Raw genomic sequence first — 65,147 nt, 5'->3', positions numbered from 1 at the left:
CGCGTACCCTGCGCCGTAGGCTCTGCGTTGGTGTAACGCGGAACCATAAATCAGCCTTCAGTGTGTGCGCTGTCTGTTGTTGGGAAAACCTCTTTTTTCTCTTCTCACTTTGCTGGGACGCCGGTCCCTCCGCCGAGACACAACTTTTGCGGTTTGCGTTCTTTGTTGTGTCTAAAAATGATGCGCAGTGCCCACCCAATCAGAAACGGTACAGATATTTTGGGATTGTTTTAATATATATATAAAAAATTTACATTATAAAAAACTAAAGGATCCCCATAACCTTTGATCAGGTGGGCAGCCAGGACGCACGTTTGGGTGGGAACAGCCCACCCCTGCCCCAGAACCAGCCTCGAGTTCCAGTACAGAGAGGTCCGACGGGAGGATTATGAACGTATAGTGTGAGCAGACGGGTCGCATCCGAGCATCAGGTCGTACAGTGTGAGAACATAAATCGTGGGTTCTGAACTTTTGAACTCCGCGATCTAGTCGTGCAGTGTGAGATGGGGCAGTCTCATACGATTCAAAATATCGCACAGTGTATGCCCGGCTTTAGTAATGCAGGCTGGATGGTGTTAAATGCACTGGATAAATTGCTTAGCATGATCCTCACAGTGCTAGCTGCTTTTTCCAGATGACTGTGGGTTCATTGAAGCAGGTGAATGATGGCATCTTTCTACTCCAATCCCACAGCAATAAGCAAACTGCAGTGAGTCCTGGGGCCTGTACTACGAAGCAAGTTCAACATACCCAGGATATTTTTTCCTTATCCAGATTCACTAACCCGGACAATTGCAATCACGCTAAGCGGTCACACGACGGTGGTTATCAACTCGGTATATCAACCCAGGTTTCTCCAATCTGGATATGAGCGCGTGCACATAAAAGGGGCGGTGTTTTCAGCGCATGACCAATCGCAAGCATGGAGAAGTCCGCTGTCAGAGCCGCTTATTTCAGTAGCGAAGAGCAAACAATAATTTTACGGAAATATGATGAGTATAGGCATATAATACAGGCAAAAAGCAACACAGTTGCAGCTGCAAAATGCAGGAAAGACAGCTGGCAAAAGATCGCTGACTGTATAAATGCGTAAATTCATAGGGATATAAACATATATTTGAATATTCTGGGAATCTTAATCTTACACTGTAAACCATGATCAGCAATATTAAAATAATAAAAGGCTTGCAATATTTCAGTTGATTTGTAATGAATCCAGAATGTATGACATTTTTTTGTTTTTGTGTTTGCATTACAGAAAATCACAATATTCTAATTTTCTGAGACAGTCCTGTATATATTGGTTCTATAACTATTGTTGTTGACCGATAACTTGTGCTGATGCTGTACCAACGAATTGGTTTTTTTTATTTATTTCATTTAATTTTTTATTTTTTCAGGAGGGGGGTATTTAGTATTTTAAAGTGACTTCTCAGAATGTTCGAGGGACGAAATTGAAAATCCCTTTTTTGCTATCCCCTTACAAATGCATCTTCTTTTTGATTTCTTCTTGATTTATTTATTTAATTGGTATTAGTTTTGGATTGACTGTACATCGGATTTTGGGTGATGATTTGTTTTATTTATTCATTGATTGATTTATTTTCTCCTCCACCTCTTTTTTCTTTTTTTCCTTTTTTTTTGGATCGTTCATACAGGTACTCATCAGGGAAAGCAATTTTGGCGGTCCCTGAATACGCGTTCTCTTCGGAGGGATCCTCTCACGATCCGCGCAACAAGCTCCACTGGATTCTCTTCGAAAGTGCATGCCATTTTCCAAGAGAGCTGATTGGTCAGTGGGCGGTGCTTTTACACCCGGCGATCTGTATCTCGAACATAACCTGCTCCGGAGCAGGTTAGCTGTTCAGCATGAGTTACCATGGCGATGTACCCCGGTGAGAAGTGAACCACCGTCGTAGTCCTGAAAACCCAGGGTTAAACCTGAAGTTACCTCGCTAACCCCAAATCCTGCTTCGTAGTACAGGCCCCTGGAAGATGCTTGTTTCCTTGAGTATGTTGTGTGACTTGAAATACATTTTTAGTTCCTACAGCAAATGTACAGTGGCCGACAAGGGCCAAACGCACTGCAACGGCGTAATGCGTCTCAGTTAAGGAAAACGGCTTCAAGAACATAAACGATTTAAATTCACAAACTCAAAACGAGGTACAAAAAGAGGAACGTGGTGCAAATGAAAAAACTTTGCCGCAAAAAACAAAGACAAATGCAGCATCATCAAACGCGCTGCAACTAGAGAAACGATGCAAAGCACAAAACGATATAAAACAAGAAACCATCTTAAAAAGAAAAACGCTTCATAACCGGTCACTACAACCGGAAGTGCTCCAAACCTGCAGGGGGCGCTCTCGGCGTAACAGCTCAATGGACAGACACACGGGATGCATGGTTTAAACCTACAGCGGGAACGGTAATGTGATTTTTATCTGACTATATTTATATACGATGTTTATATCACTCTACAACGCTGTACATTACGAGCCGTTTCTTTATTATATTTTAACGTTACACCAGATTGTAAACACTGTGGTTCAGTCAGCTGTTCAGTCTCTCTACATCCCGTGTGTCTGTCCATTGAGCTGTAATGCCGAGAGCGCCCCCTGCAGGTTTGGAGCACTTCCGGTTGTAGTGACCGGTTATGAAGCGTTTTTCTTTTGAAGATGGTTTCTTGTATTATATCGTTTTGTGCTTTGCATCGTTTCTCTATTTGCAGCGCGTTTGATGCTGCTGCATTTGTCTTTGTTTTTTGCAGCACGTTTTTTCATTTGCACCACGTTCCTCTTTTTGTACCTCGTTTTGAGTTTGTGAATTTGAATCGTTTCTGTACTTGAAGCCGTTTTCCTTAACTGAGACGCATTAGGCCGTTGCAGTGCGTTTGGCCCTTGTCGGCCACCGTACAAATGCTTGGTCCAGAAATGTTTTTGGAAATATGCAAAGTTTTACTTTTATTTACACTGGAGTTGTCTTTGTAGGTCAGTATCTGCCTGATCAAATTAAATGGGGCATAAAAAAATGCAGAGCCCAATTATCCAAAACAGCATGTTCTGATATATACCAAAATTTAGCTAGACTTAATATTCCATGCGTTGCTGACTTTCAAGAAATTTCAAAATCATAAAGTAGTTTTTGCAACAATGTGTCCTAATTTAGTTTTGATGTGTGCTGAACTTACTGGTGCCTTGTACACAGTACTCGAGTTGTAAAAAAAAAAAAAATCTGGGGGGATGGTGGATTTTATCATATGGGGACAGATAATTTGTGCTGAATACAAATAATATAATATATTACAAATAATAGCACTGACCAAAACACCTGCAGAAATACTGCAGGAATGACATAGCAGCAGTTAAATGCAGCCTTCTGTAAGCTTGAAATATCCACTGGGCTTACATCAAATACATCAAAACACAACAATAAAAAACACTTTTCTGAAATGGATCACTGCAAAAACTAAAAATATATAAGAATATTTGTATTTGTATATTTCTAGTTAAAATGTCTCATTTTAGTAAAAGAAATCTCATTACACTTAAAACAAGAGTCATCACTGGAATAAACAACAATTTTCACCTGTTTCAAGTAGATTTTCACTTAACATAAGTAAAAAATGTATTTGCTTGTAATGAGAAGATAAATCTTGTCCCACTGGCAGATTTTTCTACTTATTTCAAGTGAAAATTTACTTGAAACAGGTGAAAATTGTCAAATAAGTTATTTTTCTGGTGTTGTTTTTCTGGTGATGACTCTAAATGTTGAAATAGCAGTAATACCACATTAATTGATGAAATGACATAAGGAATGGAAAGGGAGGATGGCAGTTTTACAGGGGGGATGATTTTGACTGTTTTTATTTCAGGGGGGATGATTTTGACCGTTTTTATTTCAGGGGGGGGTGCCATCCACCCTCACCCCCCCTCAACTCCAGTACTGCTTGTACACTAAATAACCCACATGCCCCTCCCAAAATGCAAAAGGATAGGCTTTTTCATGTCTATGAAGCCTTTTTTTTTTTTACTTCAAAATATATAATATTTTTGAACTTCCATAAATAAATGAAAAAATGAAACTGAACTGATAAATCTGATATTGACAACAATTCTGTCTTGTATGCGTTGTCATTCTCACACCGAAGGACTACAACCCCCATGATCCTTTGCGTTAAACGAAAGCTCACCGGATGTTGACAGTTTTGTTACACGACGTCGATGATAGTTCAAGTGCACTCGTAACCTGAACCTTCAAAAGGGTTTATCTAAGTATTCACGTCTTTAAACAACACTGTCATGTCTTTTTTTTCTAAAGATAATGTTTTATAGTTTTTTATTTCAAAATATAAGTGACAGTTAGTCGGATTAGTTTTATTAGCGATAGTTTAGCCGGAAAAGGGGCAATTCTGGAGAAGCAGTCGCTGTCAGCTTTTATTTTTGATACAGTTGTTTCCCGAATATACTTTAGTTTCTTCTTGCACTGTCACCAAACCTTAAGTGCACAAAAAATAATGAGTTTCAACACATTATTCTCCTCACTACGTGGTTTCTCATTGTGTCCTTCTTAAGTCACTGCATCGTCCGACTGGTCCGGGAAGGCATCACAAATCAACGACAGGAATGGTCGTTTGCGGGTTGTAATAATTAGATAAAGCTCCAAGAAAGAAGAGGATTGTTCCTGTTCAATGGATTGATCGGTCTGCGTTTGTTTTAAACTTCATGTATGTTGTATTTCTTAATGATTAGGTTTGCAGAGCTGCTTGTAGGAGGCTCAGTGTTCCTGTTTTGACAGCTCAGCTGGCTCGGCTAGCTGTGCAGCCCAACACAGCTACTAACCTGAGTTAACAAAGCTCACATTTCTCACCCAGACTGGGCTTACTTCACTAACAGCTGCTTGTTAAGAACACTATATTGTATAGTCAATCAAGTTAGAAGGTAATTGAGCTAGTGTCAGCATTAGTTTTCGAGTAAATAACATTTTACTGTACAAACTTCATGTCACTTGTCATCACTAGAGCTACTTCTTCTTTTGATGCTTCAAAGTCAATCTTCATATGAAGATGGTTTTTTTTAGGATAAATGCGTAATTTCAGAAGTTAAATTTGAACTCCCAACCAAGTCCTGAGGAAAAACAAAACAAAACAAGATTACACTTCCAAACAGCAGTGTTTAATTTTCTGTTGACCTGGTTTACAGACTGTTGATCCATCAGGAGATTATACAGGACTGTCTCAGAAAATTACAATATTGTGATAAAGTTCTTTATTTTCTGTAAACAATTAAAAAAAAAAAAATGTCATACATTCTGGATTCATTACAAATCAACTGAAATATTGCAAGCCTTTTATTATTTTAATATTGCTGATTATGGTTTACAGTTTGAGATTAAGATTCCCAGAATATTCTAATTTTTTGAGATAGGATATTTGAGTTTTCTTAAGCTGTAAGCCATGATCAGCAATATTAAAATAATAAAAGGCTTGCAATATTTCAGTTGATTCGTAATGAATCCAATGTATGAATGTATGACATTTTTGTTTTCGTAATTGCATTACAGAAAATCACACTATTCTAATTTTCTGAGACAGTCCTGTATATCAGTTACAGACATTAATGACTGGAAGACTGTTGTTTTAAAGGCACAAGTTGCTAACATTTGCTGTTGTAGATTGCATCAGTGTTGTATTGTTATTATCATTGACAAAATTACTATTATTTATTTAAAACATCGAATAAGATTATTATGTTTATGATTATGTCAGACAGTAGACTTTGAAGTTTCCTGTAAACAGGACAGCTTACTGATATGTTCCTACCAATTACTGTCAACAAAACCAACCCAGGTTTTGTTTCAATTATCTCCTCTCTTGAACCAATTTATATCTGTTTAAAAAAAACCCAGCAGAGTCTATGAAATGACAGCTTAGTCCACGGGTGTCCAAAGTCGGTCCTCGAGGGCCGGTATCCTGCAGGTTTTAGATGTTTCCCTGCTTCAGCACACCGTGATAAAAGTAGCTGTGTCACCAACAGAGTTGTCCAGACCTTGATGGCAAGCTGGTGACGACCGTTAATTAGAATCAGGTGTGTTGAAGCAAGGAGACATCTAAAACATGCAGGACACTGGCCCTCGAGGACCGACTTTGGACACCCCTGGCTTAGTCCAACTATGACCAGAATTGATTAATGGTTATTTTTTTGCCATAAAAAGGAGAAGACCAAAGATACAAATTGTGGATGAGGTGAAGGAGGATATGGAGTTGGTTAGTGTGGCTGAGGGAGTAGCAGGAAACGGCAGGCAGATGGAAACAGATGAGCCACCTTGTTGAACCTTGAAGGGAAAGGCTGAAAGAAAAAGGAGAAGAAGATGCTTAATTTTGTTGTATCACAATTGGCACTCTGGACATTTGACAGTAATTTCTGTTCAGATCAACATCTGAAATGTTGCAGAGATTGCAAAGCTGCTTCCATCTATTGAACCCACGACTGGTTGTTTTTGGTCTTACACATTAGACTTATACTGTCTAAATTGAAGGGCTGAGTTTTCAAATCTGAATTTCAGATAATAGCAGAGGGCACAAGGGCTTGACAAGGATTTTTACTTTTCTTTGTCTTTTGGCTTGAAGCAAATGCTGTCATGTCGTGCTAACCTTAAGATACAACCTGCATGCTGCCGAGAACAAGACTAATCTTTAAAATCAATTAATAATTTGAACAAGCAGCACTTCTATCTTTTGGGGATTGCAGGTGGAAACTAGCATTTCTGCTAAAATCCAGTGTATTTACACTGCTTAATGTAGTGTTCATTAATATGCATTGTCCCGTCTAAATAAACTTTGATTTGATTTTAACATTATGACATTTATGCCAACAGTATTAAGTGTCACCATGAAACACATTTGTGTTTTGGTAAATATATTTGCTGGTTTTGGCAAAACTCAATGTTCTAGACAATGTGTATTATAAGCCCCTCATCTTTAAATTTAGTTAAGCTGGTCTTTGTGCTTAAAAATTGACACATATATTTATTTTACATATAGATGTAATTTTTTTTCCAAAGTTTCCATTTTCATGTAGTCAAAAATATTGACAACATTTTTTTTTCTCCCTTTTGTAGATGGGAATAATGTTTTTAAAGGACCTGATTTGTCTGAGAACCTGACAGGAACTGTACTCTCTGATGTTTCAGATCTGCTGTGATGCTCTTCTCACACATGTATGTGTTTGTCTCTGCCTAACCCACAGGTCATGCATGCAGCTGGGTGTCACGTCTGTACATCCCCAACTCCTGAGACAATGTGTTGCCAGTAGTTGGAGGCTCTTCCTCCCTCTTGCCTCAGTTTCTCCCATCTGCCCCCATCAGTACCTGACTTCCCTATGTTAACCCTCTTGAGCATGTTTTACTATATATGTCTACGGCGGCGCTCCAGGAGTGGGACTCGAGGTGAGGCCCTGAACAGTCGGCGGGCCGTGGAGTCTGGCCAGCGAGCGGTCCTACCGGTCAATGTGGAGGTAGAGCAGTATGCCAAGGAGGTTCTGGACTTCAGCTCCCACTATGGCAGTGAGAACAGCATGTCGTACACCATGTGGAACCTGGCGGGGGTGCCCAACGTGTATCCCAGCTCAGGAGACTTCACTCAGACAGCTGTGTTCAGGGCCTACGGGACATGGTGGGAACAATGTGCTAGTGCTCCCCTGCGTTTCCGCCGAACCCCCCATGGCTTTTACAGCCAGGATTACATTGAGCTGGGATTTGAGGAGCCCGTCTACCCTACCGCAGTCGAGGTGTTTGAGACCTATTACCCTGGAGCCATCGTTCAGATCCTGGCCTGCTCTCACAACCCTTTCTCTCAGAACCCACCCACTGATGTCAGGTAAGAGTCTTCTAGATGTTTATTGATGCTTGTAAATAAAGTAGATGTAGTTCTGACTGTATTCCAGCAACATGTCTTGAGTTTTTCCTTGTTTTAGACCAGGGGTCGGCAACCCGCGGCTCTAGACCCGCATGCGGCTCTTTAGCGCCGCCCTAGTGGCTCCCTGGAGCTTTTTCAAAAATGTTTGACCTTTTTCTTCTTTTTTTTCTTTTTTCCTTTTTTTTCTCTTTTTTTCCTTTTTTCTTTTTTTTTCCTTTTTTTCTCTTTCTTCCTTTTTCCTTTCCTTTTTAATCTCGACATTTCGACTTTTTTCTCGACATTTCAACGTTTTTCTCGACATTTTTCTCGACATTTCAACTTTTTTCTTGAAATTTCGACTTTTTCTCAACATTTTGACTTTTTTCTCGAAGTGCATAATGAAAAAAAAAAATCCTCCCCCAGTTATAACTAATATAGATACATGCAGCATGTGTTGCCTTCATTCTAAGGCTGATACAAGACTTCATGTTTTGTGGCTCCAGACATATTAGTTTTTTGTGTTTTTGATCCAATATGGCTCTTTCAACATTTTGGGTTGCCGACCCCTGTTTTAGAACAACCCTGGCATCATTTCAGGCAGAACTGGAATTTTTGGGTGCTTTGATAAAAATCTAATCTCAGTCTCAGCATTAAAAAAAAAAAGATACCAAATGTGAGATTGTGTCGAAACATTTTCCTGAGTTAAGCCTGCTTTCAGGTCCAGCATCATGGACATGGCCCATTTTCATCCCACATGGAAAATTTGTGAGAGTATGTCATTGGCTGGTTTGGTGACGCCCTAAATTGGATTTCAAATTTATTTTCTGAACTTTTACCTGTTTTATGCTAAACAGATTGTTGGTTTAGCATTGATGCTAAAATACTGCACATTTTAAAAAGTTTGGCACCAGCATATTTGTGTGAACTTTGTTGTAATATCCTGTTCAGAGCCTATATCATTCAGTCAGGTGGTTCTTATAGTTCTGGGATCCAGAGTCAGATAAACAGGTGATCGTACCTTTTCAGCAGCTGGTCCTGCTCTCTGGAAGAGCTCAGTATTAGAAATAAGAACAGCTGGAACAGTTGCTGTGTTTAAATCTGCTCAAATCTATTTCTACTCAGTGACTTTGGATTCGAGTTGTCTTTTCATCTTGTTGTAATACTGTGTATTATCATATAAAGTAAATATTGTCCCGTTGATCTATCCCTGAAATCACTGTATCTAAGAACCACGCTGGTGAGACAGCAGTCTGAACTGAAAACAACTTTAAATGTCAGTCTGATTTTTATTTATTTATTTTTTTATTCCATTCTGAATGGTTTTTTAAGGTAAGATAGCAATGCAGAAATTACAATATTACCTTTTAGAAAACTATACTGACTAAACGTAGGTTATCAATTCACCCCGGTTCGAGCAGTGAATAATTATATAGTACCGGTATCAGTGTCATCTTGGAGTGACATTTGTTTTTGTTTAGCTATGATCAGGATGTCATGAAGAGGTATATCGATGACTTTTTTTGCTAACCTGTCCATTTTCTCCCATTGCACCATGAAATACATAACCATATTCCTACTTTGTGCAACACTAAATGCTTGAGTAAAGATGTCATTAAGATGTTTCACTTTGCAGCTTAAGCTCTGACTGGCAGATGTTAAGGCAAGGCAAGTTTATTTGTATAGCACAATTCAACACAAGGTAATTCAAAGTGCTTTACATCAACATTAAAAGCAGCAAGACACAATTAAACAGTAAATAACAAATAAAATGATAAGAAAAGAGGTAAAATAATAAAAAGAATAAGTTATTAAAAAGTAAGGGCAGTAGAGTACAGCAGGTAAGTATTTAATTTAAGATAAGCTTCAGTAAACAGTACTGTTTTTAGGCCTGATTTAAAGGATCTACAGTTGGAGCAGACCTCAGGTCTACAGGAAGTTTGTTCCACCGGTGAGGAGCAGAATAACTGAACGCTGCCTCACCTTGCTTGGTTCTGCTTCTTGGGAACCACAACAAACCAGATCCAGATGAACCTCAGGGGTCTGGGAGCTTCATAGGGAACTAACAGATCAACCATGTATTTTGGTCCAAGACCATTCAGGTCTTTGTAGACCAGCAGTAGGATTTTAAACTCTATCACCTCTGTCTTTTCTGCATTTAGCTGAAGAAAATTCTGGCACATCCACTCATTGATTTGGCGAATACAGTTACTCAATGAGATCAGGGGGCTGTAGTCATGTGGTGACACTGAAATATAAAGCTGTGTGTCATCGGCATAAGTATGGTAGGAAATGTTGTGATGTTCCATAATCTGAGCTAGGGGTAGCATATAGATGTTGAATAGAAGCGGTCCGAGAATGGACCCTTGAGGAACCCCATATGTGATCTTGGTTCTCTCAGACTCATGGTTTCCAATTGACACAAAAAAGGCCCTGTCTTGCAAGTAAGATTTGAACCATTGAAGCACAGTGCCGGTAAGTCCCACCCACCTTTCCAATCTGCTGAGAAGAATGTTATGATCAACCGTGTCAAATGCAGCACTGAGATCCAGTAATACCAGAACAGAGCATTTGCATGCATCATTATTCAGATGAATATCATTTAGGACTTTGATGAGTACAGTCTCAGTGCTGTGGTGTGGCCGAAATCCAGAGTGAAATGTGTTTAAAAAGATTGTTTTGCCTCATAAAAGCATGAATTTGCTGGAAAACGACCTTTTCAATGATTTTCCCCAAAAATCGCAGATTTGATATTGGTCTATAGTTACTAAGTGTTGTAGCATCCAGATTTGATTTTTTTAGAAGAGGTTTTATTACTGCAGTTTTCAAGGCCTGGGGAAACTGGCCTGTTTGAAGAGAAGTATTTATTATCTCCAATACATCCGGAGCTATGCAGTTAAAAACTGTATAAGCTGGGTGTCAGCAGGCATCTATCAGACATCCACACAGACAGGAGGAAGCAAGCAGTGGGATGATCAGAGGGGGGACTGCAGGTCAGCATGCAGCTCCTGAAGCTCTGGCCTGCAGACATGTACAGAAAAGAAAAGGAGGGGGGACCAGCACAACCAAGAAGAACAAGAAAAATGGAGAATAATTGTAGTGATGTGAAACTTATAATTAATTAACTATGATTTAAACCAACGTAGAGCTGTCCTTTAATCCCAACAACATGCTCTAACCTGTGCAGTAAAATGCTGATCTACAGAGTCAAAAGCAGCACTGAGGTCCAGTAGAACCAGTATGGACATTAATCCTTATCTGAGGCCATAAGGAGGTCATTCGTGACTCGAACAAGTGCTGTCTCTGTGCTATGATGCATTCTGAACCCTGACTGAAAAACTTCAGATCATTTCTATACAAATGATCACATAACTGGCTGCAACTACCTTTTCCAGACTTTTAGATACAAATGGCAGGTTGGAAATTGGTCTATAATAAGCTAAAATGTCTGAGTCAACAGAAGGCTTTTTGAGTAAAGGTTTAATTACTGCAACTTTAAAAACCTGTGGTACATATCCTAAGTTTGGGGATAAGTTGATTGAGAGCCCACCCTGCACTGTCTGCGTTAAACATTGATGGGTTGTTTCACTCCTCTCTCAACCCAGCTGTCTTCTCTGTCAAGAACGTGGACCATACTTTATCCTTGACAAGCAGGTGAACTGCTGAGTCTTGACGTGAGCAGCTGGCTCTCCTGTCTTATGGATTTGGGAAGAAAGTAGAACACATACAAGGCAAGGTCACTCCAAACATTGCTTTGTTTCTGTGTTTTTTCATCTTGTACCCAGATGTACTTCCTCATTGTGTGTTATTTGCTAATACAAACTGTAAGTGGTGATTCAGATTCTGGGAAGCAGCAGCATCACCACTGCAGCAGCTCTGGTATCGAGAAAAAAACAAAGGAAATGTCTCTCTGACACTGAGGAGACTAGGAATCTTTTTTTTTTTTTTTTTGGTCCTCAGCATGTAAAAGCTTTTGTCTCGTTTGGAGAAGTTTAGGTTTCTCTAATACCGAGAATGTAATGTACTTGCACCTCTTTTTCTTTTTCTGTCTTATTTGATGCTGTGGTGTTGTTTCCAGATTTCTCAGCAGACTTGACTAACGCCCAGTTTGGATATCCCCAAGTTTGAAGAGCTTATTTTGATGAATTTGTGTCCGTCTTCTTTTTCCTCTGTCTTGGTAGCGGTGTAGAGTTCTGGTGTGAAGTTAAGTTGATGATGATGGACAGTTTCTGTTCCAGCGGGTGGTCTGCGTCAAGAGGCAGAAACCGATCTCTGTAAAGGTTTCTGGTATACCTTGGCGTTGAGACTTCAGTTGCTCTCAACGTCCCATGGCGCAGTCTAAAAAAAACAAACCCAGCTTTTGTATCCTCTCTGGTGAACTTGTTGCTGTCCGCTGAGTATATATGTTTTCAGGGAAGGCTCCTACTGTACTTTTTTGGTTTGGATTTTGATGCAGGAGTCGTCCACATGTCTGAACCAGTGCATCAGTCTTACCCCCCTTGCAGCTGCCTGCTCGAGCTGTAGGCAAGTGTGAAAAGTGAGGTGGCATCAACTAACACAATGTTTCTGTTGGTGCTACTTGAAAGTTTAACACTTGCGTAAAAAATAACCAATTAAATTTGTTTTACAAATAAAACAACGTTGTATTTTTTTCTATTTCTAATTATATCTTTAAGTTCTTTATTTTCTGTACCAATGCACCCTTCTTCACTATGGCCTTCTCATTATAAAATAGTTTAAACATAAACTGTTCCTTCTTGCAAGCCAGTCTTGCATATTTGGATGTTAATAAGAGAAAACATATGAATGAACCTGGAGCCTGGTCACGTTATTAAGCTTCACTGCCATCACCTTGACTCACGCAGACAAGAGATCCCAGCAGGCCTCTCCCTCTCTCATGGACTTGCAATCTTTTCATCTGTGATAGTTGGGAAGTTGGCAGTTTGAAGGCAGCAAGGTTTGAACTCTTCAAACTACATACAACTCTTGGTAGAGCCCTCTTGTATGGTTTTGACTACATGTTAAATGGAGTTGTAGTAAGCTTAGGTGACTCCACTCCTCTGTTTTAATTCCCAACACCATTTTTAACTATGTTCATATAGAGTCAGGTTGTCAGAACTATTTTCACCCATGCACCTATCATATATGGCTTTGTGGGATTGTCTTTTGGGTGTAAAAGTAAGTTGCTCAGTTGCTCTGTGAGGTCGCTACAGCAGGGCAGGTTTTTTGCTTTTAAAACCAAAATAATTGCACACAGCTTATATCTTACTCCTCTTAGGGCCCGATTTACTAAGATCCTAAATAAAGAGTACTAAATTGCGTGTGCACTGAAAAAGTTTGCGCGTGCTGTTGTTGTGTGTTTTGCGGGTGATCAACTAAGATTGCGTGCGCAATTGATAACAGTCAGGTGCAAACCTCAGTATTTAAATGAGGTGTTGCGCGTCTTACGGTTTGCGGCGCAAACTTTGCGCCATGGAGAGTTTGGATGGAAAGCAGGATATAGTCGCAAGCGCAAAATGAAATTTGACGAGTTGGAGTTATAGAGATATTAGTGGACGAGGCAAATTGTTGTATTCAGCACCCCTGCCGTGAAAAGCACCCCCTCGTATATTCAATGATAAGTAGACCAAGAAAAAAAACAACACACTGACACATCAATATATTTATATATACACACTCACACAAACACATACTTAGGAGTTTATATTATATATATTTACAAATATTATGGAAGACAACACAGTAAGCCGGCTATTAATTAATGACATCAATAACCATTTACCCGATTTTTTTTTTTTTTTTTTTTTTTTTTTTTTTTTTTTACCCGAATCCATGAGCGCATTTAAACATGAATCATTAACACAAAACTGGACGCTAAACAGAACATAACACGGAATGAGAATATCATTTTTGTCAGACGAGGGGGTGCTTTTCACGGCAGGGGTGCTGAATACGGCACAACACCGGGGTATGACAACTGCAGAACAAGTATAGGCGCACAATGAGAAACACTTTTTTCTCCATGAAAACACGTGATTTATTTATTATCACAAATAAAAAAATGAATGTGCCTCCTGTGGCAACCTTTTGCTATAATAATACTCGATTTAACATTCAAATAAAATATTTCTCCTTTTGCATGTGGAGATTAGCACCTTCCTTTCGAACGTATTAAATACAGACGCAATCACAATCCCCGCAAAAACTTTCAGGCTTGGTAAATCTCATTGCGCGTGGTAAATGGACCAATTTGCATTTTCCCCTCCCAGTATTTAGCGATTTCTGGTGGGTATGCCCCTTATTGATTATTCATCAGGGCAAAAGTACTAAATGGATTGCGTGTGCTATTTTGCGCATTTGAGAGACGCAGTCGTCTTTGCAGGCTGTTAGTAGATCAGCTGGCACTTTGGTTTGCGGGTGCTGTCAAGTTTGCACACGTTTTTACACACGCAAACCTTTAGTAAATCGGGCCCTTAGACTCTAATGTTGCCACAGTGCACATTTCTATTGTGCCCAAGGACTTGTTTTAATAGAGCAGTGTGTCAGGTTGTTGCATTTTCTTTGAGTCAACTGCTCTAGCTTCCTTGTCACATGACTACTCACTAGACTATTGCTCTGGTGATGTGGCTGAAAAAAGTGTCCGTTCCAAGGTGTTCCCTTGATGTCCTCCTGAGCTAAAGTACTTTCATTGAGTACATGGAAAAAAAGCTCAAGTTTTTCTATATACATTAATTGCCAACTGCTGAATGCACCTTCTGTTGTCCAGGTGGGAAGTGTTGTGGTCCGGTGAGCCCACCAAGATGCTGACTCCCCAAGCGCGCCAGTTTTCCCCAAAAATTAAGCATATCAACTTCCCCACCAATCTGCTGCGTCTGGAGGTCAACAGCTCCCTGCTGGATTACTACACCGAGCTGGACGCCGTCATCCTGCGCGGGGTGAAAGAGCGGCCCATGCTGGCACTTTATAAGATGCCCCTCATCGACATCGGGGACCTGAGTGGCAGCGAGGAGGACCTGTCGGACCTGGGAGGCCCTTTCAGGCTAGGAGGAGACGGCAAGCACCCGATGACAGGCAACGGCTACTTTGACAAACTGCCTTACGAGGTAATTACTGTGCACGCTATTGACTTGGGTGAAACTTAAGATATGTCATTATGACCAACTTAGTACGCTATTTGACATGCTGAATCTATATTTTTGACATGTCTTCATATGGTTCAGCACTATGTGCGCCCAGCATGTGTATATGTGCACAGTACTTACCAGCATTCCACACAAACACATGAACACTGCGTCTCGGACACGTTCTGACAGTGTCCTGATCTTGGAAGCACTCGGGGACACCGAGTCATTTTCATGCCATACATATCATGTTGACTGAGGCGAGCTTCAAAACATCGGCAGTGCTCCTGATATTTGTTCTCTTATCTTCCCCTCCAAAACCGCTGCCATTAACAGCAGTCTTCACAACCGCTACGTGCTTGTTTCAGAAACACAATATAGCTATTATCTGTCAGCCGATACCAGCCTGAACGCAGCGTATTGTTGATTCACTGTAGCACACTCACACAGGCACAAGAAAGGCACAAGAACGCGGTGCAAAACAAGCCGGCTCACCTCATCTCTGATCCTCCTCATGGTGCTCTTTGTTGACGATAACCACTGTTTAGGTCTGCCTGATAGAAGGGTGCAATTAAAATTCTCAACTATTTTCTCTTTCCGACGAGGTTACACAACTTTTTAATGCTCTCTACCCTTTGCTTTTTGCCATGTTTGCTATTAGCTCAAACATGTTTTGCCTCTGCTCTTTGAGTTTGTTGCCTCCCTCCTCCCATATCTTACCCTTACCTTTCTCCTCTTCCCTCCTGACCCCTCTCCCCATCTTCCGTCCACAGCTCATCCAGCTGATACTGAGCCACCTGACCCTGCCAGACCTCTGCCGTCTGGCCCAGAGCTGCAAGCTGCTGCACCAGCACTGCTGCGACCCGCTGCAGTACACCCAGCTGAGTCTCCAGCCCTACTGGGCCCGGCTGAGTGACGCCTCCCTGGGACACCTGCAGAGCCGCTGCACCCTCCTCCAGAGGCTCAACCTGTCCTGGACCGGCAACCGCGGAGCTCTCACCCTGACGGGCTTCAGCAGGTCAGACAATCAGCAGGCTGCAAGTTCTGGAAATCTGTAAAATGACCTTGGAAATGTAGTAGATACTCACAAGTACAGAGTTTTGAAGACAGATATTTCTCAGACAAAGAAAGTTCAGTGAACATTTTTTTTGGGCCAAATGAAACGACCTGATTGTGAAAAGGGCTGATTTTTTTTTTTTTTTTTTTTTTTTTTTTTTTTTTTTTTAATGCTTTTTATCTCTCCTTCCACTCATTTTTCTCCTTTTACGTCCTCAGTTTCCTGAAGGCCTGTGGTCTCAGCCTGGTCTGCCTGGAAATGTCATGCTGTCACTTCCTGAATGAAGCCTGTCTGGAGGTCATCTCCCAGACCTGCCCTGCGTTGCAGGAGCTCAATCTGTCCTCCTGTGACCGCCTCCACCCACAGGCCTTCACACACATCTCCAAACTCACACACCTCCGCAGGCTGGTGCTCTACCGGACCAAGATAGAGGTAGGTGTGGTGAGCTGTCAGAGATCTCACAAGAAGACTTTGATCTGCACTCCTAATTATCCAGCAGGTCCACTGCTGCTTGGCCAATGATGAACTTGAGATGAAAATCCTTTAAATAAATAAGATAAATAAGAAGTGAAGTTTATTTATTTGTGAATAATGAGAAAATTGACCAGTAGGAAATCCCTAAAATAATGTCAAATAGCATATATTGATAAATGGTGAAAACACTTTGGTGGAATTTGATTGTCATCATCATTACAGCATGATGTGTGCACAAATGTGGCCGCACACAAGTTTTTCATTACAGATTTACACTCCTCTCTCTCCTCCTTCTCCTTTTCCTGTCTGTCATTCTGACCCTCATCCGTATACCTGTTCTTTTCTATGTTCCTCCAAGTTTTTTTGTTTTTTCAACTCCATTTTTACATTTGTGTCCACTTAAACACAAGAAATGAAGAAGGATGTTCTCTATTACTCCTCCCATGGCACCAGATGATGTGTCTTTGTGTTGAAAAGAGATCAATGGGCCACTATTCCTGAATAAGGACCTGCCAGTGATGGCAATATTTGACCAATGTAGAAAAAAAGAGAAAAAGACGAGTTTCGACTCAAGCTGTGTCAGTCCACCAGAAAAAAGCCAAGTATGACCCGATTACCAATCCAACGCTGGTTGTAATCCAGCCATACAAAGAGAAGAAGATACAGAACTGGCATGCTTGTGTGTGTTGCCAGCAATAAAAAAAAACAAAAAAAAAACAAATATTAAATGTGGTAATCAACACACAGCACAGTTAGGTCTACAATGGTTGAAAAGAGTAAAAACAATTCCCGGTTAATGACTACATAATCTGTCATAGTTGTAGCTGACCAGTCTTCATTCTTTCCCCTGATTTTTGGTCTTTACTTTTTATTTTTCTCAACCCATGTGATCATTGTGATCCTTAACACCAGAGGTTGTATAAATCTATCGGCTGTCTGGTGGCATTTTGTGGTATTTCTTTTTGAGAGTTTTTCATTTTAATTGTTTTTTAACACCAGCTGAGTTTTTAATTGGATGGTATTTAATTTGACATGAACTGAACCTATTTGCTGTCTCTATTAGATATTCTTGGAAGACTCGTGTTGTGAATTGGTCCTATATAAATAAAACAGAACTGCACAAAATTGATTGAAACATATTTTGGTCCTTACTTTTGTCCTGCCAATCATATTTTGAGAGGCATTTTTAGACCTTGTAAGTAATTTAAACAACTGCTGTAGCTACTAAATACAAGATTTAGGGGTAAATATTGGACTTGTATTTAATGAAACATCTCTATGATATAAAACAAGAGAATAACCTTTCTGATGGGTTGTTTTGTGTCTTTGTAATTGTATTCAAGATGAACTGGGTCAACTGAGGAGGTTTAAAGACACATTGTGCATATGTTCAGGTTCAGGCATGTCTAATGTGTAACAGCATTGTCTTGTGTTTGGGTGTTTGCTCGTCAGCATTTCTGCAGTTTTTGTCGTGTTTCAGAGGGGTGCTGTGAGTAGCATGCGGTGTCGGGTTTCTGCGGTGGAGCCAGGCAGCGCGCTGCAGGTTGTTTACACCCGGACATACAGAGCGGGCTGTATGTCTGCTGAGGCCCCGGACACCTCAGCTGTCATTACCTTGTCACTGTTGTAATTAAATGACTAGCTCGCCAGAGAGAGGTGTTCATAAAGATGCCAGACTGACACACACACACACACACACACACACACACACACACACACACACACACACACACACACACACACACACACACACACACACACACACACACACACACACACACACACAGGCGGCTTTTACTTTAATCTTTGCCACTTTCTCCTGCCACTGAGCTACATGTGTTGGCAGTTGCAGTGTTGAATTCTCACATCTCCAGCCTGTAGTCCTGCTGGAGAAGTCTGTCTTTGCTTAGCTTCCTATTAAAAATCATCTCTTGTGGGTTATTAAATTTTCTTTAGTGCTGAAAGTGTTCCCGGACTGTGTAGACTTGCGATCACTTAGAAGAACTGTCAATTACTTGAATGAACCTTATAATACTATTTGTATTTTTTTTTTTAATATACTTCCAATGTTTACACTTATCAAAGTTTATTCTTTGGTTTAAAAAAGTGATCTAAAGAGGCAAATATGTAGACGACGACTCCTTTTTTTTTTCTTTGGTTTTGTCCTTTTTATCAACCTTATTATTGTATGATGTAGCATACTCTGTGCTGCTGTCTCCTATAAAGGAAACACAGTGTACCACGTTGAACTTAATGACATTAAACAGAGAAATTACATCATTTTATTTTTCTCTTTCTTTCTCTCTCAAGCAAACGGCCATCCTCACCATTCTGACCTTCTGTGTGGAGCTGAGACACCTCAACCTGGGCAGCTGTGTGAGGGTAAGAGTGGACAGGGGCCGCAACGAATGTAGCCTAGATGTAAATAAACCCCTGACAGTAATCACTTTCAGGCCACATCACAGCATTGAGACAGCTCTAGTATAGGTCCTTGGTGACATATGCTGCAATACGGATAGTGGCAACATCTCAGTCTTGGTCTTACTTGATCTCAGTGCTGCATTTGACACAGTCAACCGTAACATCTTGATAGACCCAGTTGAAGGACTGGGTGGGACTTTTTCTGGCACTGCACCGCCTGGTTGGAATCCTGTCTAAAAGATAGGTACTATTTTGTGTGTTTAGGTTACTAAAAATCAGAGCTAACAAAAATTCTGTGTGGAGTCCCTCAAGGTTCAATTCAGAGGCCTCTGTTGTTTAACATCGATATGCTCCCACTTGCTCAAATTATGAAGAAAAAAAACAACCCAAAATGTGTTACCATGCAGATGACACACACATCTATATAACCCTCTCACCAGGAGTAATCTAGTTAAAACATTGATCAAATGCAGTGATCAAATGTGCCAGAATTTTCTTCAGTTAAATGAAGACAAACATATATAATAATAGTGTTTGGAGCAAAGGAAGAAAGATTAAAAGTGAGCAGTCAGTTTCAAGCAGTGAAGCCAAAAATCAAGAGCCAAGCCAGAAATCTGGGAGTGGTTCTGGACTCAGACCTGAATAATAACAGCAACATTAAGACAGTAATGAAGTCAGGCTATCATCACCTAATGAACAGATTAAAGGACTGATGTCTCAACAGGGCTTAGAAAGACTTTTCCACTACTACTTTTATCTTCAGTAGACTGGACTACTGTAACGCTGTTCTCACGGGTCTCCCTAAAAAAATCCATCAAACAGCTGCAGTTAGTCCAGAACGCTGCTGCCGAGTCCTCACTAGGACCAAGAGAGTGGACCATATAACTCTCTCAGTTCTTAGATATTTACTCTGGCTTCCTGTCTGTCACAGAATAGATGTTAAAATCCTGCTGTTGGTTTATAAATCTCTGAATGTTCTCGGACCAAAATACATCTGATGTCCTGGTCCATTATGAACCAACCAGAACCCTCAGGTCGTCAGGGTCACGCCTACTTTCTGTACCCAGAGTTAGAACCAAATACTGTGACGCAGCTTTCAGCTATTATGCTCACATGTGGGACAAACTCCCAGGATGCATCATAGCTGTTGAAACCTTTTTATTTATTTCAGTTATCTCCCACAATGCACTACAACCTTAATTTCTTGCACTTCATTAGTTTTATTCTTTTTAACATACGTCTGTCTGTCTTTAATTTCTGCTTTTAAACTCCTCTACTTTTTAATGCCATTTTAAATATATTTTTATGTAAAGCACTTTGAATTGTCTTGTGCATGAAATGGGCTGTACAAATAAACAGGGCACACCACACTGAGGAAATGTAATCCTAATCTGAACATCGTCGGCCTGTCCCTTAAGGGTAAACAGGCCCTGCAACCTTCCGTGAGACTTATTCCAGGCTGTCTTGTTCAGAAGATTACTTCCCCATAAACGCCCACTAACATCTTTCTTTTTTCTTAATGGGTTCGCTCATCACTCTGACTCACGATAAATTACTCTGTAGCCGTAGTGGGTATTTATCGGCTCCAACTCAGATCAACATTGATGTAAACATGGCACTTGGGGCATGCACTGAAGAGGCAAGGCTGCACAGAAATAATTTTAATAACACATTTTTCATTACTTTACCAATGTGGGGGTAAAGGGGCATGTGATGGATCTGGTCTTTATTTTAGGCAAGGGAAGGAAAGTTTATTTGTATAACACATTTCATCTAGAAGACAATTCAAAGTGCTTCACATTAAAATGTTAAAGTGACTTAAAAAGTTAGATTTTAAAAGTAGAATTTAAAAAGAATTTAAGGGATACCGTCAAAAAGAACAAAACAGATGAAATGCAAGAGACAAAAGTTACAGTACATTGTCAGAGATAACTGAAAAGCAGGAGTAAATAAAAAGGTATTTAACATTTATAGTAGCTGAGACTTTCAACAGCCCTGATGCATTCTGGGAGTTTGTTATTCATGTGAGAAACTAAACGCTGCCTGACCGCGTTTGAGTTCAGAACCACTCCCAGATTTCAGGCTTGGCTCTTGGTTTTTAGCTTCACTTTTTGAAGCTGGGTGCCAACTTTTGATCTTTCTTCATTGACCCCAAACACTATTATTTATTTTGGTTATAGATGGTTATATAGATGTGAGTCATCAGGACAGTTTTTTTGGAACACATTTTGTTCTTTTTCAAAATTGTAGCCAGTGAAAGCAAACATCAAAACCCCCAAGACTGAACCTTGGGGAACTCCACATATTATTTTCATTAGCTCTGATTTGTAGTGACCTAAAGACACAAAGTATTTTAGGTAGGACTCCAACCAGCTTAGGTTGTTACCAAAAAGTCCAACGCAGTTTTTCAACCAGTCTATCAAGATGTTATGGTCGACCGTGTTGAATGCAACACTGAGGCCCAGTAAGACCAAGACTGAGATGTTTTATTTGAACTGATTTTAGTGGAGGGTCCTACTTTAGAATGAATAAAATAAAACTAAAAACTAATTAAAAACAGCTCAGAGCCTAACAGATTGCATCAAAATTTAATTTCACTTTCACAATCCTCCATCCAAAACATGTACAAGGCAGCAGTGGATAGGAAAAAATATATACGGTATTCAATAAAAATATTGATGACAATATGGCAATAGAAATGCATAAAGACAGCAACTATTTCAGCCAAAGTTTGAATATCCATCCAAATATAACAGAATAATCTCCCTGTACTTATTTATGTGGCTGTTCAGCTTTTAAATGCATTTCCTTGCTTTCATCTTTGGATGAAAGGATGAACTTTAGCCAACATTACCTGACAGTACAACAGTAGCTGCCTGACAGACCATATCTTTTGATGAAGGTGCTTTGTTACTTGCTCTCTCAAGAAACATTATGTACCGCAAGCCAGTTAATGATAAACTCTTTTTTTTTAATAATTTGCTCATTTCCCAAATGTGTTCTGTCTGTCAAGACAGGCAGAACAAAGTAGCTGTTGAATCATTACTTTATTCCTACTGACAGCATAATTTTCTCAGTCCTTTCTGACATGGCCCAGACATTCTAGACATCCTTCATGAAGCGTCACTGCAAATGCTTCACACATCTGAGCGTGTAATTGTGGCAAACGCCACCTGTATCTGCAGATTGAGGACTATGATGTCGTTGCCAGCATGCTGGCCACTCGCTGTCGCAAACTCTGCTCTCTGGACCTGTGGCGCTGCAGAAACCTCACAGATCGAGGGCTGACTGAGCTCGTGTTTGGTTGCAGGTGGGCAAGACCAGCAGGTTCAATACTACGTGTTTCTTTAGTAAACGTTTGAACCTTGAGTCATTGTGTGAACTGTGGTTGTTCAGGACGCTGGAGGAGCTGGACCTGGGCTGGTGTCCCACACTGCAGAGTAGCACTGGATGTTTTCAGCAGCTCGCCCGCAGCCTGCCCCGACTGCGCAAGCTGTTCCTCACCGCCAACCGCACAGTCTGCGACTCAGACATAGAAGAGCTGGCTGCCTGCTGTCCCTCGCTGCAGCATCTCGACATACTTGGTATGCTCTTATCACAATTAATATTTACTGTATGGATGAGGGTTCTCATCATTTTACTTAATGTGAATTGTTGAAGGTTGGTCCAGAAATTTGGCTCTGAGCAAAGTGTTGCGCAGATGTAGGAAAGATCAATGTTCCTGTCTGTAAAACACACACATTCCTGTATAATGGCTCCATTAGACCACCTCTTTTACTCCTTACACCTGAGCATTATCATACAATCCCATTAGCCGATAAAAGACCACTTCAAAAAGCAAGGTCATTATTATTATGGCTTCTTTTGCTCTTATAGTTAAATATGGAATTTTGCCATTTAGTGATAGCCATGTAAATAAACACAAATGTGAAAGGTGCATATTGCTGTTATTATCACCTTTTTAAATTATTTAGGCATGATGTGTGTTGAGCACATTAATACAGTAAACATAAATGTGCTTGAAAATCCCCTTGTCTATATACTAATAATCTGTTTGGTGGTGATTATGAATGAAATATTTCTCACCAAGCAAGGTTGCAGCACGGATACACATGCAGACAAATACATTGCTATCCTTCCATCACAGAAACAAAAACCCACAAGGGTTCAGTTCAATTCAATTTTATTTATCTAGACTTTATTACAATAAAAATTGTATCTAGACACTTGTCAGAGACTCGGGACATGACCCCTGAGCAAATTATAAGAGATAGTGGCAAGTAAAAACAACCCTCTAAGGAGGAAGAAACCTTGAGTGGGACCTGGCTCATAAAAGGGGAGCCTCCAGATGAGCAGAGGAATAAAAGAGGAGGGAGATAGGACAGAAAGGATGAGGAACAGAGACAGAGAACAGGAACAAATGTATTATCAATATTAGCCAAGACAAAATATATTAGTTGTAATTATCTGTTAGCTGGAGAAAGAGTTAAACATCCATCCACCCACCAATCCATCCAACTTCATCCGCCTATCCGTTCCCGGGTCGCGGGGGCAGCAGTCTCAGCAGGGATGCCCAGACTTCCTTCACCCCAGACACGTCCTCCAGCTCTTCCTCCAGCTCTTCCTCCAGCTCTTCCTCCAGCTCTTCCGAGGCGTTCCCAGGCCAGCCGAGAGACACAGTCTCTCCAGCGTGTCCTGGGTCTTCCCCGGGGTCTCCTCCCAGAGGGACATGCCTGGAACACCTCCCTAGGGAGGAGGGACATGCCTGGAACACCTCCCTAGGGAGGAGGGACATGCCTGGAATACCTCCCTAGGGAGGAGGGACATGCCTGGAACACCTCCCTAGGGAGGAGGGACATGCCTGGAACACCTCCCTAGGGAGGCGTCCAGGAGGCATCCGGTACAGATGCCCAAGCCACCTCAGCTGACTCAATGTGAAGGAGCAGCAGCTCGACTCCGAGCTCCTCCCGGGTGACCGAACTCCTCACCCTATCTCTAAGGGAGCGTCCAGCCATCCTGCAGAGGAAACTCATCTCTTGTATCCGCGATCTTGTCCTTTGTGCAGGAAGTTCATGACCATAGGTGAGGGTAGGGGCGTAGATTGACCGGTAAATCGAGAGCTTATCCTTTCGACTCAGCTCCCTCTTCACAACGACGGTCCAGTACATCGACCGCATAACTGCGGACGCTGCACCGATCCGTCTGTCAATCTCACGCTCCATCGTTCCCTCACTCGTGAACAAGATCCCGAGATACTTGAACTCCTCCACCTGAGGCAGGACTTCTCCACCCACCCGGAGAAGGCACGCCACCCTTTTCCGATGGAGAACCATGGCCTCGGTCTTGGAGGTGCTGATTCTCATCCCTGCCGTGTCGCACTCGGCTGCAAACCGCCCCAGCACATGCTGAAGGTCCCGGTCCGATGAAGCCAACAGGACAACATCATCTGCAAAAAGCAGAGATAGAAATCCTTTTTTAAAAAGAACAAAGTTATATGTACTTATTTTATTATTTATTTATTACTGAGAACACGATATAAACAGGTGACAGCAAACACTGAGGTGGTCAGAAGATCAGAGTGGAGGTCAGCATGTTGGTAGATATCCTACAGAGGCATCAATACAGGCAGAGTGAGGTAAACACTGGGATGGTCAGAGGGCGTGGCCGCAGTTTAAGACGAATCTGCTCTAGTCTTGTCCTGTAGCTGCTGCTAAGAATGCTAGCTCTAACATACTAAAATTTACACTAACTGAACAGAAACGTTTTCAGTTTTGTTTTAAAGGTGGAGGTGGTGTCAGCCTCCTTAACCCAGATTGGAAGTTGGTTCCATAGTAATGGTTTCTGATAGCAGAACGCCCGCCCTCCAAATCTACATTTGGATACTCTAGGAACATGAGTAAACCTGCACTCTGAGAACGGAGAACTCTGTTAGGAACATACTGTTAGGTACTATCAGGTCTTGTAGTTATAGCGGAGCTAGGCCTTTAGAACTATACGAAATTAACACAATGTTGAATTGGATTTTAAGTTTTACGGGGAGCCAATGGAGCGACGCTAACATTGGAGAGACGTGGTCTCTCTCGTTGATTCCTGTCAGTACTTGTACTGCTGCATTTTGGATCAGCTGGAGGATATTCAGAGAATTACTTGGACATCCTGCCAATAATACATTACAGTAATCTAGCCTAGAAGATACAAATGCATTAATTTATTTTTCCGCATCACTCTGGGTGAGGATGCTCCTAATCAATAATTAGGAGATGAAAAAAGGATGTCTTTCAAACCCGATTACAAATCCTGGTTGAAAATAACGCCAAGGCTTCTCACAGTTATTCTAAAGGCCAGTGCAAAATCAGCTAATCTGTTCCCAAGGTGTTTGGGACCAGAGCAATAACTTCCCTTTTTTCAGAATTTAAAAGCAAAATGTATGTGGACAACCAGGCTTTATTGTCCTTAAGACAGTGTTTCCCAACCCTGGACCTCGAGGCACACTGTCCTGCGTGTTTTAGATGCTACCCTGCTTTAGCACACCGTGATACAAGGAGCTGTGTCATCAAGAGAGTTGTGCAGACCTTGATTATAATCTAATGAGGATCATTAATTAGAATCAGGTGTGCTGAAACAGAGTAGCATCTAAAACATGCAGGACAGTTTGCCTCGAGGACCAGGGTTGGGAAAAACTGCCTTAAGACATGCCTGAAGCTTGGCTAACGGTTCTGTTTCATCTGGCATAATAGACAAATACAGCTGTGTATCATCAGCATAGCAGTGAAAATTAATGCAGTGATTCTTTATAATATTTCCTAACAGCTCCATGTACAAACTGAACATGATTGGCCCTAGCTCTGAACCCTGTGGGACACCGTAGCAGACCCTCATCTTTGTGCTTTGATTTAAAGAGACAGGTGTTTATTATTTCAAAGCTAAAAAATATCAAGCATCTGTTTATTTCTTTGTATTTCTCTGCTTTTGTTATGAGTTGGCACAGCATCTTTTTTATTCTCTCCACATCCCATTTGTGATTTTAAAAACAAACAGGTACACGGTTGGTAAGTGCTGCCTCGCTGAAGAAACTCCTCCAGTCCTGTCCTCAACTCCGCCTCCTGGACATCTCCTTCTGCTCGCAGATAGACATGCGGGTTGTCCAAGAACTCTCCGGGCTCTTCCCCAAGGTGGGCATCAGGAAAAGTTTCACTCAGTGACCCCGGCATCATCTCCGTTCTCACTGCTGAGCGGGAGCAACTGGAGGGAGTTAACTTGCAAGCAGATGCTGCTTCTAAACAGGTCAGGGGCAGGTCAGGTACCAGAGGAGAATGTGTACCTGCCTTCGCCTGCATCACAGGGATCGTCTCTGATGGGTCAGTAAATAATAGACTGACACTACGTGAGGAGGTCTTTGGGATTCTTTTTTTTTTTAAGTGACTGAACATGAACCACTAAAGGTTTCTAGTCTCTCCAAGTGTAGAAGGAGGACATTTTTCTGTTGTCATTTTGTGTGATCATTAGATTTATCAGGGTTGTTGCACTAAAGCTGCTACAGCTTCCCACAGTCAGAAACTCCTCATACAATTTGTATTGCCAAATAAGATGCGATGATGAAATTTACCTTGATATAAGATGCAAGAATAACGTAAGATTTGTGAGCGACCCTGTCTTCGACAGGAGAAAAGGGAGGAACCCCAGGAGAGTGACACATGCGACTTAAAGGTTGGGCCTTTGCTCAGTGCCTTCTTGGATTGTGGAAGATTAAATGGGCCTAATTAATATTCTCACTGATTACAAATCTGTATCATTCTTGATATAGAGGCTGATTTCCCTGATTGGATAAACACTGCACTTTTCATTTGAAGAAAATTCAAATATTGTTTTGAGGTCTGAATATAATGTCTGTGCCATGATTTTGTCAAAATAGATCAGGATTGTAGTTTAGGCACTCACCTCTCTCCTACAGCTCTTGTTAATTGCAGCCAGTTTTAATAGAGCTACTCCATCCTTCTCCTCTGCAGGGTCTGGTACTTTTGAAAATGATGTTGCAGCCTACTCTACAGTGCATTTGCAAAGTATATTTGGACATAAATCACATGCTTTATACTGTCAAAGCATGTTTCACCAGATAAGAAACAATATAGTGTGTAGCCTTTGAGTTCACAACAAAATACACAAGAAACTAAGCTCAACACCAAAATGAGGGAAAGAAAGACAAGGAAAGCAACTTTACGTGATTTCTAACCCGAACTCTTTTCGTCGCATTCATTGAATATTTCCTCACTAGCTGCTAGCCTCATTATTATACGTGTCCCTCATACAGAGCCATGGCTCTGTAAACCGGAAACAGAGGAGGGAATCTGCCTCTCAGACCGTTACAAACATGGCTCCATCCACTCACCGACTGGGGTTCATGCTTGTACGCGTACAGTAGGGGAGGAGGGAGAGGTTTGAGAGGGTTCATTAACGCTCCATGTTTTCTTAATGTTCTACTTCAAACATCAACAGATGTGACATTTTCCCGAAGTCGCCCACCCTGTTTCCCTTTTCTCAGGTACTTAATTTATCTTGTCTGCAGTTTGGCTCATTTAAATGTACCGGAGTGTGTTCAACAATCTCAACACAGCTTGGGATTCTGAAGTAATGCGACAGTCATCTCACACTTTGTAGACTCAATCCACGCACGCTTTGATGCTGGACTTCAGTCCGTTCCCCCTTTGTGTTTTGCTTTAAGAGGCCGGTGAAAAAGATTTTCAACCCTGGATTTCTACATTTAAAGTAATTCTTCAGAAAAGTAGCACGCCAAGCTGACATAACATCTTTAAGTCAGTGATTTTGATTTAATATATCAAAGTGTAGCCAGGCACTATCAGCTTGTTTGGCTCACTCTTTCTTTCATGTAGTATTCACTTTTTCCTTTTCTAAATATTCTGGGGGCTGTCTTATACCTTGTAAAAAAATTATAATAAAAAAAAACCTGAGACATGCAAAAAAAAAAAAGTAATGACAAAAGAATATCACTTAAGTGACTTTTATGTTTGTGTTAAATTCTGTCCCTTTTTTTTTTTTACCCCAATTTCCACTTCACCTATCAGGCTTAGATTATTTAAACGTACATGTATGTATAGTCTGAAGAATGAATGCACACATGCACACGTGCTCATCATTAACACCAGTTTTTGTGCAGGAAAGTGGATACACATGCTTTTCGTGTGTGTGCACATCATTTATGCGTGTGCTCTCTGGACCACTCAGCTTATAGGAGCAATCAAAGGCTTTGTCAGCTCCCTTGGGAAGTGCACACTTCTCAACCCTCTGATCAGATACAAGCATTAATATATAGTAATTAAAGAATCTGAAGAAACATTTTTAATTGGAATGAAGTATGTTGCTTTAAATACTGTATAGATGAATCTTATTCTGAAGGCATCCAGCCCATTTCATTTCATCAAATGGACAAAGACAAAAGGGATTTCTTTTGCATACGGTGTTTAATGTAAAATGTCATCCTTTAATGTAAACGTTACAAGTGAATTTACGTTGCTACAAATAGTAGATTTGCACACAAAGATGTCATGATGAAAAAACATCCCATCAGTTTTTCTTGCACGAGATGCTCTGATGGTACATCTTTATGAGAAAAATGTGCAGACTTGTAGAAGTTGAAAGCATTTTTTATTTTTTTTATTTTTGTACATGCACTATGAAATGATAAGTATAAATCCATCTACATATAAGGTTTAAAAGCCAAACATCTCCAATCACATCCATGAACAAGCTGATCGTTTCTGCTCAGTCATCAAGTCACATGTTTAGCACAACAAATTATTTTCAAACTTTTTTTATTAATGCGATTTGATTATGTGTCTCTACAAAGACGTCAGATGAATGTTACAAAATGTGTGATGTTTTAGGACTCCACCCCCCAAAAGTGATTGCCATGAACAATAGTTGTCAGAAATAGGATTCTTTCTTTCTTTTATTATTTTCCCCCTAAACGTTAGCGCTTTTGTACTGCAGGTGTAGTATTTTGATGAAAGCATGTCACAGATATTCAGTTGAGACTTCAGGAAATGTAACTATTGAAACAAAGATCATATTATGTTTACTTTCACAGTTAAGTTGGAATAGTCTGACTGTAAAATGCTTTTTGCTCTGTCATTTATCCAGAGATTTCTGTCACATCTGAACAGAGTTGAGACTGAAATGAAGTTTCAATGACAAGAAGGAGCCCTGTGATTTAAAGTGAGGATGGTATTTATTAAAATGAGACAATAAGATGTACATATGACCTCAGTATCTGTCCTCAAGCTCAGGGGTTACACACATACACACCATATATATGTATGTATGCGTGTGTGTAATATATATATATATATACACACACACATATACATATATATTAGTATAACTATTATTATTATCAATATTTAAGTTTTTGTAAAACATTGTACTGTAGCGACCAGCACAAAGGACATTTTTACTTAAAGTAACACCAGAATGTTTGATGTTCATACAAACATGCGACACAGAACAACAGCCAGCTCCAATGTAAGTCGTTTAAAAAAAACAAAAAACTTACTGGTTGAATGTTGCATTAATTGTATGATTGTGAAAAATATATTGCTGTTGCTGGTTATTTATTTTTTTGTGACCTGTGAAGCTACAACTGCAGAGTGACTGGGAAGCATTTTCTTCTTTTTTTTTTTTTTTTTGTTGAGAAAGCTTGACATTTCCTTTAAAATGCATGCTACTAGTACTTATTTGTGCCTTATGCTGCTGTTTGAATGTGATTTGATGTCCATGTGGTGTAGATTTGTAGTGAGGTGCTTTGCTTTTACGCCCTGCTAGAAATACAGGAGAACCTGCTCATGAGGTTCACAGCTGGATTTGACCAGTTTCTTTGCCATATATATGGTTATATCAGCCATGTGAATTAATATGCAAAATATTTATTTTTACTCTCCTGTGTGATGTACCAATGGATGCAGAAACAATATTTAATCCCTTTTCTTTCTTATTATTGCAATTTTGAGTTGCTATGCTGGTTTGATGTCCTCATATATTTGTTTTAAATCCAACTCCAACTATACAAATATAAGTAGAATTAACTGTTTTCAGTCATTTTAAAACACAGAGGAATGGTAATGGGAGTGGTTGTGGTTTACCTGCTTCCAGTTTTTGTTCTGAACCTGTAGTACTGGTCACCCCAAAGTTAATCTGCCACCAATCTTCCAATTTAGGTGTTTGATCTAAAACCTAGAAAGAATTATTTGATTGAACCCTGAATTTTTTATTTATTTTTTTTCTCATGATCTTACTCTTGAGTTTGGTTTTGTGGTGTAGTAACTGTATGGCATTTTTACTGAAATTACACATAAAGGTGATCTTATGATAGATCTCTGACTAGATGCATTACACTGTTGGACGTACCCAAATCTAGGAAGGGATTTTTGGCGCATCTAAATTTAATTTCCCCGAAAAAAAGACTTACGGTAAAAGCAGAGACCTCTGAAAACGTGATCGATGTACATCAAATCCCGAACATTCATTTACTCAGACTAACTAATGATGAGTTCATATGTCCAACGAAGCAGCTTGGTCCTAAACTTTTTTTTTTTTGTAATCACCATGCTCCCTGTCCTCTCGTCCAGACGCGAGTTGAACCTTTGTACCATGCGGTGGTGGAAACTCCTGCAATGAATGCCACTGTCATGTGAAAGGATTGCTCCAATGTCATGTTGAAACTGAATGCTTCATGTTCACCAGGTTTTAAATAAACTCAAGGCTGATGGCTGATGCGGTGTGGCTTCTTTAATCCTCGCCGTCTTGTTTGGATCACATATAGGGACACAGATGTTACACAGGCATCTTTAATGTGGAGCAAATGCAGCACTCTTGCACATATTCCCATTTTCCCTTGCTCTCCAGCTTCAGTGAGCAGCACACCATCACCGCCAAAACAAAAGTAAATCGTGTCACTGTTGCATGCTGGGGCTGCACAATCGGAGCTGCGTGATTGGGAGAGAAGAAGACTCAGCTGTTGAACTGATAACTAGCCATTAATCACAAAGAGTGACTGGATAGTTGTTGCGGAATGATCCTTTTCTTTTTTTGCTTAAACCCTCTGCCATTTTACAGTCTATTAATACAACAGGGAGAAGTGACATTAGCTTGTCTTCTTAACGGCCTTTTAATGAATTGTTTATGCCTGGTTTAATGATGTATATTGTGGCCCTGTAATGTGCTCTAATGATGGAGAGTGAGGCGGCCTCGGCTGAGGTATTAATTTGGACTGCCTCCCTGGTGATTATTCCTCAGCCACTAACACCATCGCCGTGGTCGCCTCTCCTCTCCCCGTGTGTGCGAGATGCAGACGTGATTCATGGAGGCTTCACCGCTCTGCTCCACGGCTTGATTTCTCGCTCCTGTATGAGACTGATTTATCCAACAGGGGATCCAGAGCAATTAGTTCAGCTTTTTATTTGTCTTTCAAGAGCTCAGATGTAGCTTGATGAATCTTGAGCAGGGATGTACGGATGTTAGTGCGTTTCCTGATTGGTACTAAAGCCAGCATTTACATGTACAGCTGCAAGAACAAGCCCTTTGGAAGTACTGTTTTTTTCTGGACTATAAGCCGCTACTTTTTTCATAGGTTTTGAACAATGCGGCTTATACAAAGGTGCAGCTATTCTGTGGATTTTTCTTCCACCGCTCGGGGCGCTCTAACCGGAATTAGAATCAAAACTAAGACAAAATAAATGCAAAGAAGAATACACTACTTCTTCTTTACCAGATAGAAGTAGAAGCAGATTTCAAAAAGATAAATAGATAAATAAATACCGGTTATTTTCTCTTGGTTCTGTCCCGTTTTAATTAGCAAAGTTGCTGCCGTGTTAAATGACACTGTTAGGAAAGGATCTATTTAGGTACATACATGTACATTTTTTACAGTTCAAAATCCTTCTAAACATGTAGTAAATATCTAATCTAACAACATAAATATCTGCGGCTTGCATATGTTTTTTTTAAAATAGAGCAGATGCGGCTTATGTGCAGGTGCGGCTTGTATATCTTTTTTTTTTTATTGTTTTTTTAAAAAATAGAGCGGGTGCAGCTTATATCCAGGTGCGGCTTATAGTCCAGAAAATACGGTATTTGGTTTTACTGCATTAGTAAAAGGTGATCTGATCTTCATCAGCACAATAACGGACACAATGTGTTTAAGCTTATAATACACAATTACAATTTGTGTGTCTTTATTGATCACACCTATGTTTCCAGAACTGCTTCAGCTCAGACACGTTTGTTGGATGTCTGGTGTGAACGGCTATCTTTAGGCCATCCCACGCTATCTCCGTGGTTTTCAGGTCTTGGCTTAAAAACAACAAATTCCATCCGGTTCAATTACTTTTTCCTGCCAATGTAAACCGGGGAAGGATCGTGTCACGCATGTGTTTTGTGGCAGAACACCCGTGTGGTGTCTGTGGGAAGGGTGGTCTTTGTAGTGCTGTTGTTCTGCTCATCTCCTTGAGCCCTCCCTCACATACCCATCATTATGTGGCTTGGTGCTTCTTCTCTGGTTTCCCAGCTCAGACTCTTAATACTGCAGACATTCCTGACAGCCTAAAGCTTATCTCTTTTTTTTTTTTTTTTTCTACCCAATATATTTTATTTGATATGATATCGAGAATGTCAGCACTCACTTTCTTAAATCCACTTAAGCAGTAAAATCCATAGGCGGCATTACATTTTGTCCGTGTCTAAATCCGTGCGGATGGGAGTTTTGTTTTGTACATGCTGTTGTCCGACGGCGATACCCCTCAGTAATTACTGCAAACAAGCGACACCACACAGTTGGCTCAGAGGCCTGCTCCGATGCTTCTCAGAAAAATAAACATTGTTTCTCAAGATGAAGGTTTGCTTGTCTCAGAGAACCCATTTAATCTGGTGACAACAGTTATTAATGTTTGCTCTTTTCTAGAAAATAACTTAACTCGCAGGAGAAGTCCCTTAAACCAATGCGTCTCGTGGCCCTTTGACATGAGTCTTCAGGAACAAGTACTTTTCTTTCTACTATAGTTTCCTTTTTTTTTTAAGAGCATTAATTTTATTTTATCCCCCCCCCCCCCCCCCCCATCCTTCAAATCACACATAACCTTTGTTCAAAGCCCTTTGTGTCAGAAGAAAAAGACACCTTGTCTTCTTTTTTTTACCAGGAAACAATCCGGCAGCTTTTCCTCGAACTCTGATCCGGTGTTACAGATAACTAAGAAAGCTTCATAAGCATACGCGGGTTATTACAAAAGGCTATTGCCTGCATGCACTGCCTTCAAAGTAACCCAGTGTATTGTGTTTTCATGTTAAACTGTCAGTTTAAATTTCATTTGAAGTGATATTGGATTCCTTGTAGGAAGCGTGGTCGAGCTGCGGCAGGTTTGCCATCCCTATCAGCAAAAACCACCCAAAGTCACTTCGCTGTCTCTTGCAACAACTGTGCATGGCTTTATGATGCTATATCAACAATAATGAAGCCAGCTCGCAGAGGCCACTAAGAGATTCAAGACTTTGTGCTGCTTTTTAGTTGAGAGAACAGAGCGAGAGATGTAAACGTCTGTAACATCAGAGTTTTCATGTCGCTGCTTAAGCGATAATTACACTGCTGATAGATTGGTAAGTGAATTAAGATTATAATGAGCCTTTATAAATACAAAGTTCTTGGTGTCCTTCATTTTCATATGTTCTGTCTTTGTTTTTCAGTCTTTATGCATGTAAAAACAAATTAATTTGAATGTGCTTATCAGATTGAAAGAGGTGTTGGAGCCCCAGATGTAAGGATTTGGGGTCAGCTGGACCCCAAAACACATTTTGATCAGGAACGGTTTTGACAGTTATTGTCACCAGAGGTGAAAGTCCCAACTTTACACTTTACCTGGCAATCTTGTGGTGCCGTTGCCCTCCGTGTTCCCCCTCAGAGAAGGTCTGGCATGGATACGAGGCCTCGCTGAGAGACGAGCACGAGTCACAAACAGGCCCGGCAATTATAATCCCAATAATTACGCACTGAAGGAAAGACACGATTCGCCCCACTGATCGGCAAAGTTCATGTGAAGTTATAATTAAACAATAACTCGTTTACAAATGAACGCACGCACGCATTTCTGTGCTTAAGTGTGCAAAGTGTAATTAGCTGCGATGCATCTGAGTGAGACTAAACAACAACAATGTCAAATGGTGGAATTAAACCCAGCTCTCGAGCTTGTACTTTGTGTTGTGCGTGCGCGAGTGTGTGTGTGTGTGTGGTGGAGCGGTGGGGGTCGTGGTGAGAGCAATGACAGACAGGAGTACAGATTGGATGAGTGATTGATACACATATCTGATTCATCTTCACATCTTCTTCCAGACGTGGACATGTTGTTTCACTTTGTTTACAGACGAGACGTTAAACTCACCTGAGGAGTGAGTGAAGCGAGTCACAACAAAACATCTCACAAACGATAAGAAATCAAAGAAATGGTACTGGAACACGATGTCTTGCAAATGAGGAATTTGTCATTTGTTCCCCGACCAAAACCTGATTTCAAACAGCGAAATGAAATAATGAAATCAGGCTTCTCAGACTTGGTTTTAGTCAGCTTGTATAGACTTCCTGTGGTACCTTTGTGACGAGGAGCCCACATCTGCACAGCTGTGATTTTTAGCTTTATAAAAGGTCACACAAACAGAATATGGGTTAGAATAATAGTGTTGTTTTAGGAAAGTGGAATAATATTACTGTACATTCATCTGGATCTGGTTTGTTGTGTGTCCCAAGAACCAGAACCAAGCAAGGTGAGGCAGCGATCAGTTATTCTGCTCCTCACCGGTGGAACAAACTTCCTGTAGACCTGAGGTCTGCTCCAACTGTCAGCTCCTTTAAATCAGGCCTAAAAACATTACTGTTTACTGAAGCTACTCTTGAATTAAAAACTTACCTGCTGTACTCTATTGCCCTTATTTTTAACAACTTGTGCTTTTTATAATTTTACCTCTTTTATTATCATTTTATTTGTTATTTAAGCATGCTCTTAAATTAAATAATGATGTGTACATGCGGTAGTCTATGCCCTTACTTTTACCTCTTTTCTTATCATTTTATTTCATTTTATTTGTTATATACTGTTTAATTATGTCTTGCCGCCTTTAATGTTGATGTAAAGCACTTTGAATTACCTTGTCTTGAATTGTGCTATACAAATTTTAATTTTTGTGTATTCAAATGAAATTCTGAAATGAACCCCCCCCCCCCCCCCCCCCCCCCTCATTTGGAGAGACCATCAACAGTTTGAATATGTATGTGCTATCACAGTGTTTATTTATAAGAAAACATAAATATATGAACATTTTCAAACAATCCCTTAATTATAACTGAGTCTGTGAGTTTAAACCACCAGACATACTTGTTTTAGATCAATTTGATATGGTTACTTTGATCTGTCTACATTCAGGCTAAATATTTCTGCCCTAAATCTGAGTAAACCACGGATCCCTGAGCCTGTGGCCCCAGCTCATGTGATGCTGCTGTGATGTAAATAGTAACGTGGATCCATCCATCAGTCTCTGCTGACTGACACGCAGGAGGCCGCCCGTCCTCCTGCTGCCGCCAGATGGCGCTAGAGCACCGACTATCCTCCCTCTCCTCTCCCCCTCATCAGTTCAGTCACCACGGCCGCTTTTTTATCGCCCCCCCATCCCTCCTCCTCCTTCCCCAGGAGCCTAATGGGAAATTTCAAGTCACCTAAATAAAAAGGAAGGTGTAATTAACGCGACGCGCTATTAATTGCATCTGCTAGAGAGCGGATGAAGGGCGCGAGGACTTCTTTTTACCCCCCCTCTTCTCTCTTATTATAAAGCTCCACTACACAGTCTATTTGTGAGATTAGAGACAGCGAGAAGATTTACGCGTTTCCGGGTGTTGTTCCATGTCAGGCGTCCAAACGGCAGGTCAGCGGCGGGTGTGATGATGAGGAGGATGATGGTGACCTCCTCACACTGGTCACATCATCGCCTGCAGGGCCTGCACTCATTAACCTTATTGTTGGGGACGCTGGGCTCCTCCATATCGGGGTTTGAAGACACAAACACAGCTTTTAATGACTACCTGTTTAATACTAGTGAGCACTGTTGTCAAAATCTTTCAAACAGAAAATAAAGTATCCAGCAGACAAGGCTGGACAGGCCTCACAATGTTCAGTGGACGAAGGTAAGGAGAAGCCTATAATAATAATAATAAAAAAAACAACACAAAATAATAATAAAAAATAAATGAATTAATAAAAGTAGCTTCTTTGGTCCAAGGCACTAATGGATCGGCTATTAATTCCCATTATTTTATTCATTTATCCCCTCAAAGTCAGGTATGGTGATGTTTTTCTGGTGAATTCACAGACAAATGAGTGTTTTCTGAGATTTTTAAGGAGGAATGGCAACTTTTCATCTGGGCTATATATATATATTTTTTTTAAACAAATAGGCTTCACAGCTTCCTGTAAATATATGTCAGACCCCACTGCAGGAAGCTGAACAAGCTGGAGCTACATTTACACAGAGGCATTATTTCATTTTGTTGTAACTGGTTCATCTGAGAGTGTTTGTTTATTTATTTTTTTATTATATTAAAAAAAATGTTATCGTGGTTTTTGTTGAATCTTTTGGATATTATGTATTGTTTTAGAAAACAGAGCCTGGAGCTGGACCTGATCATTAAAGGGAATGAACCTTCAGGGTCACCATTGACTGCATTGGAAGTATTTGAAAATAATTTAAATAATTTTTGTTCTTAATATAATTTCCTTCTTTTTTTAGGTTGAGATGTTTATTTCAGCCTTCATTTCAAAGTGCTTCATCTGGCTAGCTCAAGAAAACAATGCAATTCCTCTCAAGTCAGTCAATCAATCAATCAATCAATCATTTAAAATAAAATGAAAATAAAATAGAAACGTTTTTGTATTAATCAGTATCAAAGAAATAAGACTAGCAGTAAACAACCGCCAAAATGCAAATTAATTTTGGTTGAGATTCCAAATACAGTATGTGAGAGCATCCTGTTCATAGCCAAAATATGAGACCCCATTCAGACCCCTTTGGTCCTCGTTGGGAACCCCAGACTGGAAGCTGCTCCCAGTCAGTCCATTTAAAAGCAGCCCTGAGGCAGAAACAACACATCATCAGCTCACAATCTTCCATTTATCAAGTCTGATTTCCTTGCAGCCATTAATTCTACTCAAATAAATGGGTTTAAAGCTGGAAGCTTATTTTTAACACCACAGCTGTCAGACAGATGGGGGACTCATTGTGTTGGGAATCAGATTTTGCTTGGTTTCATACATACATGTAAAAAAATAGATATAAAAAACCATGTGCCCATATATATATATATATATATATATATATATATATATATATATATATATATATATATATATATATATATATATATATATATATATATATATATATATATATATATACACACTCATGCACACACATACATACAGATTGAGTATTTTTTTTTAAACAAACAAACATTTAGACTGGACGTTTGTAAAAAGCTGTTTAATATCAACCCCGTTATTGAAAAATGTGCAAGTCCGTTGTTCATGTGGTCAAGTGATGAAACCCTGCAGGCGTTTATCACCTCTGCTTAAATCTACCCCAAGTTCATCCAGTGAAGATGACAAAGCCTACACCCGCCCCCGAAACATAAACAGGCAATTAACAAAAAAAAAGAAAAGAAAAAGAAAAAAAAACAGAGCTGGATTGCTACAAGTCTACATCCCACAACTTGAACTTCCAGTAAATTCTCATCGAGTCATTAAAGCTACCGAGGAAAATTTTAGAGATGATGGTCGTTTTCTTTGTAAGAGAAACATAAAGCAGAAGGGGGACGTGGGGACGGAGGGAAAGAAACAAATCCCTGGATATGTATCTTTGCATAAAACAAAAAGAAAGCTACTGTGCTGATAAAACACGTACAGCTTATGTACATCTAGCTGTGACTCTCCAAGCTGTGGCAATCCCGCTGCAGCGAAATAAAACATATCTCGCTTTCCCTTTTCTCCCTACAACACAAAAGCCTCCCTCGGTCTCATTTCACATATATTTATATCTTCTCGCCCTTTGTCCCATCTATAAAAATCATTACAGAATAAATTACAATCTCATCAAGAAAACCCTGGAAATAAAATAACATTTTCTACGAGCAACTTCCCTCCACAATAAAGCAACACGGATGAAGTAAAATGGCTGAAATTAAAAGCAACGACGAGATAATAATAATAATGATAATAATAATAATGATAATTAATGATAATGATAATTATAATAATAACATGAATAATAATAATTTTGATCTGATGCTGTTATTTTTGGGAACGTAACTTAAATGTTTTTCAGAAAAAAAGAATATAAAGGCCGTATCATTATTATTATTTCTCGCAACAAAAACATTAATCAATAGACATTTCTGGATATTTCTGGATAATTCTCTACATCATCAATTGGTCTGAAATGAGTCTTTAAAGCAGCCGTTTTTGTTTGGGAAAACAATCGTTTCAGGGCAGACGCTGGAAGGATAAAAAAAAGTCGAAATTTTAGACAAATTCAACTGATTTGAATATGAGGAAAAGAAATGAAGAAAAAAAAAACGCTGCAGAAAAAAATTCCCCTCATTGCAACAAAAGCACATAAATACAACGCAATGGGCCGGATAATCGTGGAGGCTGGATTCAGAAACATAACCTGCTTATTGTAGAAAACACCAGTCCAAAAGAAAACAAAAAGTGCTCCAGTGAAGATAGCAAATTAAAAAGAAGTATGAATGAGTGACTTTTCAAATTATACAGTATTTACACAAGTGGATCCAAAATGTTCTGAGGGAGCTGCTGCCATCTTATTTTGTAGAGACAATCTCGAGCCCATCTTTGTTGTGGGAAAGTGCCATGTAGTCCAATCAGTCGGCGCGGATCCCTCCTGGAGCAGGAGATCATTATTAAACTGCTGCTGTGTGAAAAATAGACTTTCTGTTTATGGAGCAGCGGATTTATCAACCACGCGCTTCACGTGTAATAATAATAATAATAATGATGATAATAATAATAATGATAATAATAATAATAGTTCATAAATAAAGGCCATCAGTCCTCAGAGGATAACAGGACCGGAGGGCCTGGACCAGACTAACGGGACTGAGCCGCTGCTCGGCCGGACTGGACGGGGCTCCAGCCTCGCTCTGGTCCCCACTGACACTCACTCATCCATCACCGCTGGACATCAACTCTAACGCCTTTTTTTGTTGCGACAAAATAAAATAAAACAAAATCAAAATGTTGGATTTGATATAAAAGTGGCGAATTGACACCTTACTTCCCCTAACGCTCTTCTTTTCCACGTCAAGTGTAATTTCAGCACACAATAGGGGGGCTACACCTTAAAACCGCGTCGACTGGAGAGGGGGTATAGGGGGGGGGTCACAGTGCTGGGCTTGTATCCTCGGAGAACACAAACAGGCTTCTGTTCCTTCAGAAAAATGTCCCGTACTCCCCTTTCCTCATGTTCCGTTTATTCGGATATTCACTGCAGATGTTGCGTTAGTACTCACTGCAATCTATTATACATAAAACACTCACTAGATCTGTGTCTCATAGTCCAGTGATTTATATATAACCTTGGGGATAAATAAAGGAGGATAAGCCAGGCGGCATGGGGTTTCACTGGACCGGCGTCTGGACCCCGTGGTGCGGCGGCGTGTCCCCGTACACGTCCTCCCCGCCCGGCAGCGCTCCTCCGGGGGGCGTCATGCGCTTCTCCTTCTGTCTCCTGTTACAAAACCAAACCCGCACCACTTCTTTTTCCAGGTGTAGACTGTCCGCCAGGCCGATTATTTCCGACGCCGCCGGCTTAGGGCACTTCAAAAAATGGCTCTCCAGAGCTCCCTTTACGCTCACCTCGATGGAGGTCCGTTTTTTCCGTTTCCTCCCCTGCGCCGCTATCTTGTCCAGGCTGGTGGGGCTGCCCGACGTGGAGTCCGCCTCCTCCAGCCACTTGTTCAACAGAGGCTTCAGCTTGCACATGTTCTTGAAGCTGAGCTGCAGGGCCTCGAACCTGCATATCGTGGTCTGGGAAAAGACATTTCCGTACAGGGTCCCCAGGGCGAGCCCCACGTCCGCCTGCGTGAAGCCCAGCTTGATCCGGCGCTGCTTGAACTGCTTGGCGAACTGCTCCAGGTCGTCGGAGGTCGGCGTGTCCTCGTCCGAGTGGTCGTGGTGGTGGCTCTGTCCGCGGTGCTGGTGCTGCTGCTGGTGCTGCTGGGTCTGCGCCGGGTGTCCGTGCTCGCTCAGGTGCGGGCTGTGGTGCTCCTCGTCCCGCTGCAGGCTGCTGTGGTGGTGCTGCAGCCCCCCCGGCCCCCCCGGCCCGCCGGCCAGCAGCCCGTTCACGCCGACGAAGCCCGGCTGCGAGTAGACGAGGCTCTGGCCGTTGATGTGCGCCGTGGTCGTCCTCCACGCCCGCGCGTCGTGGTGGTTCCCGTGCGTCTGGTGCACCTGCAGGTGCGGCGGCGGCCGCGGCTGGTGCTGCTGCTGCTGCTGCTGCAGGTTGTTGCTGGAGCTGTGCATGCTGTCGTCCCTGGCGCCCTGCACGGAGGGCTTGATGTCCTGCTCCGCGGCCAGCGCGCTGGTCGCCCACGGGGCCGCGTCTCCGTGCTGGGACAGCGCCGTGATCCACTGGTGCGCGTGGCTGAGCGTGTGGCTGTTGCTTTGCAGCGGGTAGTCGCCCTGCAACAGGCTCTGCGCGTCCCGGTACGCCGTGGCTTGCTGCATGCTGCCGGGCTCCGAGTGCACGATGGATGCGCTGGAGGTGAGGATGCTGTAGTGGTTAGACGCTGCGGTCGCCATGACTCCCGGAGCCGGACTGGTCGCTCTGGTTAAAGGAACCTCGCATTTGACAGAGCCGCTCCTGCCACATAGGCGGCTCCCAGGCGCTCTGCCAAGTGGACGGCCGAGGTGCACCTGGACTCCGCCTCGCATCCGCCTCCCATTGGACGGGGGGAGATGATGGACGTGGTTGCCAGGGGCAACGGCGCGGCGATTGGCTGCGCGGGAGCCTCCACAAACACTACCCTCTCTGCAGGAGAGGTGCGAGTTGAGGCTTTTGCTGGAAGCGGATAGCTGGAGTGCAGCACGGGGAGAAGGAGCACCGGGATCAGCAGTTCAACTGTAAGATACAGTTGATTTACTTTACTAATCAGGTTTGATCCAGACTCAGACTGCAGTTAGTCAAGTTCCAGCTGAGGATTTCCCTTTCTGTTGTTATGGATAAAGAGCAGTTTATTTGGCTTGAACTTACATTTTTTGGGGTTATTGTTAACTGAAGTTGCACATTAAATGTGTTTACTGGAAATATGTGTGCACCAGCCTGATTGGATTAGACATTTCATTTGTGTTAGTGGAACAAAGACAGCGAGGTTGCAGATTTCACAGTGGCATATTCATGTGATCCGCTTGTATATGATAGGTAAACAGCCTGATATCTGAAAGAAACCCTGGCTTAATGTTTTTAGTGCTGCAGTAGTCTATTTCTTTGTAAATGCATCCATCTTAATACCGCTATATTGTTTTTGCAATGTTGCCTATTAATGAATGAAAGAAAACATGAATGTACAGCATCAATTCTCACTGGGATCATTACATACCACAAATATGTACTGTATATACAATTATTCTCTTAAATTAATATCCAAATAAAAGTAGTAATGAAATTACATCTCATATATTCACGATGCCAATCAATAAATCTATAATGTATAATATTTCTTGATTGAAATAGCTGATAAAGGGAAAAAGCCTATAGCACATGCAAGTTGAAATGGGTTATTACAGAGGGGTTTATATATATATATATATATATATAGCATCATTAGATTAAAAACGAACTGGAACAGACACTTTTATTTCACGTAGACATACAATACGTATTCAAAAGTTTCTTTTAAAATTTGTGATCCCTTACCGACTTGTGGAATCAAAGTAATTTCTCCTGCTACTTATAAGTAAGATAATCTTGTAAATGACTGATGATTATTGTATATCTCTTATAATTACAGTCAATGTTTCTACTGTCTGAAAGATGTATTTAATTTAATATTTGTAATAACATGTTAAGTATACAGATCAACGTTTGGGTCCAAACCAGGCTGTTGGTGATGTGGCTACATATAAAAAAAGGAGGGTCCCCAGATTGAGGTGTAGTTTTTCTCACATAGAATTTTTCTTTAATTATTATTATAAAAAAAAGTATATAACAACTGCAGTTTGAAGGTATCCGTGTGTGTATAAAAAGGCTGTTTGCATTACTTAAAGGGAAATGTGGGAAAATGTGAGTATTGTGTAAGAGTCCTGAGAGTGTTTACGTCACCAGAAGAGAATTGGAAATTATTTTCAGGTCTTCTGGAGAGCTATTATAGAGTTAATAGTGTGTGAAAAGCTTCTCTGGCTGCTCATCATCCACTAGAGTGAAGATAGACAGAAGTGAACAGAAGGATTAAGTCCAAACTCAGGCCTCCAGTCCAGTCCAGGGCAGGAAGGGCAGGTTTCCATCCCATCCCAGCTGTCGTTCCTCCCAGTGTCAGCTTCAGGGACCAGGACTTTGTCCAGAGAGGGGACATTCCTGGCCGACTGCTGCTGGTTGCCATAGGGAGGGGTAAATGAAACAACAGCAGTCACGTCACTGCTGCTGCCCCCCGTTCCTGGACTATCTAAAGGCCTCTATTTAGAAAGGCTCTCTGCTGCTGTAGGGACAAAGCCTTCACAGGGATAAAGGAGGGAGGAGTAAAGAGCGCAGGGCCCTGAGAGGAAGAAAAGCCTCCAACAACTGAAAAAGATGAGAGATTATGTCCGTCCTCAAAGCTCCCACTCACACACCAGAGAGATAGATCAAGCTGTGTGGAGGAAAAAAATTCAAAACTTCAATTCAATATTTTCATTTATTCATTTTTGGCAGAATCATTTCCAGCTCCTTAACTTCTGTTTTCACCTTGTTTCTCTTAAAGGCACTCATCATTTCTATTGTACAGTACATTTGCAATCTAACAGCGTCACAAGTATCTCCAGCATTCAACAGTTCACCCCACCAGCGTAAAGTATTAAACACTGACGACAAATTAAACCTATAAATCAGCAAATACAGTTCTCCACTATCCACAATTTTTTTTTTTTTACTATGCAAATGACTGAAACTGTAATTAAATATTTCATTTAATAAAACAGACCTGGAGCAAAATTAAAAGGCAATACAAAAAAAAAAAGCAATCAAAGAAATGCTTTCACAAAAATATTCAAACTGTTCATTGAAAATGCAAAAGTCTGGCTTATTAAATATTCCCGCTCACTAATCATTCCAGCAATGTTGATTTATTCAAAAAGTTCACACAAGGACACATGTCAAGTGTGAAGACCGAGGTCTGTGAACAAGGCAGAAGTGTGTAACAAAAGGGCAGGCGCTAATTACCAACTGTATTCATCTGCTGATTTCAGTTGAGCCACAACTTTCTTCCTTTGCTGTGATGCTGTTTTAGTTGCTATAATGGGAATAATTATACCCTTATGTTACAAAAATCTGATTAAAATTATCTTTGGATACATTTAAAGCTATATCAATTACATTATTAGCAATGTTTAATAATTAAAGACAAAATAAGAAACCCCAAATGTACAAAAATTGCAAATATGTTATTCAAAGTTGCTAACACTTGAAATGGGCAATGTAAGTTTGATTATTTATTTTAAAGCGTAGGCTTATGGTGTAATGTTTTCTGAAGGTCTGTTTACATCAGCGATGCTTGCACTCATTGGTTTAAAGCAGGCAGTGAAGATCAAGAGAGGGACTCGCAAAATCTTCATATTCCATGTATCACTCAAGCCCTTCAATAAAGTATTAGTGATTGGGCCTGTAATGGATCTTATTTCATTGGCTAATAATCCTTTATAGATGTGAATCCGGCTGACAGCACATAGAGCCACCAGGATTTAAGTCACGCCACGAAAAGTTTCCAGGCACGGCACAGTAATTCATTCTGGTAATATTGAACATTATTGTGGCGTAACATTGAAATCGGCCAAATCAAAAGAACATTGTGGTAATTAGGCTGTAATTCAAGGAATTACCATGTCGCCACACAGGCTTAAATAGTCGTGTTGGGAGAAACGCAAAGCACATTATTTTAATGGTGTAATATGCAAACTATGGCTCGTTTCAATTACATGGCTTAACAATGCATAAATGATGCGAGCCTTGTTATTTGGACTGCAGGGTCTGCAGTTATTCAATCACTCGGAGGGGCCAGTGATAGAGGCCATGCTGCCTCCTCTCATACGTGGAAAGCCAGCACGGAGCAGCGAGGACTGCTGCCAAACTACATTTAAGGGAATAAAAATGAACAGAAGAGAATATGAGCGTTAAATTAACAGTAGGATAATTATATGACCCGTGTGCTGTAAAGATTCAATTTCTAACACTCTAATTAGGCGACTGTCTCCCCATACATCAGCTCACATCCCTCTGCCAATTTCTCACCAGAAAGGGTCCTGTGAGCGGAAATGATTAGATTTTATCAAGACATGGCGTGGGTAATAGAGAAAATCAAAGGAGGGGATGGTTAAGTGTGATGTGTTTTTAAAATTACTGATTGTTCCACACACTCAGTCTCATCTTAAAGACTGGGACAGTTGGGTCCAAGTCTGCAGGAAAGAGGTTGTGATCAGTCTGTGAGCTGCAAAGGCTGATTAACCCATGTAAATAACGAACTATTGCAGGGAAAATATACTGTAACTTCATCTCAAACCTTCAAATTAAAACGTATAATGTTTAGAACACTATTCAGCCACTGAAGGACTGTTTACAGCTAATTCAAAAGATAATATAACATGCACAGTTTTTACAGGAATGTGAGGGTGTAGGTGTAATCTCACTGAATACAATATTATTCAGATCATGATTTCTTTTTCTATTATACATCTATGTTTTATTTTTGTCCACTTTATAATTCAAATCCCCCAAATATGCAGGTCACATATTATTCACATCTGAGTAACTGGAGCCAGTAAATTGGAACAGATATCCCTTAAATATGACCTAAATGACTGATTTACTGGCTATTTGTTTCAGAAATGATCCATGTATCATGTGATCCGCGTCTGATAGATACGAGTATAACCGAAGGCACAAACAAGGTTACAAACACACTGACAGAGCAGATGCAAAAGCAAGGAAATCAGAATGCAACTTCTGTCTTTTCAAGTGTATTTAAATATAAATACATGAAGCATTCTCTTCATTCATCTTCCTGAGTTATAAATGTGTACCGTGCACAGTTTCACTGTGGACTATATGCAGCAGCAGACACCAATTCTTCTCTATTTCAGATTAGCTGTTAGATATCAGTGGTTCTCGTCCCGGCCTGTTTGAAGTCTTACATAATAGAGGTGGCTGACCCACGCCTTTCATCCTTACCGTAATTGTTGTGTGCATCAAAGATGGAGAGATTGACAAGCTGCATGGGAGGACTAATACAGTGGGCGAGTGACGACATACTGAGCCGGCCGCTTATGAGGGAGGGACGTACAAGAGATGGAGAGGAGACTGAGATATACAGGGGGGAGGAGGAGGAGGAGGAGGAGGAGGGGGGGGGGGGGGGTGAGAAGGAGAGAATGAGAGAAAAGTAGGAGAGGACAAAAAGTGGGGAGAGAGTTAACGAGAGGGAGAGCATTAATTGTGCGCTTTGTGCCGGGCTCTTTTGCTGAGTGTGGCTGTCGAGGCGCGGGCGCTAACCCCTCCAGCAGCCCGCCGTGATCTGAGCCAGCTCTCAGACTGCTGTATTCCAATGCAATTAGGCCACTCAAAGGCCTGCTTAAAGCTGCACCCCCACCACACACACACACACACACACACACACACACACACACACACACACACACACACACACGCACAAACACACACACTCACACACACTCAAATAGCAACAGCCCCTGTGGGTCCCCTCCATTGTAGCAGGGAGGTGTATTCTGTCCCCTCTTTGAGGCCCTGGATGAAGAGACCACCCCAGGGAGCAGAAAAAAGCAAGGATTACCTCTCTTTCTTTCTGTCTCTCTCTCTCTTTCTACTTTAGAGTTCACCTATTGAGTCTATGAGCTCAGGCAGGTACACAGACGACTCTGACCAGCTTCTCCACAGCGAGACAGCTCAGAGTTTCTGCAGGCGGGGAAAGAGAAGGGGAGGAAGAGCAATGTGGCATTTCTCTGATGGATGTCATTGTGGGGCCACTTTAGTAATATCACTTCCCTCTTCCTCTTTCATTATTCATACAGTCATATATTTCAACAAGTGGCGTGTAGCTCACCAGCTTGTTCCCACTGGCATCAGCGCCGTATTAACAGAGAGCTCTTCGCGATAGCAGAGCTCTCTTGGCAGACTATCAGTGTGTCATTCCCCAGAAAGCATTTAAAACAGATTACAAACCTGATGCTACACCTCCCCAATAAAAGAAGAGAGAAAGAAAGAAAGAAAAAAAAAAACTGGCACATTAACACCTGCAGTACTGCTCAATGGCATCAGCAGATTAACGAGGTAATCCACACAATGAGCTCTTTGATTCGTGTGGTTTGGCAGCCAGTGACGCCAGGCATAATGCACACTGTTATTTCAGGCCGTCCCAGCACGAGAAAACCTGGCAGAAGCAGTTTCCTTTTTTGTCTTTCCATCGGATGAGCTTTTGAAGAATTTCATCTCGTGCATCTGGTGCTTTAGCCTGACTCCTTGTCGGAAAAATAACCTCCTGGCTGCTCCTGTGGCACATGTGAGGGGAGCAAGGGGAGGAATCTCAGGCTTCCTGTAGGCTGTTTAAACAGCAGGGCTGAGGAGCTCTCACAACCCCCAACAATTTTTCTGCATAAGGACGTGTACATAGGATATGTGTGTGTGTGTGACAGATTCCGCGGTCCCATCGCTCATGTGCGGCTCGATTAGCCCCACGTGCCTCGTTCGTCAGACGCGGAGGCAGAGCAGATGGCAGGAGACGCACCGTGTTACCATGCTGCAGCACTATGTAACGCTGCTCTAATTGAAACATCAATACTGCCCTGTCAATACACTACTGGTACTTTACAAAACACTGACAGACCTGCACTTGATGGGGGGGGGGAAAAAGAAAAAAAAAAGATGCTATTCCATCATCTTAGTTTCGTATTGTGACGCGCGGATAAAACGTTCTGAATGATTCTGTAATGAAAACAAGGTGTTTATTTCTGTAACATGTTTTTAATATCCTAATACTAACGTTTCACTTACTTTCAGTTTGCATACTGTTGTAATGTGGTTGTAACGGGAGCGTGCAGATGAAACGGGGAGCATTTCCTGCACAGCATCCCTGTTGTGGCACAGTTTTCATGAACTGATAAAAAGTTGAAGCAGCTCGCTTGACTGTGATCAGTAATTTGAAGTTATTGAAAATTCAGTGGAGAATGGAGAGAAATTAGGGAGCTAGGAATTAATTTGTTATTTGTCCAAGTCAATGAGGAGTGACACAGCCCGCTTAATGAATGGGTAATCCATTTCTTATTGCACTGAGCTGAATTCACCCTTCATTGAAGGGGAAAAAAACAAACGTATCGCTGACTAACCTTTGCGACTTCCGAAGGCGAATGAGCACGGAGACCTGATCCCGAAATTATTTGTTTTTGAGCAAGGATTTATGTGTTTGTGTGTGTTTCTGTAGGTGGAAGACGGATTGATTGTTGAGGCAGAGCTAAGAATGCACAATAAATAACCTCTGCTGGCACTGCGGCCACACAGTTGAAATACAGTACACAAATTGATTTGTGATCAATTGGCTTGCTGCACCGTGGAACACGGCAGTCTTTATTTAACTGTGGTTCACGACTGTGTCTTTAGCCCCCCCGCCCGCTGCTCCAATCCCACCCGCATCCCTGCTCGCAGTCCCTTCATCTGCTGCATCTGAAGAGTCTGACAGTCGCACCTTCGCCATGGCAACATCCTTGGCGACATGTGATGGTGAGGACCGGCTCCCCCCATCCGCCTCCCTCCTGACGGGCTGCGTTTCAGGAATGTTCTTCCCAGTAGATGGTTGTCTTCTCAACGAGGACTTCTGTACATCCGTCTGATGTAACTGTGGAACAGACACTCATTTGTTAGGATTTAATGCCAGAAAAAGTCTAAAGGAACAACATGTTCTGCAACTAATGACTCCTGTTGATTGTTGATTGTCACATTTGACAGACAAAATTTAGAAATATTTAGGCCCCGTTTACAGGGAGCAAAAACGGTGGTGTTTTCATGCGTTTTGGCCGTTCGTTTACACGAAAACAAAGCTCAAAGTCACCAAAAACGATCATTTCTAAAAACTCCGGCCAAAGTGGAGATTTTCAAAAACTCAGTTTTCACGTTTGCTTGTAAACGGAGGGAAACAGAGATTTAGGCTTCAGAACGTCACATTATGCAACAGAAATGTCACCAGCATCATGTGTGCGACCTGTGTTTACAATTTGTTTGGCCACCGTCAATATTTTCTTGTATTTTACCTGTTTTATATTCTAAAGTCACACTTAAAAGTAACTCCACTTCTCTGTCACTCCAAACGAAAGACTCTCGTTCCGTCTTGGAAGTAACTGGCAGTCAAGGCTGATTTATGGTTCCGCGTTACACAAACGCAGAGCCTACGGCGTAGCGTACGCGGCGACGCGCACCGTACGTAGGCTACGCCGTCGATTTAACGCGGAACCATATTAGTCAGGCTTCACACGTGTCATTTGTTGACGTTTTTTTCCAGGATTCTGATTGGCTAGCAGGACTTTATGCTTCTCGTTACACTGCCCCCTGGAGGTTTGGATGCTCATAGCAACCTTAACAACGTATTCATGCGGGTTCATGTAAACGAGGATATTTTTCAAAACGTAGAGGGGGAAATATCAGTTTTTGTAAATACCCGGCTATGTGTAAACGTGGCCTCAAAACCATCCATAGCTATCATTGATACGGAGCGATTGTTGGAAGCAGCTCTCGTGTCTGTGTTGGATGACAGGACAGGAACAAGTCTTCAAAGCAGAGCAAATAACTTTTGTTCATGTTGAAACAGTAGCTTTAATTTCATCTGAAGAAATATTTGCTTAATTGTGTGTGGTGTTATCTTCTGTCCCTGCTAGAGGCAAAAACCAGCCAAAAACAACGTTGTGTTGTTCGCCTGGTGGCAAAACTGCATCATTTGGCAACCCAATGTCACGCATCCGCAACGAGGATGCAAGCTCACAGAGCCACAGTGGACATCTTGGCAGAGACTCAAGAAAGTAATTATGGAAAATAAATAAATAAATATATAAGAGAGCAATAAACCAAAGGACAAGAGTAAATCTTACAATGTTGTAAAAGCAACCTAACGTCCACTGCACAGAGGGACCCAAAGTACCAAACACTGTAAACGTTCCTATGTGTTGCTTTCAAATCCCAACGAGTTCCAGCACTTTAAGTCTTCCTGTCTGAGCCAGATGTGTTTGCTACGCTCCCAGCAGGCTTTTAGGAAGAGTGTAATCTAGCAACTCGTTCCGCTGGTGGCAAAGAAAATGAGCCGGTACTGAAACCCCAGTTGTGGTTGTGGCGTCCCCGCTGCTGTTAGCAATGGAGCAACAGGTGGGAGGAGCCAGAAAACTCAGAGTCACCGCTACCAAACTGGGGGCAAACATCAATCTCAGTCAACCAGGAAAAAATCTTTGTATCAAGGAAAAGAACTAGGATGCCTGGCCAGTGTTTGATACGAGTATGGTCGTTGCTTTGCTCTGTCACAGGTTTTGTTGGTTTTTAGCCACTGGCACTTTGAGACAACTCTTAACAACCAGGGTATAGTAGCTGTTGTTATATAGACTTTTTTCTTTTTATCATCATAATAGTTGCCAACCTCAATAAATGTTCCAGCTGTTTAAAAAAAATATATATAATTATGAAAAGCATGGATTTGGAGGCCAAATGGGCTCACCGCCAAAACAGACATTCATCTGCATGCATCCACATCCTTTCTCTGTATTTCTTCCAGAAATGGAGCAGTATTGCAGCAGACTTACCTTTAAACTCCTCCTGGATGTCAGGGGCTCGGTGAGACTCAGGTTAGGCGTTTCCCATATCTGAAGACAAACAATCAAAACAGTATTTCCACTATATACAACTGTAGATCCCATTCAGTTTGATGCCACTGCAATAATTCACTTGAAAGACAACAGTGTTGCTTTGCATTTGCTAGTTAATTACACGGCCGAGGTCATGAAACAATAAATGTTAGTGCTGCAAAAACACTGCATGCAAACTCCATCGGTAGAAAGGTCTGTGACTTTCAACGTCTCAAAGTTTCCGCCCACAAACCTGATGGCATCACAAGGGGTTATTTTCTCAGAGAGCTCTTCCTCGGCTGCAACTGTATTTTTACAGGATGACTCATTCTCTCCGTGACAAGTCAACTGACATTTATGTGTAAAATATATGAAGTGGCAATTTAGTTAAGTTACCAAGAAGTATTTCTCTTTTTTTAAGACTATTTTTAACCAGAAATGTTACATGTGCTCTTGTCAGGGGTGTTTGAGGTCCTTCACGCCACTACCACTTGAAGCAGGAGTCATGACTCCTCTGACATCTTCTCCCCCATCCTCATGGAAGATGAGAAACTCTTCAGAGAAATTGGTTTCAACTCCGTGTTCACAAGTGAAAAAAAAAAAAAGGCAGCTCTGTCCACGGGAGTGACGTTCAGACTGCCATCACGTATTAATCTTAACTTTTCGGTCAATGCCGACGGCTCAAAGTTGTGAGGAATCCCGAGCTGGCGGATTACAGCCGGGGCTCCGGTGATGCGGGGAAGTGGGAGTGCGGCAGCAGACGGCACCGTGCATGGTGCTCTAATTATTTCTCACAGCATTCATGAAAATAGAAGCACAGCAGGGGAGGATAGCATGAATGAAAAAAACCAGACTATAAACAGAAGCACGGAGAAAAGAGAAGTCCCTGGCTAAAAGAAATGGTTTTGTACACTGTTGCTGGTGAAGAAGTCAGGAAAAAGTGGAGATAAAAATAGTGTGGTGGAGTGTAAACAGGCTGAGCAGTGGCAGAGAAACACGGGTGCACAAATACTAATAGGGAAGTCAAAGTTTATACTTGATTGCATCTCATGAATCTGGTTAAGAGTGAAAGTGGTCTGATCACCTCAGCAGGGGTTCACGCAAACTCACTCACACAATTAGATCCATACTTGAATAACAAGTGACGAGGGTCGACGAGAAGCTTCCACCTGGCTGATGTTGAAGTGATGTTTCACATGTTCACTATTTTCATTTTGCATCATAGCAGGTCCTTTTTTGTTTTAGCTAATTATTAGCATAAGGCAAATCTGAGACTGATAGTCTCTAATCTGTCTTTAATTTTGAATCTATTTGGTCACGAGACAAGAATCCAAAATAAGAGCTGATGATTGTAATGTATGAAATGAGAAACTGACTTCCTGTAAATACGATGAGAGCCAGTAGCTTCTCTTCAAATGTGACATCACTGTCTAGAAACCATGCGTTTGGTAGTTGTTGACATATTTTGGTCTGTCTCAGAGTGGTGCACGGACCAGCAGCAGGAGTGATATTTCCATCAGAGCCATGCAGTTGCCACACAGAACAGTGAAGCAAGACTGAATGCAAGCACCTCTTTGCACTGGTGTGTATTTTTGTGGTTCTTTACACTGCTCAGGCCCAATATCCTGCAGCGCTAGCGTTACTGTATTTACCTTCGTTTAAACACGTCACAGAAATTCAACATTCCTGATTCTGACATTTGTTTCATGAATGTACTGTAGTGATGACCTCAGAGGGAAATGTTGTGACACCCGTGAATGTGTGTATTTGACAGGCATCAAATTTGACACACAATTCCCTTTTTGTGATCAGGGCCAAAGAGCGCTTCATAAATATTTCACCTGAAGACGGTGGCGAGCTGCAGCTCTGCACTCCCTGCATTGACTTCAGTGTTTTGTTTAGTTTGAGGTAATTTATTTTAAATATACTTTTATACCATGACAACAAAGAGATCTTAAATCTTAAACAGGTGAGCAGTAGGGATGGGCGATATGGACTAAAAAATGTATCACGATCATTTCTGGCATTTATCCTGATAACGATAAAAAATTACGATAAAAAAAATACCAATTCAACTCCACCTTTGGAACTATAAATCACCACATTCAGTCTTTGGAGCCCCCAAATCACTGTTCTAAAAGATACTAAATACTACTAAACTACACCAATTAAATTGAATTAATAAAAACCAATTAAATTAGTCCACCTGTACTGCAAAACTGTAATGACTCAGATCCGCCATGTCTGTTACACAAACACGTATCAACGGGAATTTTTCTTTCTTTCTTTCCTTCCTTCCTTCCTTCCTTCCTTCCTTCCTTCCTTCCTTCCTTCCTTCCTTCCTTCCTTCCTTCCTTCCTTCCTTCCTTCCTTCCTTCCTTCCTTCCTTCCTTCCTTCCTTCCTTCCTTCCTTCCTTCCTTCCTTCCTTCCTTCCTTCCTTCCTTCCTTCCTTCCTTCCTTCCTTCCTTCCTTCCTTCCTTCCTTCCTTCCTTCCTTCCTTCCTTCCTTCCTTCCTTCACGTACGTTGTGCGTGGATTTAACGCAGAACCATAAATCAACTTTACACAAAAACATCATCAACAGGAATTTATCGTTTTTACCGTGAGATGACAAATTCTTACTGTGGGGAATTTTTTTTACGGTATATCGAGAACGGTAAAATATCACCCATTCCTAGTGAGCAGGTTCCGCTGATATGGCCTCTGATGAAATAGGACACAGGCCACGCCCATGTTATTTTGGATTATAAACATGCTTGTTTGTTTGTTTGCGCCTCCTCAACCCTAATCTGCGCGGCTTCTGGTTGACTGCTTTGGTCATTAGTGTAATGAGCTTGTTGCACCGTAAATCAGCGTGGTTTTAGGACCTCGTGTGCAGAGCTGGACACTCCCATCTGCATTTTTTTCCTGATGTGCTACTGCACGCTAATTTGCCGGAGATAGTAAATCTGCTCCATTATCTCTGTGCTCGTCCACAGAAAAAGGTGACAAGCAGCTTTTCCTGGAGCTGATCTCCTCCACCTCTCTCTGATGAGAAGCGTTCACTCAGAGGGAGACGTATGCATACAGAAACGTTTGCGTCCCAGCTCTTCCACCGCATCTCCATGGGACACCCCCCCCAACCTAATGGATCAAACAAAGGACATCATTTGTAGGCCAAGTCTTTTCTGAGTCTGTCTCTCCTCGGCTCTGCATACCAATCCAATACAGCCCAAGGAAAAAAACCCACGCTGTGGAACGTGTGTGTTTGTGTGTGTGTGTGTGTGTGTGTGTCTGGACCGGGGGTTGGAGGGTCTGTTTGCCTCTCCGCCAAGCATCGATTTATCCTTTTCTCCAATTTATTTCTCCTCCTTGCATCTACAATCCATTCAGATGTGCCTCTAGGGGAGGAACTTGGGGTAAAGACATTGTCAGACCTCGTCGCTGCCTCCTAACACCAGCTGAAAACTCATCTGCAGGCCCTGGGACCGAGCATCCCTGCAAGGACACGCCAGCCAGCAGCACACACAAACATCTACCCACCATCCAACAGTGCAATACGGCTGTAATTGCCCTCGTAATGCACAATAACAGATGGAGACAGCAGGTTATGATGATTGCAAGAAGACAAAGTCTGAACGAAAATTTTATCAGTTGATAAAGAGCTGAGAGATTTTGCTGCTGTAGAAAATATCCTTTAATTCCTATGGGTGTCATAACCTGGTCTTTCCATTGTAATAACAACTGCTCGAGACCCCCACCCCCCCAATTATGTTTGACTGTTTCTTTTAATCAGGCCTAGACTTAATGTAAAAGCAGATATAATCAGAATAACAATATCTCCAGTCCTGATTCCACTGTCTGATACCAAACTGCCTGCGTGATTCTGACATTTTCAGATGTGATTACTCAGACTCAAGGATTTGTTTCCTGAAGCCTCAACAGCAACGACAACGAAGAACAGACGTGTCGCGTGTGCACAATTCCCACTCCTGTACCCATGCACACATATCCACACACACACACACGTGCACACATAGGGACATACGGCAGAAACCCGTGAGCCATTCCTCAGTGTCACAGTGAGCGACACCTGGCAGATCCTTACACCTGAAGTTGATCAATGCAGATGTGTCCAAGGGGAAATTGAAATCCATAGGAAATTAGGCAGCGCCAGTGATTTATTGAATAGTAAAACACAGTGTGTGCATGTGTGTGTGTGTGTGTGTGTGTGTGTGGTGTATGGGACTGTACCTTGCGTTTTGTTGGGACGGTGATATCAGCAGCCCGCACTTTCCTATCTTTTTCCATCCGGTAGACCCACTGAAGCAGATCCAAGGGGGGGGAACTGTCCCTCTTGTAGAGCCAACTGTGAGGAATGAAGTGCTGCGACCCCATGGACACAATGCTCACCGAGGGGCTCTCTGAAGTAAACAAAAAAGGGTTGGAATGCCGTTAGAGCATTACAAGTCGCTGTATTACTCCCAAACTATGTTCCTATTCAAAAGTTTGGGGAGTTTTTTTAACACATATTTTAAATCACTCTCCTCTCACCGATTTAAGACCTGAAAAAGTCATCACCGATCATCATAAATGACTCATATTATCATTATTATTACACGATCCCTTCATGCCTTTGATCATCTTGCGCGCAGTGCTTGAACTTTGCCTGAATTAAGGTTTGCTAATCTGAGAAGAAGTCTCTGCTTTTGTCGCCACAGTTTACCTGCAGCGAAACACACCTGTGCCTGCGGGATTCAGGATGTGTCACAGTGCAACAGTTTACGTTTCACTCTCTAAAAGGTGATCTGCAGCAACAGATAATGTTGTTTGTTAAACCTTGTTACCAAACCACCAGCTGTGACAGGTGCTGCTGCACAGTAAATGGATGTGTATGTCAACCGCTAGAGAATAGATGCAAGTAAGGCTGAAAACACTACTTCTTTTAAGTGTCTCCTAAAAGTGTAGCTGAAATTATAAAAGGACAGTAGGTCTTTAAATACTCATAGTGGACTTAAAACAGTAACTCTATAAAACCGTTTAAAACTTGAAAAATATTGTCAGATTCAGATTTTCCTGAAATCTGTATATGCACACATTTTTCCCTCATTTAATTCAAAACTTAAAGTTACAATCAATGAGATTAGCACTTTTCAGTTTTCTATTTTGTCTCCCGGCATGAATGTTCTGGGCTTGACCCGCTGGTCGGCAGGCGATCCTCCGTGGAGGGAATTTAGTGTCTGAATTGGATGGAGGTATGAGGGTGAAACGTTTTCTGTCTCTGTGAGTGACAGGTGACCCGCCGATGGTGCATCCCGCCTCTCACTTAATGTTTGGTATCCACCTCTGTGGGATGACGTGCATGCTGTGTATTTAATCTGGGATTTCCTCCTAATATGGTAGTTTTTCTTTGTTGCAGAGAGTTTTCAGTTCCTGTGCAGCACAGTTTGATTGCATCTCACTCACATCTTTTACACATACTTAAGTTACAGTAACCAAAGATTGAGCCTGAATACATCCGTGCTGGTGTTTTCAAATCCATTTTTAACAAAAACATTCAAACATTCTGGAAAAAATTGTGTAAACCTGCACACACGTCTTCTAGTCCCCAAACACAGTGAAATATGTTTTTTTTAGCTGCAAAACACAGAACAGAGGATTTAAATTCATATTAAAGTATAATTGTTGAGGGCTTTTGATAACTTATTTTAATTTGATTATTTTAGGAAGCCCTGTCTCGCCTTACAGCTGGCCACAGATCAACATTTTTATGAAACTAGGAAAAAACAAGAAAGTGACAGAGCAAGAGACCAAACTAGAGTGAATCTGTGTCAGTGTCATAAAAGTGACTAAACCTCCACACCTATAGGGGGACCCTCTGCACTAAAAATCTAAAATGTTCCTTCGTACAGCTTTAAACGGGACTCAAATGACCACCCTCCACCTTAACCACGACTCCACACTTTCATCCTCAAACTATCCTTCCTGAGAAATCTGCATCAAAATGTCTTTAAAGTTTATGAGTGGATGTTTGCAAGGAGACTTTTACTCAACAGTAAAGTGGAGAGAGAAACACAACACACACACTCACACTCCCTCCTCCCTTCACTTGCTATTTTCTTCTTTTTCCCAGGTACATTGCTTGCATTCTTCTATCTTGTTTTTTGTCCCACTTTAATTGCTTTTTTTTCTTGCAGAGAGGAAGAAAAGACAACAACAAGGCAGCAAGAGCTGCAGCTAATGGAGAGGCTGTAATTGTGAATGGAGGCATTCATTTGAACACATCGTCCATGGATTGTGCTGCACAATACCCTGCACCAGGCTGCTCAGATCACCAGCTACACACACACACACACACACACACACACACACACACCCACACCCACACCCACACCCACACACACACACACACACACACACACACACACACACACACACACACACACACACACACACACACCCCTCAGATCACTGATGCTGAGAGTAGGATTGTAATCACACCTCTGCAGAGAAGGAGGGGAAGGATGAGGAGAGAAGAAGGGAGACGTTCTACATTAAGAGCAGGAGGAGGAAACTAAATTATGACACCTATGTTTCCTACCATTTGATTTGGGCCGCAGAACCCAGAAGTCAGATCAGAAAGAGCCACACGGACTAGGGCTGGGCGATATGGACCAAAAGTCATATCTTGATATTTTCTAGCTGAATGGCGATACTCGATTATATATCAATATTTTTTCTGTGACATAATTGGGGTTTCCCCCAAAGCATTATAGCATAGCATCTCTGTTAGCTTCATTTTTTCTGAGGCAAACCCTTAAAAAAACAGTCAGTTTTAATACAAAGCCTCGTGCCAAATGTCACACAGGTTGCTTTATTAACAGAGGTCGGCACAATATCAAAATGTATAAAACAAATGAAATAAAAATAAACTGCCTACATATATAGAATAAAAATGCTTCTTTAATAAAATAAAACAAATATCCCTTTCCTGCATAACAATTAAATCTCGTACCATATCGCGTTTGAAAATATATCGATATATATTAAAATCTCGAAATATCGCCCAGCCCTAACACGGACACACAAACAGATCGCTCATAAAACACAAACACACCGATTCTGACAAGCAAGCACAGAAAAGAAGCTGCAGACAAATACTTGCATACATTTCCCTCTGTAGATGCTCGGAGGCCTACCGACGTATAGAGACACACACAGGTGCACACATTAAAACACTATAAACCCTTTTGAACACACGTAATCATGCCCATGTCCAACAAACACCATTATGTTAAAACGCAGGCACACACAAAAACACAGTTAAAAAAAAGGAGACACAACAAAGCATTTGGTACAGAGAAGAAAAAAAAAATCTCGGCGAGGCGAGACAAGGCACCTGTCAGCGTGGCGCCTTCTGCAACTACAGAGAAACATCAGGAAACAACAACTTAATTAAACACACCATCCCTGTTCAATTACTGCCACATAATCACAGCAATTTACCTTCACTTGCAGCACAGCCACCACGCAGACGCGGGTGGGGGCAAGCACACTTCAGGAGAAAGACTCACAAACGCACACAAGGACACAGCTGGATCACAAAGGCGAGCCGGCTGGAGCTGGGCGTCATCTTCACCGTCAAGAGTGACGACAGGATGAACTGGCGTACGACAGACGTGGAGTACTGTATGTAGGCACAGAGAAGTACCCCCCCCTTCAAGTGCACACAATAAGTGAATAAAAATGCTTGATGACTTCTAATGAAACTGTAAATCAATGGGAATTCAATGGATTTTGCCCCTCCTCTAAAATCCTACCTGTATCAGGACCAGGGCTGGGGATCGATTCAAATGTCGAGAATCGATTCGATTCCGATTCTTAAGATCCAGAATCGATTATCAAGATTCGATTCGATCCGATTCGTTTCGATTCCGATATTGATTTGGGTTAGTGTTATTAAAACTGTTTTTTGAGTTGTTGCATGAATTATATGACTGTAGTTATGCAACATATTACTACTAGTATTATATTGAGATTAAACAGCAAGTATTGGCAGCTAATGATGCTGTAAGGAGCAATCAGCTCCCAGAATGCTGATAGAACTGCTTTCAGAAACATCATGTGGGTCAGAATTATCAAACAGATCCAGGGCAGCAAACAGAGACGGATGAAATCGGTTTTAATTTTTCCCACATTCCGTTTTTATTTGTTCCATTTTCGGTCTATTTTGGTTTTTAATTTTTGAGAATTTGGTTTTTAGCATTTTTTGCAAATGTAACCCCAAGACAGTATATAAAGTAATGAAATATAGACAATTTATGCAATTATAACTGAAAACTTTAATGTTTTCATACCTTTAAACATATTTAAAGTCATTACTTTTTTGGGGATAAACAAAAAAATAACCAAAAGTTGTAATGTAATGATGAAAAAAAACAACACATAAATAAATAAAAGAAAATAACCCCCCCCCCCCACCCCCCTCAAAAAAAATAAATAAAAAAAATCGATCTTTAGACATATGAATCGATTTTTAGAAATTAATATGAGAATCGATTTAGAATTGGGAAATCGATTTTTTCAACACCGGCCTAATCAGGACTAGAAACAGATCAGGAGAGCACGCTGGAACGGCAGCATGTTGACTAAGCCAGCAGAAATGCAGCTTACAGTAGTCTCACAATAAATCCCGTCTTCATGACAGTCCTGATATTCAGTTTCACCCGAGTTCATGGTTCTTCACAAACTAACTTGCTGCGTTTTATTGCAGAAGTCTTGCATTTCAACCCCAACACCAGGAGAGAGGCAGGCACCCTAAACAGGGGGATGGAGAATATGCCAAACACAAGAAACCTCTACAACTAAAATCAATGAACTTTGGACATACTGTAGGACACCAAATAAGCAAAATAGTTTGAGGACACTCTTGCGATAATGTTTAGATTTCACGCCTTATGCCACACATTATGGTGTTATTCACATTAACAGCCCAGCATATAACATAATTTTAGACATATGTCAGCCGCTTATTTTGCCTCGTCTCGCTCAAACCTGAGAATGATGTTATACACACAGTCAAGTCCATAATAACTTGATTTGTGTGGTAAAATGACTTCAACGCCAGGTGAGGTGTTGGAAATGTCAACGCGCCGCATGTTGCCTCCCAACAAAAGAGTACAGTGTAAATAATGCTCTTTTGGCAACAAAGAAACAATTCCTTGCAACCGGAATCCATTATGTTCTCGTTGTTCTTCAGGAATGTTATTTGGCATCTTTTTTCTTAGTACATTATTTGCAAAAAGTCCTTGCATTTTCTGAATAGGTTTTAACAAACCTATATGGCAATCATTTAATTACTTTTGTATTTTTTAAATACCAGTTATGCACGAATGTCACAGCAGACGATGAAACTTGTCTGAAACTTTTGGGAAATACAAGCACTTGCTGTCTGCACTTGCTCGAGACTGTGAAGGTAAAGTCCCAGTTTGTGTGGTGTGTGGACAGCAGATTGACTAACAGCTTGAACTTGGGTTAGGCCCAGGACCATGGGGAGGGATACATGGATGGATGGAGAAGGAGGGAGAGTAGGAGGAGGGGGGGTGCACTGAGCCCTCAACAGAGAGATCAGCATCTTGACAGAAAGACAGGAGAGTGCAACACACACACACACACACACACACACACACACACACACACACACACACACACACACACACACACACACACACACACACACACACACACACACACACACACACACACACGCACACGCACACGGACACGCACATGCACACGCACACATCCTTGGACACATAAATCAGCCAAGTGGGGCCCTTGGGTGAAATTCCATCACCTTTCAAGTCTCCATCACTCTTCCTCCCTCACACCCTGATCTTCAGCAATATGAAAGTAGAAATAATCAAAGTGGAATATAATCACTTGTAACATTTGTGAAGGTTCTTTACTTTCCCTGCGTTTCTAGTGTGTGTTGTGATAATCCGGGCCCTCCACGGCCACAGCGAGCTCTTGCTGACACGGATCAACAGGACAGTGTGGCTCAACGAGTCCGTCCCAGTATGCCTCGGTAATTTGAAAAACCCCCCAAACCCCCGACAGGGACATGGAGGATGCTGGCGTGGCGATGTGGCTAATGAGGTTTCTGCCTGTGTGGAAGTCGTGTGCATGCTGGGAAGGAGATGGTGGGATTGAAGAGGGTCAGCCAGAGGTCACACTGTAATTACACATCAGAGCCCCTCCGGTGACCCGGACGACTTGCTCGGACCACAGCGCTGCAGCCACGGAGGCGGAGAGGGCAGGAGGGGGAGGAGCCGGGGCAGAGAAGACCTAAACAATCTGACATAATGAGACCAGCACCTTTTCAAATATAGCTTTCAAACTTTCCGCTAGTTAGTCCAGTTGTTTCTCCCTATCGTGATCTTAATTTACCTACGTGTTGCTTAATGATGCCCTCTGTTCTGAAGTCACACCTGTGCAGCATCTCTGCCTGCGTGCTCACTTCGGTCTGCACGGGTTCAGAGTGTTGAGAGAGGCTAACGCGCTCACGTACCGCGCACGGGCTTGTGTGGGTGGTAGGTGCCGTAGAGGATGAGCGCGGCGCTGAGCAGGGCTCCCACAGCCTCCTCTTCACTCGACCTTGCACATTTCCTCACGCTGCCTTTATGGTCAGTCACCTGGAAGCAAAACATAGCAGCAAAGACACCACTTCATCAAACTATCCAAGAGCAGAAACTTTAGAGCAGTCACTTCACAATATGAAATAACATACAGGATTTTAGTGTTTTCCGTTAAGATTTTAATTCAAACTTAAGCCAACACTTTAAAATTAATGTAGGAAGTTACATTTCAAAGTTGAAGCGATCCAAATTGATTGAATTATGAACTTATGTTACGTAAGATTAGAGTACGTCTGTAAATATTTGCATATATATTTAGGATGTAAGTGCTGCTACCTAAATAATGCATCAATGAATTCTGGAAATCCAGTATTTGATGTTATATCTAAAATACTTCTTTCTATGACCAGTCGGGCGGGGACTTTGGTAACAAGAACAGCAAGGACTTTGAACATTTCAAAATCAACAAAGCTGGAATACCATGAATGACAAAAAAAAACAGCAAATAGAAGCATAACTCAGGTGAAAGGTAAACTTCACTGGGATAGAGACCTGAGACCTTAAAAGCATTGTGTCTAGAAATCACAGAACTGCAGCTACTAACTTCACTGCAGAGACAAAGCAGCACGGAGGTTGTTCTGTGATGGTCTGAACAGCTGTAATGTGGAACTGTTGGGTCCAGTTTTGTTTGTTTGTTAGTAACCAACCCCGAGGAAGAAAGGCAAGGCATCATGGGAGAAATGTGTGTAAGGGCCAATCCCAATACACCCCCTACTTTCTACCACTAGCCCTAAAAATGAGTAGGGCCCTTGTAATCTTCCCTAGGGATTGGGACACCACTTGCTACGTCACTGCGTGGTTTACGTTCGGGTACGTAAGCGACTGCGTAGTTACGTTTGCACATACGCTGTTAATATGCCACTTTATTAAGTTTTAATAATTTTTCATGCGTAAAAGTAACCGTTAAGGTCCCCAACCTGGGCTCAGTTTATCCAAATAACGTCTGTTAAGAAATTTGCTTCGATGTTTTCAGGGGATGAGAAAAGCTGCCGGCTCGGGAGCTGATTTATGGTTCCGCGTTAAATCGACGCAGAGACTACGGCGTAGGTTATGCGGCGACACGTGTCGGCGTGTAACCTATGCCGTAGGCTCTGCGTTGATTTAACGCGGAACCATAAATCAGCCATTATTCTGGCGAGATCTGATACAACGCAACAACAAGCAAGCGAGTGATTATGTACATTCACTGAGTGAATATTATGAAATTAAAATATATATTTCTCGCTAGAAATGTAATCAAAACGCATTTTTATGCAGAAACTAACTGAAAATATTGATTTTATTCACTAAAAATTAGAAATGTCAGCCATGTTTTTTTGTTTGATTCAGTCTGCAAATGATGACGTAAAGCATTCTGGGAAATTTTTCTGGCCCTCGGTCGCAAAGTCAGCATCTGAAATCCCTAGCTGTGAAGGGCTAGATTCATACCCACTAGCCCTCGTTATGTCCACGAGCCCTACATGCAAAGAGGAATTGGGACACCACTACCCTCACAGGAACGCACAAAATTTAGGGGTAGGGCTGAAAAGTAGGAGTAGGGGGGGATTGGGACTGGCCCTAAGAGTGACCAGGCAAAGCTGCAAGCTGGGGTACGACACTCTGATGAGATGGGGTGGTGCAGTGGCACAACGCAGAGCCAGACGGACACAAACTCTACTCATACGGTCAGTTTAGAGCTACCTATTTATACTATGAGAGAAAGGAAACCAGACATAAAACCCACAGGTACAGGAAGATCCCAACTCAACGCCCCGGGCTGAAACCAGGGAAACCTTCTTGTAAAATATCTCAAATCAGCCCACAAATTATTCATACTGAAAGATCAACCTTTAATAGCTATCATGTCATATCTGCAAACATACAGACCCTATGGAGAAGCGTTCAAAGACGGACCTGACTCCATATACGTCCCAACAGCAGCCAAAGCGACTGCCAAGCCTGTGCATGTGACGTGGTGTAACTTCATGTGTAGGGGCTTTGAGCGGATCAGAGGGCAGGCCTCCCGCTGAGAGCCGCATTGATTTGTTGTTGGTAAGCAAACAGCTGGATGCTACAGGTGGATCAATAAGGCCTGCATGCCTCCCTGCATGCCTCCCAGCATGCCTCTCTGCCAGGCTGACATGGCTCTCTGAGAAGCTGCAACCCTGCTGTCGCTGGAAAACCTCACGAGGGTTAGAGCTGGAGATGACAGCTTGTTTTTAATTGGGGTGGAGTTAATTTTATACATAAAGTTGCTTTTCCTGACTCAACAACCATCAGATTGTAGCACACAGCACGTCACGCTGTCATGCTTTTAGCGATGTTTACTGTTTAAGTTCACAATTAATTATCCGCAGAAAATAAACATGCTACTGTATGACACTGTTGTCATGAGGAAAACATATTTGCCTTTAATGGAGTAAAACATAGACAGACCACAACTGTGAGAAAGTAAGGAAAAGGGAGAGGGAGTGGGAGTAAACTCTGGAAATACAGAAAAAACAAACAATCTGATGATGTATCTCATTCGTGGACCAAAGAGCAGCTCCTTAGCAAGTCAGCCTGCTCCACACTGCTGCTGCTGCAACACCATGGCCCACAGCTGTCACCTTTTCCTTTGAATTCAGAAGAAAGGTCCAACAACAACCATGTAAGACATCACCTCTGTGTAATGTCCATCCATTTCTACACATTTTGCATCCTTGCAGGTCGTTCTGCTTGTTGACTGTTGACATTTTGCTAATAAGTAGATGCCAGCTGTCTGTTCAGCCACCTTCACCATCTTTACTAATCCTTAATATATAACTTGGATGCAGCCCTGCCTCCCGCCTGAAGACAGATCCAGCAGAGCCCCCTGACCCTAAATATGAATAAGCAGGTATAGATGATGCAGGGATTAGTTTATTCTGTCAAGAGTAGTTGATATATTTAAGGCAAGGCGAGGCAAGGCAAGTTTATTTATATAGCACAATTCAACACAAGGTGATTCAAAGTGCTTTACATCGACATTAAAAGCAGCAAGACACATTTTTGGGGGGATACATATTTAAGAGACCAAAAAAAAAAAAAAAACTTTTCTGGGATAATCTGATGTCAGGATTGAATCTAAATAATCTTAGTCATTTTAGTAATCAGTCAGTTAATTAGACTGCTATTGGACTTCTTACACAACTGGATGTAGCTCAATCTGCTTTACAGCAAATGCAAAACATAAAAAGCGATACGTCCTTAACCCCCAAGCCCCCAGCTCGACTCCACGAAGAGAGAAAAACATGAGTCGTTATGGAAGAACCTAAACACACAATCTTAGTCGGGTTTCACAAATCTTGTAGATTTGCAAAGTCGACTTATTCGAGTTAATCTTTTCACGACATTCAACAGTCTTGCTCCAGAAAGTAGAGTTCACAGTACAAAACAGTAACATTTCTACACTTTCTGGATTTCAAAATCATTGCATACCTTTGTTGTTTTTTTGTTTTTGTAAACTCTAACATGTCTTGATAATTTTGGTAAAAAGTAAAATTTCACTTGAACTTGTTAGAATATGATAGTGAGGGTCAAGTGTGATTGAAGGACTGTTCATCATCAACTCCATTGTCTGTCGAGGTTGATGAGGGTTAGGGATTAAAATAAAACTCAGAATAAAATAAAATAGTAATAGATTTTAGGGGAAATGGAAATAATGCTAAATATATGTTTACAGGCTGGAATAACACTACAGGAACATCAACGCTAAGCAACGAGCAAGAATAAATGTTAGTTACACAGAATCAGCGGCTCTATTGTGGCTATTGTGACTTCCTGTGAGACTTCATCACACAGCAGTTAGTTTGTTCAAGAACACAGTCGTTACATCAAGATTGCAAAATGTTCAGCAGCACCTGAAGCACTCCTGCTAAATACTTCTGTAACTAGGTTCAGTCATGATGGGACGATGCTAAAACCTGGAAACATGCAAACAGTAAAACAGGAAGCTGCTCAACCCCCCCCTAAAAAAAAAAATAAAAAAATAAAAACTACTGAGGACTCAGTCTGCTTTCATGAAAAAAACAAAACCAAGAAAAAACTGAAGTTACACAATAAAATCCCCCCAAAAAGAACCTGCGAGAGCTGGCAGAGTTGTGAGAGTGAGGCAGAGTCAGATGGGAGCGGAGAAGCAGTCGTGCTGCGTGTACATATGTAAAGCAGCAGGGAAGCAGCAGTGTGTCAGACTGAGGCTCTGGCCCAACCTGGGCTCCTCGCTGCTCCCTCCAACACATCAATCATCCAAAACAGGGCCATCATAGCCACGCTGCATGCTGGGAGACACACAAGCGCTGGGGCGCGCGCTCCCTGCACGCCTTAACAGA

General features: G+C 41.6%; 3 protein-coding genes across 3 annotated transcripts in view; 1 reads left to right on the top strand and 2 right to left on the bottom strand.

Moving 5' to 3' along the window:
• Positions 1-4,471: 4,471 nt before the first annotated feature.
• Positions 4,472-27,947, top strand: fbxl4 (F-box and leucine-rich repeat protein 4). Its single transcript, XM_061718208.1, has 9 exons — positions 4,472-4,724; positions 7,246-7,874; positions 14,656-14,992; positions 15,784-16,028; positions 16,286-16,499; positions 18,852-18,923; positions 22,148-22,272; positions 22,359-22,546; positions 26,001-27,947. The coding sequence occupies exons 2-9, from the start codon at positions 7,378-7,380 to the stop codon at positions 26,162-26,164; spliced, it is 1,842 nt and encodes a 613-aa protein (XP_061574192.1). The 5' UTR covers positions 4,472-4,724; positions 7,246-7,377; the 3' UTR covers positions 26,165-27,947.
• Positions 27,948-37,557: 9,610 nt separating this feature from the next.
• pou3f2b (POU class 3 homeobox 2b) lies at positions 37,558-40,971 on the bottom strand. Its single transcript, XM_061718207.1, has one exon. The coding sequence runs from the start codon at positions 40,874-40,876 to the stop codon at positions 39,695-39,697; it is 1,182 nt and encodes a 393-aa protein (XP_061574191.1). The 5' UTR covers positions 40,877-40,971; the 3' UTR covers positions 37,558-39,694.
• A 13,255-nt stretch (positions 40,972-54,226) lies between these two features.
• Positions 54,227-65,147, bottom strand: part of LOC133440587 (neuroendocrine convertase 1-like) — a 228,783-nt gene continuing 217,862 nt past the window's right edge. Inside the window, exons 17-19 of the mRNA XM_061717903.1 lie at positions 60,693-60,816; positions 54,377-54,546; positions 54,227-54,232 (exon numbers count right to left, since the gene is read on the bottom strand). Coding sequence (XP_061573887.1) covers positions 54,227-54,232; positions 54,377-54,546; positions 60,693-60,816 — 300 coding nt within the window. The remainder of the gene's footprint in view (positions 54,233-54,376; positions 54,547-60,692; positions 60,817-65,147) is intronic.

The sequence above is a fragment of the Cololabis saira genome, chromosome 3 (assembly GCF_033807715.1).
Source record: "Cololabis saira isolate AMF1-May2022 chromosome 3, fColSai1.1, whole genome shotgun sequence".
Lineage (NCBI taxonomy): Eukaryota > Metazoa > Chordata > Actinopteri > Beloniformes > Belonidae > Cololabis > Cololabis saira.
This window is presented reverse-complemented; position numbering and strand designations above follow the sequence as displayed.

Excerpts from the sequence above, each read along its gene's own strand:
- pou3f2b (XM_061718207.1), bottom strand. The coding sequence starts at position 40,876 with ATGGCGACCGCAGCGTCTAACCACTACAGCATCCTCACCTCCAGCGCA.
- fbxl4 (XM_061718208.1), top strand. The coding sequence starts at position 7,378 with ATGTTAACCCTCTTGAGCATGTTTTACTATATATGTCTACGGCGGCGC. Across the intron at positions 7,875-14,655 it reads AACCCACCCACTGATGTCAG|GTGGGAAGTGTTGTGGTCCG; the intron begins GTAAGAGTCTTC and ends TCTGTTGTCCAG. Across the intron at positions 22,547-26,000 it reads GCAGCATCTCGACATACTTG|GTACACGGTTGGTAAGTGCT; the intron begins GTATGCTCTTAT and ends AAAAACAAACAG.